At 42.0% G+C, this 72089-nt stretch overlaps 1 protein-coding gene across 1 annotated transcript; it reads left to right on the forward strand.

Moving 5' to 3' along the window:
• The first annotated feature begins 3764 nt into the window (after positions 1–3764).
• On the forward strand, positions 3765–46260 carry LOC310788365 (moesin-like). Its single transcript, XM_083649931.1, has 13 exons — positions 3765–4006; positions 21606–21689; positions 23145–23240; positions 23327–23601; positions 24982–25065; positions 27543–27689; positions 27836–27932; positions 28058–28221; positions 30724–30854; positions 31046–31206; positions 31368–31460; positions 40887–41117; positions 41558–46260. Exons 1-13 carry the CDS (start codon positions 3995–3997, stop codon positions 41720–41722), a joined length of 1740 nt encoding a protein of 579 aa, XP_083506057.1. The 5' UTR covers positions 3765–3994; the 3' UTR covers positions 41723–46260.
• The last annotated feature ends 25829 nt before the right edge of the window (positions 46261–72089 follow it).

A 72089-nucleotide genomic window follows, 5' to 3' on the forward strand; every position in this document is an offset into this window, starting at 1 on the left:
ATCCTTACTGGTTGCCATCAGCGCACTAATGAGGCCACCAAGACAGGAGGTGATATTGGTTCTAGAAAATGGGGTTTCCTAGTCACATGACTTGACATGAAAGGGCAACCCCGCCTCGTCTGCCATCTTGTATAAACTTACAGGTAAATATCCCTTTGAGCTGTTCCAAGTGCAATCAAGGGACCAAATAACTACTCACGTGACAAAATAACTCATTATAAAGGGAATTAACCAATTACACAAAAGTAAACAAATAATTAATGACAATAGGAGGTAAGCGGTCAGTTACATCCACTATTGTTTAATTCACTAAATGATCCCATGTGACAGAATCTAGAATGACTGACTGGCTGCACTCACACTCATTCTTCCCATAATGGGGATCCTGGCGACAAAAATCTTATCAAATGGGGGTCCAAATTAGATAGTTTGTGTCTTTTTGGGGGTTGTGACTTGAAAGTTTGGGAACCCCTGCCATATGACCATTGCCGCCCCTCTCACCACATCTCAAATTGATTGGCAGTTTCTGGAGCAGTGCTGAGAGGTTTTCCACCACTGTCATCAAAACACCAATGGTATTTCTTGTGGGAGAATGGTGTTATCTCTGGTGCATTAAAGCTGTTCTTGTGCCTTGTTGTGGACTATCACACTAGCAAAGGAGAACATGTTTCCTTTATTTTGGCAATGTATGCTATTAACATGTAGTAGGCTATTTATGATAATGACATGTAACAGTATGGGTTATTATTGACAGAAGCAACGTTGTGTTTTCAAGTTTGGTTCAAATCTTCTTGATCTCAATTCAGATCAGATGCCATCATCAGTGTCTGTATTATCTGCCCAAAGGCATTAAAAAGCAGGATGGTGCTGCTCCTTGTACTCACTTCCCTTGTGTCTGAAACAGAAAACAATACTTCAAAGTTAGTCATCACTGAAATTAATGAGTCAATCAATACATTTACAGGAGCTGGTCTTGGCATTAACACAGAGATATACAATAATATAATACAGTATAGGCTACATGACATGGAAACCAAGTCATCAGTATATAAATCATCATAATCATCATCATCAGTATATAAATGGGAGCTGGGGCTCTGTGTCTCTGTCTGTCCCACTGATGACATCATCAGTGATCACCCCAGCCCCAGTCACCCCAGTCCTTCAACAACTCCACTGGCTTCCCATCTCCTCCCGGATCACCTACAAAATCCTCATCATCACTTACAAAGCTCTCCACCAACTGCCCCCCCCCCCCCCCCATATCTCACCAACCTCCTCTCCCCCTACCAAACCTCCCGTTCCTGCCGATCCACCTCTGCCGGCCTTCTCTCCACCCCCAAATCCAACCTCTGCAGTTTCACCGACAGAGCCTTCTGCAGGGCAGCTCCCAAGCTCTGGAACTCTCTCCCCCCAGACATTAGAGAATCAGACTCCCTCACTGTCTTCCAATCCCGTTTCAAAACCCATCTCTTCTCCTCTGCCTTCTCCTAGCTCCCCCTGCCTATCCCTGTGTGCCTGTGTCGTGTTTGTCCATTGTATGTTGGAGTTACGTCGTCCCCGCCCCTTTAGTGTTTCTTTTTGTAAAGCGTCTTTGAGTCCTAGAAAAGCGCTATAAAAAAAAACATGTTTATTATTATTATATGATGTCATAAATTCACAGTGATGATGTCATCAGTGATGTCATAAATTGTGACATCAGTGATGTCAGAGGCATTGTGACATCATCAGTGATGCACACACACACACACACACACACACACACACACGTGTGCACGGGCACACACACACACACACACACACTCACACACACAAGAGACAGACAGGCACACACACATGCACACACGAGACAGACACACACACTGATCAGTGATGATAATAATAATAATAAACATGGGTTTTATATAGCGCTTTTCTAGGACTCAAAGACGCTTTACAAACAAAGAAACACTAAAGGGTCGGGGACGACGTAAGTGCAACAGACAATGGACAAACACGACACAGGCACACAGGGATAGGCAGGGGGAGCTAGGAGAAGGCAGAGGAGAAGAGATGGGTTTTGAGGCGGGATTGGAAGACATTGAGGGAGTCTGATTCTCTAATGTCCGGGGGGAGAGAGTTCCAGAGCTTGGGAGCTGCCCTGGAGAAAGCTCTGTCGCCGAAACTGCAGAGGTTGGATCATCAGTGACATCACTGATGATGTCAGATGGAGAGAGACAGGGAGACAATCAATAGGGTAGGCAAGTAGGGCTGGGCAATATAATCGATACAGCAATATATCGTGATATTTTATTTCCCGATACTGTATCGATACTTGGACACCAAGTATCGCGATATTATTATTATTATTTATTTATTTTTGCAGGCCATGCCATGCCAGGCCTCTGCATCTGGTGATTCCCACCCCTAATCGATTCTGTATCGATATTTCCCATATCGATGCGTTCAGTAACACTCAACACTCAGTAGTTTTGACTAAATTTGTCCACTAACTTATCAGTATAAAGTGATGTACATATTATTACACTACCTGGGTGGTAGTACACAGTGTGTTGTATCTTTAGCTCTATTATTTAATTTTGAATAAATTCTGTAGAATATCGCAATATATCGCAATATGTATCGCATCGCAATATATCATGATACAATCGTATCGTGACCCAAGTATCGTGATACGTATCGTATCGTGAGATCCTTGTCAATACCCAGCCCTACAGGCAAGGCCACACAGCAGCCGAGCTGTTGGTAAGGCCACGCAGCGGCCGAGCTGAGAATGCGAGCTGCAGGGCCAGCTCGGCGAGCCTAGGAATTGAGCACACGTAGTACACGAGATGCCTCTGTTATAAAAGGGAGCATGTGGGCAATGTTCTCTGTTTCAATTTTGTCCTGGAGTGATGTCATCAGTGATGTCACTTGAGCAATTGTGCAGTGTGACATCACTGATTATGTTATAGGCATTGTGACATCATCAGTGATGTCATAAGAGTAATTGTGATGTCATCAGTGATGTGAAGTTGTGACATCATCAGTTTGTGACATCAGTGATGTCATAAGAGCAGGTGAGCTCGCACAGCGGGCAAGCTGCAGGGCATGTGAGGCCGTTCTGTGGCCGAGCTGCATAAGCAAACTGCAGGGCGGGCGAGCCCGCGCGAGCCTAGGAATCGAGGCGCGAGATGCCTAGTAATATAAAAAAGTAATACATTCATAAAATAAAAGCTATTTGCAAATTTACCATTAAATAGTTGGTTAGATAACAGCAGAAAGTATGAGTAGCCTACATACACAAATGAAAAACATGAAGTTGAGGTAAAATATAGGCTACAAAAACCGAAACGTGCAGCTATATGTATAGCCTTTTTGTTTAGCAGCAAAATAAACAAATAAACAAATTAATTAATAATAAAATCACTCGGCTATCGATATGTGTCTCAGTGTCTGCGATGCTCAAACTACAACCAGTCTTATGGATTTTTCGTGGTGCTGGACCAAATGCTGCATGCTATTTTGAAGTTTCTCTTATTTTTCCTAATCCTAATTTAGGATCACAGTTATATTTTGTAGTAATCTATGAATGAGTGTGCTGCCGCTGCCGCCGCCTGGTAAAGTTTTGGTGGAGGAGAGGCGTGATTGAGACAAAATGTTCCTCCCTTTAGCTTCACAGGCGGCAGGCAGGCGGAGTCTGCTGCCTCCAACTCATTTTGAGCAGGCTGCTGTCATTGGTCTGCTCTGGGTGTGGTTTTGCAGTCAGTACCGTTAGCAGGAAATCAAGCGGCAGCCCATTTCACTTTCAAGCGAAACAAAGAAAAAGCCGTCGCCTTGAAACATTTCATTAGCTAACTACTGAAAACAGCAAACTACGACCGTCTGGTTCTATTCAAAACAGAGGGCGTTTTATTGGCGCCGTTGTTCTGATGGGAAAAAGTTTTTTTCGTGTCTTGTTAATTGGTGTAGCCTGCTAACTTTATTATTATTCAGAACCGGACCGGAAAGAAAGATGCCGAAGACGGTAAGACTAACGTTATTCATCCTAATCTGAGAGGTCTGTAACGTTATTCCTCCTATCATATCTAATGTGAGAGGTCTGTCAGATTCAAATTCTGTCATCTATCTATCTGTCTCTTTCTCTCTCTCTCTCTCACACATAACGCTACATAATATTCGTGTTTGTCGTTGGTAACTTTAGCGAGTTTACACGTTGTTGTATATTTATTTTTATTTATGGTATCATAGGCTACACTATTTCTATAGGGACTTAGGACCGACTTCTAGTAGTTGCTGTCATATTGTCTTAACGTTATCCTACTAAAATGTAATCACTAGCGATTTTCCGTTATGTGCGTGCGTGTGCACGCGCGCGCTCGTGTCTATTAATTAGTCCTGGTCACAAAAACCACTCATTTAGGCTACGCATATTACTGTGTTAACAGTGTGATTACCATTGCAGATCCTTTCCCCCAACTTTGAAATCACATTAGCTGGTTCCATTTTCTAAATCAGCTCCGCTCTGAACGGAAGCGGTGCCCCTCCACACGGTGTGGTGGCCTGACGTAGCATCAAGCTAGTCCTCCAAATCTAGGCCTCTTTCACTGAGAGAGGACTAGCCAGCAGGGATTTGAGCTAGCCTAGGCCTATCATATATTGCACAATTGTGTTCTCCCCAAAGCTTGTGTCTTATTTGGTGCCATGATGAATGAGAATGTTCTGCGTTTTATTATTCACATTCCATTAAAATAGTTTCAGTCATTCATTCATCAATTAGAGTAGACAAACTGCCCCCACTGTTGTGTCAAAGTTCAGACAAACAGCATGTTAATCCATGAACTCAGTAGGTTATTTTATTGTTTTCGCTGGAGCAGTTTCAGATTAGGCTGCTGTCTCAGTTGTCCGGTTTCTATCTTTGTGAAAGCTGTTCACGCTCATAATGATGCTACAGGGCCCCATATAAAAACAAAACATTATTAAACACACAAACGTGTGTAGCTGGAATTTTTTCTTGGCTTATGTGAAACTATACCAGTTATTTTAGTCCTTTCGGTAGTCAAATGCCTTAAAGGAGACTTCCAGTTTTTTACACACCCGGACCTTATTTCCAGCTTTAAATATGATGTTAAACTCATCCAGATAACTTTGGTTTCATTCGGATCGACCAGGAAGATATTGAGCCCTGAGTAGAGTCCTGTAACGGGCCAAAACGGGGCATCTGAAATGCTTCTATTTACATCTTGTAAATGTCTTATTTTCTGACACACAGTGGCACATATCCTTATTATGATAAAAGGTAGAGCCTGCACACTTACTCCATGCCGTACAGTTTATTGAGACACAAGAATGGACAACGTTTCGATCCTATTGGATCTTCTTCAGGTCAAGAAGATCCAATAGGATCGAAACATTGTCCATTCTTGTGTCTCAAACTATACGGCCTGGAGTAAGTGTGCAGGCTCTACCTTTTTTCATTTATCTGAGCTTTTTTGCTATAGCCTCGCACCTGTACACGTGATGTCCATAGAATTTTTCCCTTTCAACATATCCTTATTATACCATAGATGCAATGAAAGAAAATGAACGATCTAGCGTTATTTACCTTGGTTCACCCCTGGCTCTGCTGTCCATCACATTGATAGCAGCTCCTCACCCTCCCACTCCTTGTGTAATCCATACGTTATTCCAGACCGGCTGAAATAAATACACGCGGCCATTGAATTCATCGTCCATAATCTCGAGATCAGATATTATCAGCCAGCAGTGTTTAGCATGCTACAGATCGACTGCTCTCAGAGCAACACATCTGTAGCATGCTAAACACAGCTGGCTGATCATATCTGATCTCCAGATGATGGATGATGAATTCAATGGCCGCGTGTATTTATTTGAGCTGGTCTGGAATAATGTTATATGGATTACAAAGAGTGGGAGGGTGAGGAGCTGCTATCAATGTGATGGACAGCAGAGGGTGAACCAATAATGATAGATCGTTCATTTTCTGTCATTGCATCTGGTATAATATAATATATAATATAATGTGCCGCTGTGTATCAGTTGTTACGCAGTTGTTGTTATGCGTTGTTATGCGTTGTTGTTGTTGTTGTTGTTGCAGGCCATGCCATGCCAGGCCACCGGGTATCTGCCCGAAGCGCCCGATGTTGCAGTCCATGCCTGCAGTGGCGTATTGAGTCCAGAGAAGCTTAATAATGTAGCCTACATGTGGGGCAAAAACAAAACAAAACAAAAAAACACTGCATGTTTTACTTCCGGTGAGGTCAAGGAAAAAGTAGGAAAAGGAGTTAGACAATATATTGAAATATCGCAATACTAGCATATCGCAATACTATCGTATCGTGACTCAAGTATCGTTTTTGTATCGTATCGTGGGCATCTGGTGATTCCCACCCCTACCATAGGCCTATCAAACAAATGATCAAATCTACTGTCTGTAACTGGCATTACAATTGCCGGCAGCTGTGCAATTCTCTATATTCAAGGCGAATGAAAATAGTTTACCATTTAGTGATGAATACAGAAAACATAGGCTACTTAATAACTTGCTTCTGAAACCTTCACAAGTGCATCAAATTGGACTGAAGAACTTCTCAGTGCAATTTTCACAATTTGCAAAGTCATCCTGTGGGCCGGATTGGACGCTCTGGCGGGCCGGTATTAGCCCCAGGGCCGCATGTTAGTGTAAATCATGGGGACAATTAATAACTATGAGTTAGTTGTATCCAGACGTCTAGACATGCTACAGCAGTGATACTCAACTTGTGGCCCAAGGGCCAGATGCGGCCCGCGACAGGGTGCAGAGTGGCCCCCCGACCATTTTCTAATAATTTCACGTTAGTTTTCATTGTGTTCATTGTGAATTAGAATCTAATTCACAATGAAAACTAACGTGAAATAAAGTTGGACTGAGCTCCAGCTACATGATCAAATACCACCATCTGCTCGCTACCCAGGCACTTATGTATGTAACCTAACTAACTTAACCTAACTAACTATCCGGTGTCCACAACATTGTCAGACTAAACTCCGGCTGACACCCCAAAAACCTAACTTCTGCTACAGAAAAAATTATATTGTTTGTTTATTAACTGGCCCCTGGCCTCCTATCATTTCATGAAAGTGGCCCCCGGGCAAAGCAAGTTGAGTATCCCTGTGCTACAGGAACCAGTTTGTTCTGGGATAGGATATCTGAAAATCTGCTTCATTAGTGGAATGCAGAATGTAGTTGGTTTTGCACTGATATTTTGCATGGTATAGATCATGGTAAGGGTATGGGCAGGGCACAAAACGTGCACACCTACATGTTAGGCATGGAGAGATATATGACTGAAAGTTTACATCCTGTAACCAAAGAGTGTATCTGTGAGAAAATAAATCCACTTTGTAATCAAAAAATAGATCCGTAAGCAAAAACATAGATTTGAAAACAAAACTATCAACAATCCAATCAAAGAAAAATTAAAAAAATGTTTTTAGATTTTTCATTAATGTGAATTAAAAAAGTTGCATGCAAACACAAACATTTTGTTCTCAACTCCAGACCATTTGTTTGCAAAACCATTACCTTTGCTTACAAAGCTCAACTTTTCTTTTGCGAAATGAAAAGTTTTGTTTGCAAAACCTGAGTTTTGCAAAACTTTTTCTGTTACAATAAGGGCGGGACCTACAGCAGAAAGAAGTAACGCATGTCCCTATTGGCCAGTGTCGATCGGAGTGATAGCTTGGCAACATCCAATCCAGTAAGAGACAAGGCGGAGGGCGGGCACTTGAACGGAAGTATTTCCTGAAGGAATCTCCATGCCATTTCAGCCCCAGTTATAACCACAGATTGAAGAGAGAAGCTGTGAGTATGTTCACACCAATGTTTTTATGTTTGGTCAGGTTACATGCACCGGTCCAAACATAAAAACATTGGTGTGAACATACTCACGGCTTCTCTCTTCAATCTGTGGTTATAACTGGGGCTGAAATGGCATGGAGATTCCTTCAGGAAATACTTCCGTTCAAGTGCCCGCCCTCCGCCTTGTCTCGTACTGGATTGGATGTTGCCAAGCTATCACTCCGATCGACACTGGCCAATAGGGACGTGCGTTACTTCTTTCTGCTGTAGGTCCCGCCCTTATTGTAACAGAAAAAGTTTTGCAAAACTCAGGTTTTGCAAACAAAACTTTTCGTTTCGCAAAAGAAAAGTTGAGCTTTGTAAGCAAACTTAATGGTTTCGCAAACAAATGTTTTGGAGTTGAGAACAAAATGTTTGTGTTTGCATGCAACTTTTTTTAATTCACATTAATGAAAAATCTAAAAACCTTTATTTTATTTTATTTTTAAATTTTTCTTTGATTGGATTGTTGATAGTTTTGTTTTCAAATCTATGTTTTTGCTTACAGATCTATTTTTTGATTACAAAGTGGATTTATTTTCTCACAGATACAGTCTTGGGTTACAGGATGTAAACTTTCAGTCACAGAATAAAGACACATATATCTCTCCATAGTATTACCCATAAGTTAAATAGCAATCAAGCAATTATGGAAATAAGATTAGACTAAATCAGTAACATATTCTTATTATTTTCTATATTGATTGTATCATTTTCAGTCATTTTCCCTCAATAAGTCAATGATTCTGGTCAGCACATTACAATAATGTAACTGCTTAGGCTACTTGTTCAGTTGGTTGAAAGTTGACTGCACTGTAATAGTCTAAAGTAGTGTAGCAGCACCGGCAGTACCTGGGTAGAGAGAGGTGGGCTCTATCTTCTCACTGGCCTTAGGCGCTAAACTGGCGTTAAACACAAAAAAACACACTTTGCGCCTGCCTCGGGAAGATAGCGTAATGTTTTTAGGCCCTGAAATGCGCTTTAGGCCGAAGAGGCGTGGTGCAGTGCCAGAATAGGCCAGAACGCTATCTTCCCCTGTTTAGCGCTTTTCAAAACCAGGCCTTATTCAGTGCGCCGGGGATTTGTGCGTAATTATGCGCAGCTCTCCTCTGCCATCTCACTCTCTCTCCCCCTCTCTACTCCCTCTCTCTCGCGCGTCAGACAGGCGCAATGACCGATGAAAAAAAAGTTGTTATACCGTAGTTTTGAGCCCCTGTCATTCAGAGGCTGTTGCATCATCCTACCTGTGCAGTGGGGGAGAAGAAAAGGTAGCGAGAGAAAACGATATCATTCTGCCCAAACTTTCACCAATCTAATCTCATGACATCCAGGGATAGGCTATATTTTTCTAGTCGATGCGTTTAGAACATTCTTTTCACTTTGATCTTGCTATAGTGTAGCGTATTTACATGCTTGCTGTATTTAAACTGCAATGAGATTGGTTTGAGAATCATAATAATATGGAATAATATATATGGAGACAGACGGGGATGAAAGAGGGAGGGGGGGGAGCTCAGAGCACTTTGGTCGGGCTTTTCTGACCGGATTGGATCGCTCCGTGGAATGGAACATGAAAGGGACATTGTGATTCGTTTACTGCACTTCTCCAATGAGCACGTTGTGAATAATTCTACGCTTAAAAGGCATGGTTATAATGCTTAAGGCCGCGTGTAGCGCCGACACGAAAATCGGGACTGCGCCGGTCCACACCCACTAATATAGGCTGCGCCTGGCGCTAAGCGCTAACCTACGGCCAGTGCGAGGATAAAACAAGCACAGTCAGCTCATAGGCATTGGGATACTGCAGGGCAAGTTCAACTGTATGAGCCTTTGCACAATGAGTTTGTACATAAACAAGTTGACAACCTCAGAAAAGAGGAAACTAGTAGTGGAGAAAGTACATGGCCAAGAGGAAGCAGCAAGCTTTTCTCAAGCTAAGCAGGGCCAATGGGTGGAGAGAGGAGGATGTTTAGTTTGAGAGATTGTGGAGTATGTGAGGCATCCAGGCTCACATTCATTATTTGGAGCAATGATGATATGATGTGTGTATGATGTGCTGCCATCTGCCCAAAACGTAAACCTAGTATGTGAAGTCTACCATTCTAATTCTAGTATTCTTTCCCACCATCATCACATTTGGTGGATGATGATGTGGAAGTTGTTGAAATGCCTGACAGCGGCAGTTGACAGTAAAAACAAAGAAACAAACAAAACAAAACAAAAACATCTGTAGCTGTTAGGAGAGACAGCTTAAAGCTACATTCAGCGATGTTTTTGTGTTAAAATAAGTGTTAATTATTCTGACAGCAATCACTGAAATAGAGTGTTTGGTCAGGACAGCGGGGGGTTGGGGGTTTCAAGTCATTGACCAAACACTCTATTTCAGTGATTGCTGTCATCTGATTGGCTTTATACATGCAGGAAAACAAGACAGTAGGCACAGGTTAGGGCAGCTAGGGGAGGCTAGAGATTGGGAAATGGAAAGCAAACATACAGCAAGCCAACTATTGATAAACCCTCCAGTAATCAGCAGCAGCCAAAGCCCTGGCCTGTTAATGCGTTCCAACACTAGATGGTCTGGCCCTTTCCCAAAGCTCACCGCGCCATGTGAAGATGCAGTGGACAAGTCACATGACACACCATGTGAAGATGCAGTGGACAAGTCACATGACACACCATGTGAAGATGCAGTGGACAAGTCACATGACACACCATGTGAAGATGCAGTGGACAAGTCACATGACACACCATGTGAAGATGCAGTGGACAAGTCACATGACACACCATGTGAAGATGCAGTGGACAAGTCACATGACGCACCATGTGAAGATGCAGTGGACAAGTCACATGACACACCATGTGAAGATGCAGTGGACAAGTCACATGACACACCATGTGAAGATGCAGTGGACAAGTCACATGACACACCATGTGAAGATGCAGTGGACAAGTCACATGACACACCATGTGAAGATGCAGTGGACAAGTCACATGACACACCATGTGAAGATGCAGTGGACAAGTCACATGACACACCATGTGAAGATGCAGTGGACAAGTCACATGACGCACCATGTGAAGATGCAGTGGACAAGTCCCATTAAAGGAGGAAGCTAGATTCACTGACTCAGCAGTAGAAGCTAAACGCTGCAGGCTAGGCGGCCCACTTTGTGCCCCAGGAAACTGGCTGCCACATCTACTACTCATTTGTTCAGGGAGTGAAGCATTCTTGGTTAAAACAATAGCCATACACCGTATGAATTCTCTTAGCTTTGACATTTTTGTATTTTGACATTTAGGTCCAGACAGATGTTTCCAAAGTGTTTATTTTTATGCCTATATTAGGCCTAACCCTAATATAGGATGTAGTTTTAGTTTAGTTTAAGCTTATCATTCACCTGTTTCTTTGCTCCAGATTCTTTAAATCTAGTTTTATTTTGTTTTTGTTTTATATAACTGAAACTACCTTGCTGCTGGTCTTTTACGAAAACAATAATTATTCAGAAACTCTGCCTTTGGTGGACTCCTTTTGGCATTGCTTTAGTTTCCCAATGAAGTCATGTTGTGACTCAAGGTTTCTGCAGTTACATCAGTTCCTTTCCTCGCCTGCAGCCTTATATGGAGTTTCACATCACAGTCTAGCCTCCTCTCCTCTCTGCTTTACCCAGCATGCCCAGCATACTCAGTTGCCATGTAAGGTTGCATTACAACACATGCAACAAGGTCAGGATGTAGGTGTAAGTTTAGCTCTTTAGGTTGTTCATCTTAAAGGAGGTATGAATTTAACATGTACATATAGGCACAGTAGAATTGTGATGCTTAGGCTGTGCTTCGTCTACCTTATTAATGGATAGCCCCATATGCTCAACACTGGCATGCACACAAACGCTTCACTCTAAATTGGCCATTTAGTTATCAAGCACTAAACAAGCACACAATTATACTCTCTTTGGTGTTAGGGTTAAAATCTCACTTTTGGATCCTGTTCAAGAGGTGTTGATATTTTTCCAATTCAGAGGATGGCTATGGCTAGTGGGCGTACAACAGCAGCAGTCTAATGCTCTGTCAGTGTCACCATCAAGGTTTCATGTTACTGTGGTGTGGTGTTTTAGTGGTGAGATGAACAATGTTAATGATATTATTAATACCCTCCTCAGAACATGTATCCATATATACAGAAACAACTTGTAGAAAACCTGAATTCTGTAGAATGTATGATCGATCTATTTTTCTGGTTAGGAAGACCAAACTTGTAGCAAAGTGTGACAATGAAGAAATGGTAAAGTGAAAAAACCCAGAGGTATGCAGGCAGGGGATTAAGAGAATCTGTAGTGCACATAGCACAGCAGATTAACAGTTTGTAAGCTGGAGGTGGCAGACACACTACAAACTAATCTTTGGGGTTTTTACACACATGCAGCACATAGCTACAATAAATGTTCTATTTGGAGGTTCGGAAAACTTTGAGAAAATCAAACATCTAACAGTAAGTGCTGTGCTACTATTTATTAATTTATTCAATTCATTTGTATATATTTATTCTAGTTATTTATATATTTTGTCTGTGGACTAAAAGGTGCTGTTGAAGTTGGAAACAAAACATGTTTTTAACGATTTTCGTCTGAAACTCACTATAGGATATAACATACAAAAATGAATTCCACTCATTTGGGAAGAGGCAGGGCTGTGCTAACAACTATGAATACTTATGCATTTTCTGTCTCAGTATTATGCATATTTTCAGTATTGTAACATCTAGTCATTCTAGTGCATAAAGAGTGGCTCACCAAGGGGAGAAATACTTTTTTTTTGCAAAGATATTAATCAAATATTTTATAAAGTACAGAATTGCAATAGTAAGTTAGTAACTACAGTATGTGTCATGATAGGTGAATCTATTATGATTTGTGAGTACTTAGAGTAAATTGTCTAGCAAAACGTCAAGCCACCAAGTGCAAACAGTGTACACACACACACACACACACACACACACACACACACACACACACACATACATACATATATATATTTATATATATATATATAACTTTTGAGTAGCCAGTCAAATTGAAAAAGAACCCGGATCGTGTTCGCGGCGTTTGTTCCGGTGGTCCTTTTCCCAATTAATAAACAAACCTCAAATATGTATCCATGAGTGTGACAATTGAAATAATACAAATAAACATTCTTATAAAGGCCCAATGCTCAATTTAATTATAAATGAAACAATATCCATATTGCAAAACACAAACAGGCAATGTATATTTTTAAGAACAAAGAAAATACTAATAACTGTATGTTTCCCAAAGGATTTGGAGAGATTGTGGTGGGTAGACCTTGCTTGGACCCTCTTGGGGGTTCGGGGGGCCATGCCCCCTGTAAGAAAATGTTTTACATTTTAAACTAAAATGCATGAATCTGGTTCACTTTGAGAACCAATTTAAGAGGCTAGGGGTGGGCAATTATTTTTCATGGGGGGCCACATGAGAAACCCAGATTGTTGCCGGGGGCCGAACAAATATCATGCCGTAACCCAGGAATATGGCAGCTAGAAGTTACCAGCCAATTAGAATTTCCACTAGCCAAAATGTTTTTCTTGAAATAAACCAGAATATGAGTGGGGATTCTCAAAGCCTGTGTTGAGGGTCACACGAACAAAAATGCACTCTTGAAGCTAAATAAATCCAAAACCAACAAGTTAATTATTTACATTTTTTACTTCAATGTAGAACAGTCATTTCTTACACATGAGATTACTTTTTGCCTTTTAGTCATAAAGATTATTGAAAGATATTCCATATTCCAGACTGAAATGTTATAACAGAAGTGGAGTATTGGCCAGAATGACATGAACATTTGGACACTTATTCAGTGGGTATCTTGTATGTTGCGTTCAGGTGCACTGTATAAAGTAACCGGTAGGCCAGAGGCCAGTAGGCGGAGAAATCGCTGGCTACCGGGGCTTGGGGAACTCCCTGCATACATACACACACACACACACACACACACACACACACACACACACACACACATGTATACATGTATACATGGCTTTTTGATGTTATAATTTTGTATCAACAAAGTGGTCATGGGAAATAACTCTGAATGACCCCTACTCCTGTCTCTGGCCTGGAGAGAGATGCCTCATCCTCTCCATCTTCATCCTGCCCCTTCCTGTCCCCTGCTTTGTTCCTTGCAGCCATAGGCTTTCCGCAACGCAATGTTGAAGTGCCTACTGCACACAACAATAGGCTAATCTGGAGGCAGTCAGGATGAGAAGTTAAGTCATTGTTTCCCTGGGCCTAAAATAGTGCACACAGTCCCCAGGAAAATCTGTCATCTTGGGTCTAGTAAATCACAGAGTAAGCCATTACATAGCATCAAAAAAATCACCAAGCCTGTGCCCCAGTTCTTCCATAATTTGTTTTGTAAATCAGAATTTTCAAATAATGTGAGTGAAATTTCATTAACAGCACCACAAACATTAAGTGGACCTGAACCTTAATTTATTTTGCCTATTATGTCAATTAAGTTATAAATATATGATCTGCGTTGATGTTTCAGGTGAGCTGTGAATCACCGTGGGGTACCAGGTAGTGCCAGGTAGCAGTAGATAGATTTGTAAGTGTGAATTCATAGTTAAGGATCCTTTTTGCTCCTAAAGCCAGTGATCGTCTTATAGGGCTGGGTATCGTTCCAAATTTTTTGATATCGATACTGATTCGACACTTTAACTCATTGAGTGCCAGCCACTTTTGGAGAACGGACGCTCCCAGTGCCAGAGTTTCAGAGCGTTTTCAGTGATTTCTCGAGGCCCACAGAATATTGTGTGATATTACTATGTAAACAATGAACACGCAAAAAGAACGATGAGACTCTTTTCTATCATCATCAGCAAAAACAGGTTTATTGATATCATTTTCCGTTCTTTAGTTATCAGCCGGAGAAGATAGCTTGATTTAACAAAAAAGAGCAGTTTTTTTCTAGAAGCTGAGATAATGGCCCTTTTGTGAAATTAAACATTTCAAACACATCACTGACTCTGAAGCTAATTTTCTGATGTAGTCACACCTCAAAAATAATTTCCTTCAATAAAACAGTGAAGGCCAGGGAATTTTGTTTGGCAGAATAATATTTTTAGCTGCAACCAGCAGCGCTGGCCCCTGCGTGCGCTGCTGGTTGCAGCTTCTTGCTGATCTTGATTTGCTGCTGGTGGGCATCGGATATTCTGGCTTGCGTTTGCCAACCCTGTCCTGCTGCCTGGGTCTGTCTGGGTCAGTGTTGTGTGCTGCTCTGCGTGCCCCCCCCCCCCCCGCCCCGCCCCGCCTCAACTGCACACTCCTCCTGTATGGGAGGTGGCTCTCTGCTGAGTTTGCTCTGTCTGCACTGTGAAGGGTGCGCGTCGGCGACATCCAGCTTTTTCCGCGTGTTTGTCACCGGCTACTACTGTATGCTTCCAGTTGAGAATAATAACGGCTGATCATGCGAATGGGCTGTGCAGCGGACATGGAGGAGCTCAATTGTGGGAGCAGATTGGCTGCTGCCTGCTGCAGGCACATCTAACGTTAAAACGCTTCATGCATATCGATGCATACGGATGCGATGCGATTTCCGTTTCCCCAACGACTTATTCTCTGTTTTTCTCTGCCTTTCTGTTAACCTGGAGAGCACTGTCGCCACCTAAGGGTTCTGTAAAATAGGTTATAGACCTCCAATAGCTATAATATTTGTACAGGAGAGGCAGAAGGCTTTGATCGACGCCACACCGTCAAAAAACGCAATTGACGAACATGTCCGTCCTTGGCACTCTACGTTACTATTTGAAATGACGAACATGTCCGTCCATGGCACTCAATGAGTTAATTTCGATACCAGTTCCTGAACGATTTTTCCGATACCATTTTAAAAAAATACGTGAAGTGTACCCTTTCAGACATGAGGCATGTTGCTTTCACACATGTGGAGCACCTCCGGGTGTAAAGTAGAGAGGGGGGAGGGGGTGTTGGGAATTTGGGCATGACCACACAATGGGGTGTTGTGAAAACTGACCACACAGCTGCACTTCACTGTCTGAGCATAGCCTTAAGTGAATCAGCTGCACTTCACTGTCTGAGCATAGGCTATAGCCTTAAGTGAATCAGCTGCACTTCACTGTCTGAGCATAGGCTATAGCCTTAAGTGAATCAGCTGCACTTCACTGTCTGAGCATAGGCTATAGCCTTAAGTGAATCAGCTGCACTTCACTGTCTGAGCATAGGCTATAGCCTTAAGTGAATCAGCTGCACTTCACTGTCTGAGCATAGGCTATAGCCTTAAGTGAATCAGCTGCACTTCACTGTCTGAGCATAGGCTATAGCCTTAAGTGAATCAGCTGCACTTCACTGTCTGAGCATAGGCTATAGCCTTAAGTGAATCAGCTGCACTTCACTGTCTGAGCATAGGCTATAGCCTTAAGTGAATCAGCTGCACTTCACTGTCTGAGCATAGGCTATAGCCTTAAGTGAATCAGCTGCACTTCACTGTCTGAGCATAGGCTATAGCCTTAAGTGAATCAGCTGCACTTCACTGTCTGAGCATAGGCTATAGCCTTAAGTGAATCAGCTGCACTTCACTGTCTGAGCATAGGCTATAGCCTTAAGTGAATCAGCTGCACTTCACTGTCTGAGCATAGGCTATAGCCTTAAGTGAATCAGCTGCACTTCACTGTCTGAGCATAGGCTATAGCCTTAAGTGAATCAGCTGTACTTCACTGTCTGAGCATAGGCTATAGCCTTAAGTGAATCAGCTGCACTTCACTGTCTGAGCATAGGCTATAGCCTTAAGTGAATCGCATTGATATTCACTTACAGTAACTTAGTTACTTAGTGCCTTCACAGTTGGGCATGTAAAGCTGGTGATCACGCAGATGTAGAAGGTTGGAGCTGCGACTGGTTTTCGGCAGGTTTTGCAGAATGAACTCCTTGGTCATCCTTTCTCTATCCGAAATGCATTTAGATGTTTTTTGGGTCGAAACTGAGATAGTTTGTTTGAGTTGCTTGTCATCATTTACCGTTAGCTGTAATGCTAGCGTATGCACGCCAAGGCAAGGGAGAGATAACTAAACACATCGATCTCCGTTCAGTAAACAAATTAAGATAGACGGAGACCACCGTTTGTGTGGGCGACTGTCACACAAGGCGCAGATCTCGGGAGCAATATCTAATGTATGTTGGGCTGAGGTCCATGGCTAGGCTTACTGACTGGCTACTCAGCTACTGGGAACATGCAGCTGTGTGGTATATCAGCTGTGTGGTATATCAGCTGTGTGGTATATCAGCTGTGTGGTATATCAGCTGTGTGATATATCAGCTGTGTGATATATCAGCTGTGTGATATATCAGCTGTGTGGTATATCAGCTGTGTGGTATATCAGCTGTGTGGTATATCAGCTGTGTGGTATATCAGCTGTGTGGTATATCAGCTGTGTGGTATATCGGTTATCGGCCAGTATCGGCCGATAATATCGCCGGTGGACCGATATATCGGTCGGGCTCTAGTACAAAAGAAGAGAGTAGGCCCTCTGTGAGACCGTGTCAGAGACAAGGGTCTGCAGTGAAGTTAGATCATTGTGTCTTTCAAATTGAACCTTTCCCATAATTGTATGTAGGCTAGGCTAGTTTCTCTTCCTGTTCTACAAAGGTTGCTTGAGGTCTGCCACAGGGTTCAATTTTGGGTCCACTTCTCTGCAGTTCCTATTCGTTTGTTCCAAATCCATATCCAATTTACAGTAATTGCAGTATAGTTGAAAATTACTACAGTCATTTCAACCACATACTGTATCATGATGAATCTGGTAGTATGGCTTTAATTTATAAATGATGTAAATGTTGTTCACCATGCAGTGTGGAGCCCAGTTAAATGTAGAACATATACGGGGAGGCATCTGTGCCACCAACTATTATTGTCCCCAATTCCACGAGAGCTTGTATGATTATCTAGAAACGTGTTAGAGGTGTATAATGACGTGTAATTAATTGTGAATTTTTTGATTTGACTACAAATGCCAGATCCATTTGACAGAAAATTGCGAAGCGTATTTCTTTTAAATGAATACATTAAATGAATAAAAAAAATTATAGATGTAATTTTTGGTGGCACAGAACGCACCTACCATTGTTTCTTTGTTTTATGTTAAAATTCCTACTTATTTAATTTCATTTATTTATATATATAGGGATATATACATATAACATTTGCCAACGTCTGATGATATGTATCACAGCATTTATAGCCTAGGCTCATTTGCAATACCAGCAAGACAAGCTTCGGGTCAGACAGGTCATGTTAAACTATTAGCATTTCAACAAGAAATGGCAAATAAGCAAATACAAAATTGCCACAAAATGAGTTCCTATGTGTATAGATTGTAAGCAGTAAGTGACATAATGTATAGATTGTTAAAAGTTGAACAGTGTTTGTGCTACAGAAAGATTTGAGCGTGGAAGACATTCTGTTGAAAGAATAAGACATGACACATGGAAAGAGAACACGTGGTATTTGAGGCCCTGCTCCTGAGAGGCCTGTTTTGTGCGTGTGCTAATAATAGTGTGTTAAGTGTTGTTGAGTTCTGGCCATGTGAGACACACCCTAACCAGGCAGAAAAATGTATGATCATAGTTCCCTTTTCATGCAACATTTGCCATTTCTTCTCAGGAAAGAAAGCGTTTAAATTCCCCTGCATGGTGGTAAAGAACACGACTCTCAGCTACACAATGAAACAATGTTCCACAAAATTCAGATTAGAAATGTCAGATTAAACAGAGGTATGCTGAGATGACCTTTCGGCGTGTGCCTTGGCCAGAAGGCAGGTCTCACTCCAACCTAACTTGACTGTCTGCAGCTCTCTTTGCACGTGTGGCTAGTGATGACAGGAAGTGGCCTGGTGGCAAGTGTCCTGAGCAGTAAATGGGGTCCTGCTGACACAAATGGGAAAGAACGCAACTCTAAATTAGCCCCACAGCTGGGAAATAATGCATAGCATTGTGGCTCGGGCCAGGCGTGGGCCTCAGCCTGCACAGTTATTTCCCAACAGACATGCATGCTTGATGTTTTTGTCATCTGTGAGAGAGGACAGAGAAAATGAGAATTGCCTGTGTGAGTCAGTTTATAAAGCGTAGGATTAAATAATTAAATCACCTGGTGACCTGCAGTGAGGGGGATGTTGAGATTAAATAAATACATGTATACAAGTTTTTAATCTCTAGAATTTTGCAATCCATAGATATCAACAAAGTCCTGAAATTGTGTTGCTCTGCTAGCCGAGGCACAACCTCACTGCAGTTGAATGCAACACAGCTGTCGGTGCCGGTGGCTCAGTGTGAGGCACGGTCGCCTCACAGAAAGAAGGTTGTGGGTTTGAATCTCCACCCCGGTCCTTTCAGTGTAGAGTTTGCATGTTCTCATTGTATTTGAGTGGGTTTCTTCTGAGTGCACCGGTTTCCTCCCACAGTCTAAAGATTTGCTATTCTTGTGTAGTATCGTAATCTAGTAAAAATGTGTAGTATGTATAATGTATGTCACCTATGTTGTATATGTATATAGCATGTAGTACTAGTATACGACTGTGATGATGCTATCTATGTAAAGCCCTTTGAGACATGCTTGTGATAAGGGGCTATAAACATAATTGAACAGTTGAGTTAGTCACTTTCACAGTCGCTGGCTGAATAAGCACCAGTAAAGAAGTATCAAAGAGGAATTGAACCTGCTTCAGGCAATCTGTTGTAATGAACTTGTGCTGCAGGCAGCTAGTTATCTGAGCAGTAAGAAAGACTGACAGGTTGTCTGATGCATGACAGGATGTAGCCAACTCTCAAGAGGCTCACTGTTCAGCAGCACTGCCTCACAAGAGGATGTGCTTACTTCCTGTAGACAAGTTCCATATTGAGTCAGAGTCAGATTGGCATGCTTTTTGCACATCATGTTGTATCTAGAAACGTGATCATTCTTGTTTTCTCCTTATATGATATCTGTTAAATGTTATAATCTGTTATAATCTGTGAATTGATCTTAAAAACAATTGATGTAGGCTTAGGCTATATAATGAATGAGATCATGTAGATTAATGTTTTTTATTTAAAAGTATAAACCAGGCCAATAAGGCTCAATTAGCCTATCATTTGTCCCGACTCCCGACCATAGACTCAGGCCACGCCGCGCCACCACGGCATGCGTTCATTAGGGCAAAACAAACACTCCTTGAAAGAAGCATCATAAGGCTTGATTGTTTTGCCATGATGTCTTGCTCGCTTGTCGTAGCACATTGGCAATAGCCTACGACGGCCTCCTGCCTTCAAGTGTGCGATAAATAAATGTAGCCTAATTTTGAATGTTGTTTCATTCACCATCCTAGCCTACTACACTAACATTAATTATATTCATTTATTTAATAGAAGGATGTGTGTGTGACTGTAAATGTCTGTGCAGCCCATTTTAATACAATTAATTAATTGCGTCGGGAGATCATTTACAGGACACGGTGTCCTGCAGATTTGATTAATTTTACAGGACAATATCCTAGGGGTGTGCCACCTTAGGCATCTCACGATTCGATTCGATTACGATTAAGGGTGCTACGATTCGATTATTAAACGATTATTACGATTATTACGATTAATCACGATTTTCGATGCATCTTTTTCACCAAACAGGATTTTTTTTAAGCAAGGTATATTTGTCAGTATCCATTAATTAAAGTAAACAAACAAATGTACCTCCATTATCTTCAGTTGCGACTGAAGTCCACGCATCACATGTTACAGCCACCCTGCATGCTTTCTTCAGTGATTCCAGTTTCCAGTACTTCGGTTTTGGTCTCGTTTTACATTTAAGGAACTGCTTTCTGGGCGAAATACCGTATTTTTTGCAAATAAAGCAAAAAAAAAATAATAATAATAATAAAAAAATGCAATTTTTTGCAAATCGATAATCGAACATTGTGAATCGATTTTAATCGTCACGTGACTCATCGCGATGCATCTAAAAAACGATTAATCGGCACACCCCTACAATATCCTGCAAGTACAGGACAATGGAAAGCCTGTTTTCAGTTCTACTATGATACAACGCTGGTGTGAACTGCGTTTTGTTTTAGCATATTCTGTGAAATAAAGAACCTTCATGTTCTGAAATAAAATGTTGGACAAGACATGGAAGCGTTGTGATGTTATGAAACAATCCCTCTTGAGCCTTGCTGCAGTAATACAGGATGCATCAGAAATGCAAGTGTTTGATATTGAATAAAACCCTCTCTCATAGTAACAGCTGTGTTTCGATGCATGATGTGTGTGCAGCATCGTCCATATAAGGGCATAGTCCGACCCATAACTACCCATATATGGTGTTTTGCCTAACACCAGTGTTGACTGTAGCTTAGCAGGGCTTTGTTTTGTTTGAGGTGTTTATGTGCAGTTAAATCATTTGGAGGGTAAATTGTGAAAATCCACCCAAAACGGAATTCAACACCTTGTTTCAATGATCTTAGAAAGCTGAGAGGAGTGAACGTAAATATCTGTCTTTTCTAAGGAGCCAGTATTCTCTTGATCATGCCAAGAATAATAATGAAGCTCTCCTTTTAGCAGGGAATTGGAGTCTGACTTTGACACAATGATTGTTCAGAGGGATTTTATGGAGATATTTTCACTTTTCACTCATCTTGCTCATTCTTCCAATTTGCTCTCCTCCACAGATCAGTGTGAGAGTGACCACAATGGATGCTGAACTGGAGTTTGCCATTCAGCCCAATACAACAGGAAAGCAACTCTTTGACCAGGTATGAGGAATGTCTGTCCATTTAGCTGTCTAATGTTTTCATCATCAGTGCCATGCATCATGTGCCTGTGTTGAAACCCTTTCAAAGTGCAATCTAGCTCTTCTGATCATTGAGACAATCTGTCTTGAAATGTCCCCGCCCTCAATCAGACTTGGTTTCATAGTGAATTAATTTGCACTGCATTATGGTCAAGTGAGCTTCAGATATAGGATCATTCATGCCCCCCCCCCCCCCATGTGATATTCAGCTTGAGAGTTTTAAAAAGTGACTGGTGTCAAAGTTGTCCATGATATGGGATTCCCCTCTGAGCACAACAGGAAAGGGAGTTGGTGGGTGGAGGGGGTCACTGCTCCACTGTGTATTTAAAGCAGCACTGCTTATTGAATTGTTACAGCATGGACAATTTTAGATTACAAAAGAGCAAGGTCAAATGAAGATTTTGCCAATTCTCAACCAGCTTTGTATCATTACAATGTTGGTAGTACTGTATATGGAATTTAACATTAATTTACCTTCCCTTCATGATGGCTGCACCTATAGCTGCTCGTTCATTTGCCTGCAGAAACTCCGCTGGGTGATGCGAAATGCATCAGATGATGGGAAACGCAACATTGTAATGATACAAAGGTGGTTGAAACTTGGCGAAGTGATCCTTGCCGAAGGTCCCTCTAATACATACTGCTTTATAATAAACAAACAAATGATTTACTTAGGCATTGAATCAAGTTGGGGGGGAAATGTTTTTAGTCTTTTAATCTCTCCCCCATCTTCTGTTTGTCTTCATAAATACACTTTTGGTTTTTATCATGTGATGTTCTTAGAGGCCGTGACAGAAGTTTTTCTTGAGAAAGAACGTCTCAAGAGTAATTGCCTTTTCACTTTGTTTGTGTGTTAGATGTATGGTTTTTGGCCTTGGTTTGGTTCTCAAGCAGTGGAAGTGAGTAAGTGAAGAAGAAGAAGAAGAAAAGAAACACACCAGAAGATAGCATGATGAATATGCTTCCCCAAGATAGCTGTTGTCTGTGGTTTACTGTTCATGGATCTCCTACAGTGGTAGACGGATCAATAAGCGTGCCTTACCGCAAGCTGTGTATTGACGCGCGGCGGCATTAAAACCCAGGGAGGTGTAGTTGCACCGTTGACCACCAGGTGTCATCTGTGAGCATCCTTGAGATTAAGTGTTGCCGGGCCAGTTTCATTGACGGGACGTTCGGGGATGCTTTTTCCGACCTTATGTGCATTTATTTATCACATCCTATCGGTGCTAAATAAATGCACATAAAGGGAGCTTTAGTGTGCTGACTTTTTCCTCTTTTTTTTCCATCACGTAATCACACACACAGTACAATGTCATGAAATTGCAGCAGGCTCTGTATGTCTCTAAGGGTGCTAATGATCTGGCCAAGTGAAGAAAGAACATTAACATTATATTCCAACCGTCTATATCATTTTAAGGTCGTTAAGACAATTGGACTGCGAGAGGTGTGGTACTTTGGACTCCAATACCAGGATACAAAGGGTTTCTCTACATGGCTCAAGCTCAATAAGAAGGTGAGTTCGTTCATATTTTGCTTCACAAACAACATGCAAGACAACCTCTACAACCTACCTCTCACTTGTGTCACGTTTCACTCTAGGTAACAGCCCAGGATGTGAGGAAGGAGAGCCCGCTGCTGTTTAAGTTTCGTGCCAAGTTCTTCCCTGAGGATGTGTCAGAGGAGCTGATCCAGGAGGCCACGCAGCGGCTTTTCTTCCTGCAGGTGAAGGAGGGCATCTTAAATGATGACATCTACTGCCCTCCAGAGACGGCAGTCCTCTTGGCCTCCTACGCAGTGCAGGCCAAGTATGCCGACTACAACAAGGACGCCCACACATCAGGATACCTGTCCAGTGACAAGCTGCTCCCTCAGAGGTGACACCTTCTAGTCTCACTCTGTTCCTACCCTCAAGGCTCTATCCCAATAGGGTTGACAACCGAACCCCTTCAAATAAGGAATCGTCCCGTATTTTGAAACTAAAAGATGTGTTCCTTATTGAACTGATAAGGAACAAACAAGCACAATTATTTTCAAAAGATAATGATATTGTTAAAAATGCTAACTGGAATCAAAGTACTTACTGTAAAGCCCTTCTCATCTGGCACTGTTAACTACTGTATGACTACTGTAGTGTAGCATTCTCTTTACGTACTGTAGAAAACTTAAATCTTCTGAAGTTCTGTATTATTTAGAGTTGCTGATCTAGTAATGACTGGTCTGTAGCAACTGATAATGTAATAACTGCCAGAAAATGTAATAACTTGTCATAATGTAATAAAATTACCCTCTAAATAACTTGAATATGTAGCGAAGCCTGTTAATGTAGTGCATTGCCTGATGATGTAATAATATCACATTAGTGAGTGTTACTTCATGAAGGGAATGACATATTTTAAATTATGACGTAATAATACATATTGACTCATAATTCAAATTGTTACATTCTTTGTATTCTTATGAGTGATTACATTATTAATCAATTATTATAAAAAAAATTGACACCCCTTATGAAGTAGCAATTGATGTTTAATGTCATAATATGATGTTATTGTTATACATTATCTAGCATTTATTAAATTGCCAGGTTTTGTTACTGTTGTAGACTGTTGTAAATTAAAGTAAGAGTTCTTGAGTCAGAGATTCAGCTTACTTGAAAGGTCTCATGAGAGGAAGAGATGCCACTAGAACAAAGGGCAGGGATACATTGCTTCAAAGAGGAAGATATTGATACATCATTTTATGTGGTGCAATGACACACAGAGAGCTGACATCATGCTAGATAAGTTAGCACTGATACATTGTACAGTAAGCATTACTGACATCATGGCAAGACAGTTGGTGATAGATTAGGATTCCTGTGGTTGGACATGTGAGGTCAAATGTGTGTGAATGTTGAGGAGAGTATGTGTATCAAATTCCATATATGTATATCAAATTTTCTCTAACAGTTACTTTATAGGGACATTTTATTACATTTAAAGCTGCATTCAGTGATGTTTTATGTTAAAATAAGTGTTAAATGGCTCTATATTCTGACAAGCAAGTGATTGCTGTCAGAATATAGAGCCATTTAACACTTATTTTTAACACAAAAACATCGCTGAATGCAGCTTTAAGTTATAACATAATATCATTTCAAGTTATAACATTATCATCTGCCAGTAGTTATAATCATATATTGTCCTTCAGCCAATAATTTGTTATGAGCCATTTTTGGTTGTATCACATCTTACACTGATGTCTCATGTTTTCAGAGTGCTGGACCAGCATAAACTCAACAAGGAGCAGTGGGAGGAGAGGATTCAAGTGTGGCATGAAGAACACAAGGGCATGCTGAGGTGACCATCCACACACACACACACACACACACACACACACAAAAAGCTGTCATGGCTGAATGTTGGTTAATATGTTCTTTTCCAAACATTTGAAGTAGAGCAGAAACATCTTTGCCCCCCAACTGCATAAACAGGAGATATATTCTGGATACTCTCTTGTAAAAAAGAAAAGAAAAGAAAAGCAGCATCTCCAGCATCAGAATGCAGTGAGTCTCCCTGTGGTGTTGTTTTATCAACAGCACCGTTATAGTCGACCTCCATGTCCCCTGGTCAGATTCTACCTGACTGATACTCTATGGCCCCTATCGTCGTACGACGCTATCGTTTGCGCAGCCATTTGCCTACCTCTTATGCTATCTTCCCTGCGTCTTAAGCTATCGTCTGCCTCCACCATCCAGTTTTGCGCTGGAATCTAAGCGCAGACACAGGTGTAGGCGTGGCCCAGGCGTGTCCACTGGCCTTTGCGCGCCTCTTAGCCTATCATCTGCCTCCAGCAAGTGTCATTTTGCGCTCTGGCGAAGATACCATCACCATGTTCCGAGCGTAAACACAGGTTTGGGCGTTGCCCGTGCCAAAATAGGCGTTCCGGCACTATGTGTTAGAAAAAATTTCCTTGGATGCTCTCAATTTGAACACCACCTAATAGCAGGTCTTACCGTTAAAAACCCCACCGCGCTTGAGTGCACACAGTATTCTCCGCACAGTGCAGGAAATCCTTGCTTGGATGCATTACATGCTCCCTCTCTCTCCAAAACCTTGTGCGCGCACACTCCCCCGCCTCTTCAGAATGCCACATTTATTTTCAGCTATAGCCTACATTGCAGAAAAAACACACACCTTGATTTGAAAATGAGAATTCGTTTGTCATGGTTTTATTAGGCTACATAATTCCCGACCATACAGGTCTGTGGTGTTAGGTGTAGATTAGCCTACTTTTGATAAAGTTGTGCCAGTACAGTAACCTCTTTCCCTGCAATTACACGCATGCAAGACCAGCTTCTCCACAGTGCGGATGGCGTGACCACAGTCAATAGCTTAACCAGAGTGGACAATTCTGATATAGGCTATTGAAATAGGCTAGAATTAAAATCTCACACATCCCTACCCTATTAAAGAAATTAATATTTTTAAATGTGTATGTTATAGCCTATATGAACGAAACAACTGATTACAGTAAGCACACGCTTTGGGACATGGGGATATTCACTGCGTAACTGCACGGCAGCCCTTTGGTGTGTTTCAAATGGATCGTTCCATCAGCACCAATTTTCGCTCGTTTCTAATGGTTTATCTGAATCCGAACTGGTTCATCCTCCAATTCTCTCCCCCCTCTCTCTCCCCTCTCTCTCTCGCTCTCTCCCCTCTCGCTCTCGCTCTCTCCCCCCTCTCTCTCCCTCTCTCCCCCCTCTCTCTCTCTCTCTCTCTCTCGCTCTCTCCCCCCTCTCTCTCCCCTCTCTCGCTCTCTCCCCCCTCTCTCGCTCTCTCCATCTCTCTCCCCTCTCTCTCTCTCGCTCTCCCCCCTCTCTCGCTCTCTCTCCCCCCTCTCTCCCTCTCTCTCCCCTCTCTCTCTCGCTCTCTCCCCCCTCTCTCGCTCTCTCCATCTCTCTTTTCTCTCTCGCCCTCTCTTTCTCTCTCTCTCTCACTGTCCCTCTGCTTGCCCACGGCACTCAGCAAGAAAGAAGCTGCTGTCACAGACGTGCGCTGTGGCTTTTAAGGGGAGTGGACATGATGATCTCACACTTGTGAATACTGTTTTGGGCATAAACACGCCTATATGGAGGTTTGCACAAGATGACGCCAAGCGCAACGGGCTGACACGCCCACAATTAGGGCTTTGTGTGGCGCTATTCCAGTGCAAAGGGGGCGCTAACGCAAAATTAGCGCCTTTGCGACGATAGAGCCCTATGTTCGCTGAACAGCAACATTTTCTCACAGTTTCCATGCCACTGGTCCCCAAAGGTCTTGTGCAAAATATGGGTCATATGCTAACTCTCACTACCTAGCAGGATGGTAAATGGTAAATGGTCTGCATTTATATAGCGCTTTTATCCAAAGCGCTTTACAATGAGTAGATAGTCTACATTCACCCATTCATACACCAATGGCGGCAGGCTGCCACGCAGGGTGCCTACACACCATCGGGAGCAATTTGGGGTTAAGTGTCTTGCCCAAGGACACAACGACAGCAGCCGGGAGGGAGCGGGGATCGAACCGCCAACCCTTGCGTCATTGGCCGACCCGCTCTACCTCCTGAGCTAAAGCCGTCCCTAGGATCTAGACTATATTGAGTTTACTTTACTTTACTTTACTTTACTTTATTTTGTTTCACCTCTAAGCCAACAGAGAAGCTGCTAAAACACATGTGAAATAAACAACAATAACTGTGACCGTAATATTAACAGCCTAACAGCCAAATCTCTCTCACATGGCATCTTATTTATCAGTCTCTCCCGACACAACTTGTTATTTTCCTTCAGAGAGGAATCCATGATGGAGTATCTGAAGATAGCTCAAGATCTTGAGATGTACGGAGTCAATTACTTCAGCATAAAGAACAAGAAAGGATCAGAACTTTGGTTGGGAGTGGATGCCTTAGGGCTCAACATTTATGAACAGAATGACAAGTGAGTGATTCCACAATGATGTAATTATTTAAATTGCCATTATGTACATGCTTGGCACAATCAAGTTTGATATTGGGCACTAAATTAATTGGCCTATTATTCACGTGGCTGACCCAAAGTTTTTGTTTTTGCATTGTCCTCAACAGAATGACACCCAAAATTGGATTTCCTTGGAGTGAAATAAGGAACATTTCCTTCAATGACAAGAAGTTTGTCATTAAACCAATTGACAAGAAAGCACCTGTATGTTAACCCTAAATAACTAATAGCCATCCTGTAAACAAAGGCACCTATTGGAACTATTGTGAAATCTGTATTTATCAGCCTCTGTATTGCTTATGAACAAACCTCTAATGTTGTTGTTGTAGGACTTTGTATTCTATGCTCCGAGACTGCGCATCAACAAGCGCATTCTGGCACTCTGCATGGGTAACCATGAGCTCTACATGCGGCGCCGCAAACCTGACACCATTGAAGTGCAGCAGATGAAGGCTCAGGCACGCGAGGAGAAGAATCACAAGAAGATGGAGAGGCAAGTGTTAGAAGCCTGTCAGAAAAAATTATGAACACCTTTACATTATAATTGCAATTCTATAATTACCTCATTCTATTATACCATACATCTATTTGGCAATTTGACAGAGTGAAATCTAATCTAATCTAATTTATGGCAAAAACAAAAAGAGAAAAACGAATGTTTTATTGTAATCTTATATCAAAATCTCATTACTTTTACCTTGTAACATCTCCAGTTGTAACATTGTGTACCAGGAGGTGTGCACAAAAATTGCAACCAATAAAACCATCAGATTTTTTAACAATCCCGGCCCTGCCATCAAATTAAACTGCCTTTCTCTCCCTGACTGATATCCCATCGGTTACACCTCTAAATTATGGGGCATTCCTTTTGTATTGGGATCTAGGAATATCCCAGTTGAGTGACGTCACACCTGAGTTGACTGCGTTCCATTAAAACAGTTGGGAAAACAGCCAGGATAGCTCTAGCCAGTCTATCCATTGTTAGCAATGACAGTTCTGCGGTATTTTGTGCATACAAACACTGTGCTGTAGCAACATGTCTACTGATAGAAGTTAGAGAGTAGTGTGTGTGACTGATTTAATGAGACACATATAAAACTGAAGTGTTAATAAACAGTATTCACGACAACTTGGATTTTGAGGTCGGGGCTGGTGAGGCTCCCCCGAGATCGGGGTAGGGGATTCAAGATCAGGTGACGTCAAGGGGGCATTGCTGACCTTTGGACCGTGAGATTCCTAGTTCCCAGTACAAATAAAACGGGGAATTATCCCAGCTCACCTTATGCCCCTCCCCAATATATGGTTTCAACAGGAAATGCGTCACATTAAGGAAGCAAGATGCTCACACTGCGAGTCACACTTGTGACTTTCAGTTTAAAATGTCGGTTAGTATTGCTCACAAAAAGCCAGAGCCAGCCTGGTATGACAGGAAGTGTCTGACCACATGTTCTTATCATGTAAAAACATCATAACATGTTAATGTGACATATCATCATACTGTGGCACAGTTACCTGACTTTAAAAGAAACCATCATGCAGACATGAGGGTCACAGTTTGGTTCTTTGTGACAATCTGTGTCAAAATGTCTTAATAAGACACTGAACTCCTGCTAAGGCTGGGCAATATGGACCAAAAATCATATCTCTGTATTTTTCGGCTGAATGGCGATACACAATATCGGTATTTTCTACAAAGTGGGCTAAATGTTCAGATGTAAGTCAAAGCCACATGTGAGATGTCACAAACACTTTTATTAAAACAAGACTGTGATCAAAATAAAATGCAAAGACAGGGTTTCATTCTCTGACTATTGGTGCTTTCTCAAAATATTTACACAATGAGACTTTTGATAAATAATCATTTCAATCAGGAGAGACTAGTGAATGAATAAAATAATGTTTATTACAATAGCAGAGTGAATGATGCAATACAGAATGTATCATGAGAATTAAGTATTGTTAATAGAGTCTTTGGCGCTTAGGTCGCTTTCACATATAAGCTGTTTGGTCCGCTTTAAACGCACCAGAGTTTGTTTCCTCGGATAGTCCACTTCGTTTGGGGTGGTGCGAAAGCGCAAACGAACTCTGGAGTGGAACAAACAAACGATCTCTGGTCCGCTTGAAAACGTGGGTCTCGGTTCGCTTGCAAGTGAACCCTGGCGTGGTTCATTTGTTGTGTGAAAGCAAACCGGACTAAACACAAGAGCGCCAGTGCATCTGATGCACTCATGCAGTGCATCATGAGTAGAAGACGAAGAAGGGAGCAAAACAAACACTGCGGTGCACACACGTGTACAGTACAGTACCTGCACATCGTTTCTCAACAGCTGGCTTGCCTTCTCCTTCGGTACGTAGGCTACTCGTCTCATCTGCAGAATTAAATGTTCAACAGCTTGCTGCCTCATCTGCTGCTCATATTGGGCACATTGGGAGGGCTGCACGATGACAGAGCAGTTGCAGATTTGAGCAGGCTGAAGTGGATAGAAAGAGACATTTAAAAGGACAGCAGCCAGGTGATTGGCTTACAATGGAGGTGTGTGAAGATGTGTCGTTATGCCATTGGATAGATGAGACCAGCTGGCAAACAGCTGATCATTCAATTGATGCCCGGAAGTGACAGGCGCTGTTTTGAGCGTGCATGCAAGATATGAAGGCTATGGAAGTATGAATGTGCAGATTATAGTCTACCTGACTGAACCTCCATTAGAACTTCATCACTAATGTGGATATAATCACTAAGTGGGTAAAGCACTAAGGTGTGAATAGAACAGCTAGAACAGTCTGGTAAGTTCAGAAAATTACATCACTTTACTGTGCTGTACTGTACTTTACTTCACCATATCGATGTAATATGGGGATCCGTTGCTCTATATTACAAAAAATAATAAGGAGTGCTATGATTGCGTTTTACTTAACAAAGACAGTCTCACCATGCAAAAGACTTCACTACACTAATAGATCTTGTTCCACATGTACTGTCTCTATTTCCAATCAGGGCTTTGCTGGAGAATGAAAAGAGGAAACGAGAGGTTGCAGAAAAGGAAAAGGAGAAGATTGAAAAGGAAAAGGAGGAATTGATGGAGCGATTAAAACAGATCGAGGAGCAGACAAAAAAAGCCCAACAAGGTGGGTCACCTCCTACCAACATTCATGAAGAATGAGGATAATCATTTTTATCACATGGCATGACTTGTCTTTTGCACTTGTGTGTGTGTGTGTGTGTGTGTGTGTGTGTGTGTGTGTGTGTGTGTGTGTGTGTGTGTGTGTGTGTGTGTGTGTGTGTGTGTGTGTGTGTGTGTGTGTGTGTGTGTGTGCAGAGTTGGAGGAGCAGACGCATAAGGCTCTGGAGCTGGAGCAGGAGAGGAAGCATGCTCAGGTGGAGGCTGAACGTCTGGAGAACGACCTGAAGAGTGCCGAGGACGCCAAGATGACCCTGCTGCAACAGTCTGAGAACCAGATGAAGAACCAAGAGCACCTGGTCAGTTATGCCCCTTCACACCACAAAAATTATTACCAATATTGGATATCTATTCATAGGTGTTGAAACTGAAATAAAATGCAGAAGTGTGGGGTTTTTTTGTCTGATCTTTCAACCAAACGTCATGTTATGGAAATGAAAATAAGTTTTTTTCTCTGCAGGCCACAGAGTTGGCAGATCTGACCTCAAAAATTTCCTTGCTGGAGGATGCCAAGAAGAAGAAGGAAGACGAGGCTGAGGAGTGGCAACACAAGGTGCGGTCTGACCTACTGCTTTTCACACTTTTGACTCACGTCTCACTTTGATTGTAGTAACAGTCAAAGGTCATTAATATGATCAAACAACAGTGCTCAAGCAGATTTGATAAAATAATAGCATTTTGTATGTTCAACCAGGGCAAATTTGGCCCAGGACCACATGCGGCTGGTACCAACCGCGGGGGCAGGCGTACCTGTGACTTAGGCATATTATCAAGATAAAGCTGTGGACTTATACTTTTAAAACTCACAAAAACTCACCACAGTAAAAAATAATAAAGAGGGTTTCCCTCAGCTTACACTTGACACTAACCTCGCGTCACCTCCAGGCTCACTCTCAGAGGAGAATAGAGGGATGACATATTTTTGTAGGCTTATGGGGTTTTAGAATGGGAATTTAACTTAAATGCATCAAATAAGGTCTGTGGTTAACAAAGTTTGTGGGAGCACGAATTTGGGTTCAGCAGGATAATCATCACAAACAAACAATCACTGTTATGCCTTTTCTAAAAATCGCGTTAAAAAAACGCATTTACGTTCCAAAAGTCATAAAAGCTATTCACGTTTTCCAGATTATTCTGCTGAACCCAAATTCGCGCTCCCCTAAACTTTTATTAACCACAGACCTTTTATGTATTTCAGTGAAATCCCCATTCTAAAAACCCCATCCACTTTTCTCCTGAAGTATACTTCCGGACTCATTCCTGCAATGCTCTATACTTTTTTCTTTCTTTTTTAATACTTACAATGACAGAATCTCAAAACAAACTTTACAAGTACAAAACCAGACAAAAAACAACATCCAACCTCCTATAACATGACCATACTAACTTATATAGCTCGCCATACTTTCTTATAGGAAATAATAGCAAAAAAATATTGATATTGTAATGTTAGACCTTGGTGCTCTATACTGACGCACACAAACACGTTCATGACATCGCTGATGTAATGTCTCATCCTAGTTTATTCGGTTCCTTGTTTTATTGAAACAGAGAAAGTCTGCTGACATAATGTCTCATCCTAGTTTATTCGGTTCCTTGTTTTCTTCCAGAGAGAAAAGAGAGAACTCCGCTCTGCTTGAGCGTATGCCAGTGGAAATGTATATTTTGTGGAGGCTACAGCACTACTGGATCAATAAAATAGTTTCGCTACTGACAACGATGGCCATTTGATTCAAAAAGAGCGATGCTACACCGTGGACGAGAGATGGAATTAAAAACTTGTGCCCCACTTTGTGACTTTACTACCTAACAACAACAACAGCGGTGGTAACTCAGCTAAGTTGGAGTTGCACAGACACCAACGTTACTCAAAGATATTTATGTTATCGCTACACAAATAAGCTGTATTATCATGTTATCGTTATCACTGCTACAAAGTGCATCCGCCGTGAATTTTCAGTGAAATTGCTTCACCTCTCTCCACACTGCTGTGCCAGGCGGCCAGGCAGCGCTTCATACGCCTCCGAATGCTCCAGTCCAGAGCTCCAGTCCAGTCCGCTCGCTCAGACACGAGACAGCCGAGGTGCTCTCTGCGTCTGCGTCTGTGTGTGTGTGTGTGTGTGTGTTTGTGTGTGTGTGTGTTTATGTGTGTAGGTGCGCTTGTTGTAGTTCAGGCAATTCTGCAAGTGGGCAGGGGTGAACATTTAAGCAGCACGATTTGTAACACCACCCCATCAGAAAACGAGAGGGGATCTCACCAAGCGACCCTGAAATAAGTGTCCTTTCCGTGACATTATGACTGAGTGACTGACTCGGCGAAAAAGCCGTCTGTAGACCAGCGTGCGCTGGCGCACGTGGTAAAAACAGTTGCTTGGTTGTGTGTGTGCGTGCGGGCGTGTGTCTTTTCATGTGTGCATGCATGCATGAGAGATTGGGGAATAAATATGTCTGATGGTTGTGATTTCTCCTTAAGATAGGAACATACACAATGCCATCACAAATTTGATCTACAGGAGCCCTGTACTACGAAGCTAGTTTAACAGATCCGCGATAAGTCCCTTTGATCTGGTTTGACTGAACAGGATCAAAGCTATCTAGTAGTTAACTGATACTACGACGCTGGTTTTCTACTAGGTAAGTGGACCTGGGATCTGCCTGTGCACGCGCACGTTTTTCGCTCGTGCACAGGCGCGCGTCCACGCGAAAGAGGTGCGCTAGCCAATCACATTATGAACAGCTGAGTTGATCCACGCCCACACCCATTTCCACACCCATTTCCTCGTTCCATGAAAGCGCAGTGCATGATCAGAGTTTTAGCGGATATTTAATGTATCCGCGATTTAATGTCAGAATGAAAATCCGCATTGGATAGTCTGCTGAAGGGCTGTCTAAAGCAGCAGCTTGTATTCACATCAGTCATTTGATTTACTTTGATCAGCGATTTCTGTCTGATACAGCTGCATTGATACAGCAGCAACAAATGTAAATGTGTAATCTCAGTCTATACATTTCCACAATCTGTAAGCCTATTTAGACCATAGATTTAGAAACGCATGCCCAATGAATAATGATCTCTATCACTCATGTGTGTGGTTGCACTGATCGAATAATTCATATATAAAATAGCCTAGTATAAAGCCTAATAGCCTACTATAAAAGAGAAAACTGCTGAACTGAATTGAGACGATGCGGGCATAGTTATCATTGATAAAAACTAGCCTATTTTTGCTCATATATTGGCATACAGCCTACAGGACACAGTTCCAGCTGAAAGATGCAAGAATAGCCTGCATATTTAGTATTGGGGCTATCCCATATTTATATTATATGTATAGGCTTTTCTGGCATGTAGGAGAATATCACCCTCACTCCATTTGAGGGTCCGTTCATGATATGCGCCACGGTGATTAATAGTGATCATATTTCTCCACGCATCGTTGAGCTGTTAAGACATAAAGTGGTAAGTAGGCTTAATTTAATTATGTAGCCTACAGAGCCACAAATGTTTTGCTTGTTCTATTCTCAGTTGACTGCAATCTATTTTTCATATGGCGATCTTATGAATGGTGAGTGACTCCAGAGAGCCGATATTATATGGGTCTCTCATGGATTTTGATCTTATCCTCTGAAGCTAACCTGGTCGCGACCAGGTTAGCTTTGCAGCGTCAGTTGCCATGGTGATTGAAAGTTAACTTGCTTTGTAGTACGGCTAAACCAGGTTTAAACTCAAACTTACTCGGATAAGGCATTAAACTAGCTTCGTAGTACAGGCTAAGGGTCTCACAATGGTCCCACCTGATTAGCAACAAGGAACCATGAAGAAGGAAAAGACATCACTCATGTCCCAGAGTTTGAATTTTGAAATGTGTTTTCTTCAATCTGGTGGAAGCATTTTTCTATCAAAGGTGAAACAACACAGATATGGTTTATAATGGGACTTTCCATGTCCACCCCATTCACTTCAATAGAACTGTCCCCAAAGTCTGGCCCAATGCAAAATTTGAATGCTGTGACATGAGTGATGTCTCTTCCTTCTTTATAGGTTCCTTGATTAACAACAGCCTCAATATGAAATGGCATGAAAGTAGTTAAACGTCATTTCCGCCTGACACACCACTGGTCAAGTTAACTCCTCCCAGGGCAGAGAGGGACATTCCTGGCCTTGTTGTGTGTGTGTGTGTGTGTGTGTGTGTGTGTGTGTGTGTGTGTGTGTGTGTGTGTGTGTGTGTGTGTGTGTGTGTGTGTGTGTGTGTGTGTGTGTGTGTGTGTGTGTGTGTGTGTGTGTGTGTGTGTGTGTGTGTGTGTGTGTGTGTGTGTGTGTGTGTGTGTTTTGGGGGGGAGGGGTGAAGGCTTAGAGCTGGCCTCATGTCTTTTTTGGTCAAAACCATGTGTGCCAACCCAACCCCCTTCACTCTGGGCAGAGTGACTCATGCTGTTTGGAGTGTTTGCTGTCTTTGTGCGAGGGAAATCCTGTTCCACTCTTTTGCTCATTGTGATGTCCTGCCCTGAAAGATTGTGGTGCTAACTGGGGGTTTCTTCATGTTGCGTAATTTTTGACATTCCATTCTCACTCACTGGGCCCTATCTTCGTACAGCGCTATAGTTTGCGCTGCCGTTAGCGCGCCTCTTATTGCTATCTTCCCTGTATCTTAAGCTATCGTCTGCCTCCACCGTCCAGTTTAGCGCAGGGATCTAAGCGCAGAGACAGGTGTAGGCATGGCCCAGGCGTGTCCATGGGCCTCTAGCCTATCGTCTGTCTCTCGTGTGTCATTTTGCGCTCTGGCGAAGATACCGTCGCTATGTTCCAAGTGTAAACAGAGGTTTGGGCGTTCTCCGTGCCAAAATAGGCGTTCCAGCGCAATGTGTTAGAAAAAAGGCCTTGGGTGCTCTCAATTTTAACGCCACCAAATAGCTGGTCTTAGCGCAGACGCGTACGCCTGAGCGCAGACAGTATTCTCCACGCAGTGCAGGAAATCCTCGCTTGGATAGGCTCATTACGCATGCGGACACACTTCCCTCCTCAGAATGCCACGTTGATTTTCAACTAACCTACACTGCAGAAAAAAACACACCTTCATTTGAAAATGAAAATTACCAGGGGAACGAGGGTCTGGCGGGGCGGGAGTCTGTGTGTAGCGCGGGAAGGGGTGCTTTTAAGTGTTCGGCTAGTGTGCCGGGTCCTACATGGAGGGGGGTCTTCCCGGAGAAGATGTGAGCTGGGCCGGGTAGGCAGGCCGGGTGGGTCGGTGCACAGGGTGGGTAGAGGCACACAGCGCGGCCTCAGGCTATACAGTAACCTCTCCCTGCAATTGCACCATGCAACAATAGCTTAACCCGAGTGGACAATTCTGGTATAGGCTATTGAAATAGGCTAGAATTAATATCTCACACATCCCTACCCTATTAAAGAAACAAATATTTTTAAATGTGTATGTTATAGCCTATATGAGCGAAACGACTAATTAATAGGCTACGAATCCGAACTGGTTCATCCTCCAATTCTCTCCCCCCTCTCTCTCTCTCTGACTCTCTCCCTCTCTCTTTTCTCTCTCTCTCTCTCTCTCACTCTGTCACTCTGCTTGCACTGAGCAAGAAAGAAGCTGCTGTCACAGATGTGATGGCGGTGACGCTGTGGCTTTTAAGGGGAGTGATCTCACCTTGTGACTCCTGTTATGGGCATAAACACGCCTATGGGGGTTTGCGCCGAGATGACGTGAAGCGCACAATTAGGGCTTTGCGCAGCGCTGTTACAGCGCAAAACGGGCGCTAACGCAAAATTAGGATAATATCATTCACTACCACTCACTATCACCAAAGACGATGGGATTTCAAGCAAGACTTCAACTCAGTTCCTGTCATTTTGGCAGGCGCATTTTGCCCATGGCAGTCCACGGACACGCCCACTTAGGAGGTTTTCGGCCGGTCTGAGTCTATTGGAGACAATGGGAAAAGTCAATGTGATCTCAGATTATGACAGATTATTTCGCCCCCATATTCATTAAAGTAAATATTCGGCCCATTCTCCAAAGCCACATATCTTCAGAATATTCTGACACTAAAAGGGCATTTTTCAGACAGACAGATCAGGAGAAAATTAAACATGTTCAAGACCTGTCTCTATCTCAGCAACACACTTTCGCGAGATTTGGCAACAGGAACTCATGTTAGCAGGGAGCAATTAGCTAAAGCTGAAGTTCGTTGATGTAGTAGCTAAATCTGTGGCTAGAAAGATTGTTTTTTTAATGGAATATCTTAGTTTCAACTGTTGAGCTAAAGGGGCAGCTTTGTGTTTATATGTGTAGTTTGGGTGGAGTTTGGGAACTCACAATCTCTATTTCAAGTTAGCTTGCTAGTGTCAGCACTAGGGCTGTCACTTTTTCCCCAAATTAAAATTCGAACGAACTTTAATTGCCCGAAATTCGTTCGAATATATCCGAAGTTTTTTGGTTAATTAAAAAAAAAAAAAAAAAAAAAAAATTTTTTTTTTTTTTTTTTTTTTCAGTCCAGCAGCCTGTTGCACCAGCTGAACGTAAGTTCTGTCTTAAGTTAGGGTGTAAAGTCCACACTAACTGCTACGTTCAAACTAGTTAGTTTGACACTAAAGTTGTGTCTTTGTTTGGTTGCACCACGGAGACGTAAGGTACATCTTAACTAGTAGACCCTAAAGTCCATACTAACCAAAATAGTGTCGCAGACAATGACGTGTACAGTATCTGTGACCAATCAGTGAAAAGCACGGTGGAAACGGTGTTTATTTACGGTTGTTTAAGTGGAGTGAAAACAGGACATGTTGCCCACCGCAAATTAGTGCTTTCATATTTCATCAACACTAATCAAATGAGAATGTTATTGAGTAACGTTCGTTTAGGTTCATATTACTGTTAATGTTTATCTGTGAGCTCTTCATCAGTATTGTAGGCTATACCACCATCCTGCCTCACTAAATTGTTGCGGTTATTTTAATTTGTATGCAGTGCTGCAGCTTGTGGGAAACAAAAGCGTGAGTCATAAATATCAAAGGGTGTAATTTATCACGGAGAGCGTGTTGCGGACGCAAAACAACGATGCGCCACGGTGCCAAGTTGCAATCCGTGCCAACTGCTATTTTACGGAGGACTTTACACCTAAGCCCTTTTCCCACATGCGCTTTGTACCGCAAAATGACCGGTATGTGGTCTAATGCCTGCATGTGAGAAAGGCACCGTGCCGGTATAAGCGCGACCCCGTCGTCGCGGAGATTTCACCACTTTCTAGCCTGTCAGAAGAGCGGTATGCGTTTTAGCGGATACTAGTGAGAAACGGGTGCAGTCATTTTCCGCGACACTCTCAATGGCGAGGTGTACACACGTTGCTTAATGTTCCAGCGGGCATAATCTAATCATTCGCGCACATTAAAGCAAACTGGCGAAATGATCTTGTGATAATAAGAGCAGTAGCCTATGTCAGCTTCATGTGTGGGTGTGCTGTGCTGATTTCCCCCTCTCCTCTCTGCTCGCTCTCTGGCCACAGTCCGACTCCTCCTTAAGTCACAGCCCGACAGGGACTAAGCAAATGCACGAAGCGAAAGTGGAAGTATTTTGCTTACGTTGCCGACAGCCAAGGCAAGCCCGGACACATCAAATGAAGCCAGTCTGTAAAAAGTGCTTCAACGCGATGCAGGTGAACGGATAAACAAGCAAACTTATTTCACCATTCGGAGTTTTGCCGACACGTCACTCCCCACCCGCTCTGCAGTGCCGCCCCCCCCCCCCCCCCACATACAGGCAATTTCGCTGATAGATTCCCACATGCCAGAGGAGAAGTGTGAAGGGAAATGTCCGATATTGACTTACAGGTAATTTTCCGGTACGCATGTGGGAAAACGGCTCTAGTAAGACGTAGGTGTAAATTTTAAGTTCTAACTTATGCCTACGTTGTAACTATTTCACTTGGTGCAACCCAAATATTTTTAGTAGTGCGTAAACTCGGACTTAGTGAGACTTTACGTTCAAACTAGCTTACGTTTCAACTTACGCACAGCTGGTGCAACCCACTGCAGGCCACCGGGCATCAGCCCGACGTGTTAGCTTGGACGCTCACAGTCACAAGACTGCCTCACAAACTTGGCTGCATCCAACTCGAGACAACTTTTCAGACCCTGGAGACAATCTTTCTCAGAAGAGACTAACGCGACAAATCTGGAGACTTTTTCTGACATGGGATTAACATTACCAGCAAGCAGCAGTTGGTTAATTTTGGTTCATAAAAAAAAAAAAAAAAAAAAAAAAAAAAAATTCGAACATTCAAATTACATTTCGAAAACGAACCCCTCCCCCCACATTCGAAGTTGCATTCGAATTTCGAATGAAAAGTGACAGCCCTAGTCAGCACTAACCCTGCATCACCAGGCACAGTCCTCTCACAACACTTCAGGAGAGAGGTGACCACATGACCATTTAGGAGATTTGCTGCTACCATTTGTTAGAATTGGCAGAGCCTGAGGTGAATCATCTATAGTAATAGAATATCTATGCTATCACTCACTATCACAGCAGCTTATAGGAAGTGCAAACTGGCTCTGTAAACGTGTATACATGACACAGCCAACATGAAAAGTTTCCCAGCAGTAAATAAGCACTAGAGACAGGGACAACTGGAAAAAAGGAAAAGGACACAAGGGTTCAAGTTGAGAAGTGGGAAAATATAATGCTTGGCCTTAATGGAGCCATTTCCTTTTAATACATTCAATAGACTACATGCACAACTCCTTTACTTTCTGAAATTAGTCCTGCTTCTTTATTTCCTGTCCTACACTATTGGAAGAACTGATGAATCAGGTGTGGCTGATCATTGTTGTGACTGCAGCACACCTGACATGAATCAGTTCATCCAATAGTGATGACAGGAAATAAAGAAGCTGGACTAATTTCAGGAAGTAGTGGAGTTGTGCATGTAGCCCATTGCTTTCATTCCTGTTCCATTTACTGCAGCACTGATTGTTTGTGTAAACACACATTCATACTTTTCATGCTTTATAGCTGCAGTTGATTGTGTATTCAATAGACTTGTTACATTTGCATTTAAGATATCTGCAATAATGTAAATTATGTTGCAAAAGCCAATAGCCTTTTTTGTTTTGTTTGTCATAAAATGTATATTAGTTTATTGCGATAGACCTACGCCATAGACTTCCACTGTACTTTAGACAATTTCTATTCAACTTACTATACTTGCAACCTGCATTATATCATGTGAATTACAAGCCTTTCATAATAAATTGCGCACAGTTTCACCGTTCAAAATGGAAATAAACAGGATGCAGTCAGGGTAGTCTACTAGCATGCACTTAAGAATTTCCAATGCTTCTATTGCAGCAATGCTTCTATTCAATGCTTCTATAGCATTAACTATTTTGTTAATAGCGCTTGGTTAATAGCAAAAAGAGTTCAAATCTGTTTTGTAAGAATAGTGGGATATCTTGTAGTGCTAACTTCCGCACCCCCCCCCCCCCACCCCCCCATTGTACTTGGCCAATTCCTCCTTTTCTGCCGGGCGCTGCTCCACCCCTGCCAATCTGAGGAGAGCCATAGACTAGCACCTGCTTCCCCCGATACAAATGCAGTCGCCAGCCGCTTCACCGGCAGGACGTAGTACGTGGGAGGATCACACTATTCCCACCAGTTCCCCTCCACTCTGAACAGGCGCCCCGACCGACCAGAGGAGGTGCTAGTGCAGCGACCAGGATGCATACCCCTAATCCGGCTTCCCACCCACAGACACAGCCAATTGTGCCTGTATGGACGCCCGACCAAGCCGGAGGTAACACGGGGGGCGCGAACCTGCGCCCCACATGTTGGTAGGCAGGGAATCTACTGCTGCACTACCTGGATGCCCCATGCTACTTTAGCTTTGTGCTTTGTTAGTTTCATGTCTGCCCTTTTAAGTCCTTGACTGAAGTCACAACACAACATCAGCTCATTAACCCTGTGTGCTCCGTCAGGCTGTCATGGTGCAGGAGGACCTGGAGAAGACCAAAGACCAGCTGAAAAGCAAGGTGATGGCGGCTCACATTCAGGAGCCGATGAACGCCGAGAACGAGGACGATGAGAACGACGAGAGCAGCGCCGAGGCCAGCGCTGAGCTGTCAGCCGCCGGCTCCTACATGGACCGCAGCGAGGAGGAGCGCATGACCGAGGCCGAGAAGAACGAGCGCGTGCAGAAACATCTACTCGTGAGTCCTTCTTCATATCAGGATATGATGCAAGAAGCGTTTACTTGATTGAAGGAGTAGGAATTTGACATTACTTTAGGCTGATTACAAAAATTAATGGATCAGTCAATCAAATATTGGATTGATAGATAGGAAGTTAATTTTCAAAATGAATGCAAAACAAATAAGGTCCATTCCCAATTACCACTTTATTATTACTTTCAAGCAGCAGTATGTAGATATCAGTTCCATGGCAGCTTAATTATCATGCAAGATAAACAATCCAAGTAAAAGCCATTATCCCTTATTGATTTCCCTTATTAAATATATACTCATGCCCCTAATATTTTGTACATTTGGCATATCTATAAATAAGGAGAATGAGTCTGATCAGCGTTTCCTGGAGTGCCTGTTTATTGGTATGGGTTTTGTATTAATGCTTTTGTTCGCTGTCTTGCCAGGCTTTAAGCTCAGAGTTGGCCAATGCTCGAGACGAGACCAAGAAAACGGCCAACGACATGATCCACGCGGAGAACGTGAAAGCCGGACGAGACAAGTACAAGACCCTTAGGCAGATCCGGTCAGGCAACACCAAACAGCGCATAGATGAGTTTGAATGTATGTGATGTGTGATGTGTCCGCTCACCCATGCAAAAGTCCTCACACCCAGATCATTCCGCCTACTGTAGACTGCAGTCCTGCCTCACACGAGCTATGTGCTTTGTACCCAAACAAATCAGATCCGCAACATGAAATGGCTACAGAAGCACAGCACAATGTGCGAGTATGGATCTGGAAAATTCCATATCATGTAATCATTCCTAATTCTGAATTTAGGTGAGTCACTGGTTGAAAAGGGACATATTTTAGTAGTACTTTACGTAGCGTATTATTAGCAGGCTCATGACACATGAAAGAAGTATTTAGGACTTCATCACGTTTATGTCACATTTATGTAACATGACTTCGCAGAGATTTTTTTCAAATAAAAGGCTCCTGGACCAATCCAATTTCAATTTAAAAAATGTGCCTTTAGCAATGTTTCTGCTGTACATATCCAACCGTGGCAGCTTTCACGCCAAGGTTGATTTTTCAGAGAAAATAATAATTGTGCCATGATGCCATATCTTTTATTCCAGCCCAATGCATTGTAATCTACATAAGCTAATATGTAATATGACTCTGGAGTGTCTGTGTGGAGCATTCATGGAGCAATCTTTCTTGCAATATCATTGCAAAATGAGACAATTTCACTTTTCTTTTCATTTTGACTGTATTCAAAATCTTTCACATGTCACCAATCATATACGGTATTTTACCCGACTCACAAGGAGATATTAAAGATCAATTTAATTTAGAAAATCTTTTTTGTCTGTTTTTGCATGTCTAAACATCTACATATCAGTCTGCAACTACAATGCTTCACTCTTTCTCAGTCCAAATGTTGCTGTTACTGCAAATTAATTCCCTTTCAAATTTGAATACGAATATCCTGAACAACATTTTAGCGAGGAAGTTTTTGTAAACCAAATCAACTTGACAGCATAACAAAGGTGTAGAGTGTAAACACAACAAACAAACAAACACAAGCCCCCTCTCATGAGAGTGATTTCAAATAAAAATACATTGTTGGCTACATCTTGCCAATATTAAATTTTTCTTCTCAAGCAACTGTTGCAACTTTGTTATCCAAGTCAATTGGAAGTTGTGATCAAATGCAAACATTTGGCAACTTACCTGGAAATAAGTCTTCATTCTAAATGGCTGTTGTCTACTGCAATGAAAATATATACATGTGCAATATATGTGCATGCAACTATAACACAAAGACTTCATTCCTACATTTTAATAGTAGTTTTGGTATTTGGTAATTCAGACATTATTTTCCCAGCATTACATAGCTAATATTACTTTGCAGGTAATGCATAATTTAGATTTACTGGAAAAATGCACCATACAAGTACGCACCGTATATTACACTGTATACTGTACATTGGCTACCCCCACACACACACACACACACACACATTTTGCACTGCCTAATACCCACATGACATTCAGTCCCCGAAAGAAATAGATTAAATACCATAAATTATTGTACAATGAGAGGAAATTGGAGGGAACATCAATGGCAGATATTACAGTAACTGGCCTTAAACTACTGCTTCTCTACTGAGAGCTGTGGTAATTTCTGGGTCTCCTGTGTCACATCTGCTAGGGTTAAGGGCATTAGTAAAGGGAGTAGTAAACTAGTAATATAAGGAATGTGTGTGTGTGTGTGTGTGTGTGTGTGTGTGTGTGTGTGTGTGTGTGTGTGTGTGTGTGTGTGTGTGTGTGTCTGTGTGTCTGTGTGTCTGTGTGTGCGCGTGCGTGCGCGTGAGGAATATTACTTCATTGTTCCCACAGGGGGAAATCATTTTGTCAGCACCATAAAAGGAGACAAAACAGAGCACAAGGTGGACACTTCTCATATAGACAGACATAAAGACATCAGTGACATAAAGAAACATACAAAGCAAAGTGGTACTAAGACATTTTGAACCTCTGGAGACATTTTGAGTTTAAGTTTCAGCTTTAAAACATCTTGTTGCTGTAACGCTATGTGTGAATCTACTGGCACACTCAATTGAACAATAGTTTGGGAAAAGCTATTTATTTTGAGATCTTATATTTAATGATTTTACATAAATGTGGCATTTTTTTTTAAGCTACTGTATTGTTAATTCTTCACTTTGTTGAAAACATCATGAGCCTGTTAATGGATGGTGTCTCATTGGCATTGTAACAGTTTAAATTCAAACTTAAATAATAATAAACCGGCACAAAAACAATAGGGTTTCAGCCGCTTCAGGGCTTGAACGCCTACTAAACATCATGACAGCTTCCAGTTGTCAGTGGAGGCGCTCCAGGAAGTGTCAGTTGACAGAATCACAGATAGAAGTCCCGGTTATCAGAAATAGAATTTATGAAGAGATTTGCTGAAACTTTCAGTGGCGTGTCCAGATGACATCTGATTGGCTCTCTCATTGGTTGAGAGATTGGATTGCTGTGGGGCTTCAGGACTATTTTGTCCAAATGCATGAATATTTTGCAATATGTTTGGGTAAGAAAAGTTATTACGCGAGCATCCAAGTATAGAAGATATAGGTTTCATAAAGAAAGTAAATTTGGTCAATAGCTTGGTATTGATGACTAAAGAGTTTTTAGTCAGTTCGATCCAACTTGTGTAGAGATAAAGATAAAGGTGCAAAATAGATATCTGTTTTTACATTTGAAATAGCCCTTTTTAAATCAGGCTATCTCCAAATCATTCAGCTACATGAGAAGTTGAATTAACCACATGGTTACCATGGTGATCCTGCTGTGTGGGGGAAGTCATGTTTGATTTGAGGATGAGGGTTGAGGGGGGGGGTGGAGTCTAAACCAACATTCAAATGTCCTGGCCATGCTACTGTTATGTATATTCACAAATACTGATTCAGTTGAATGTCATAGGCATTTTGAGGTGGATGATTCCCTTCAATTTTAATCTAGTTTCTTCCTTTTTATTTTGGATCATACATGAGGAATGTTGATTGATAATATACTGTGTAATCGAGTACAACATTATGTAGCATTGATGTACTGTAGCCCACAGAGTGGAGATCCTTTACAGCAATCCAACACAGGACAAGGAATGAAAGTGTACTAGCTGGTCACATTTTAGGTGAAGTTAGTCTTACGAAGGTGAACCAAGTGAACTGTAAATGTGAAAGTTGTATTCTGATCTTTACTGTTCAAGGATGTTTGTCTCCACAAAAGAAATCATCTTTTTCAGAAAATCGTGATAGTATTTCTTGCACAAAATTAGATGCTTATTACTGTACATTAAACATGTGCAGACAGTTTACCTTTACAAAAAATAGTCAAAATAGACTTACTGTATTAGATGAGCAGCACATGTATTTGATATTTAATTACTTTTGTGTATTTTGTAATTTGGATTCTTCAGGTGTCTCAAACTTGTGGACTTTGTCAAAAGACACCACTGAAGATCTTTTTTATTTTTATTTTAAAGATATAAAAAATATTTTTCTCAAAGAGCTTTTGTTTGGAAAGAACAGTATTTTAAAAATAGTGTATGTGCCCTTTCAGAGCTACACTTGACCTCACTGTTGTGATAGTAGGCTGATGACACTCAAAGGACCTCATCACATGGCCTCTGATAGGACCAATTGCCCTCCTCTCTCACCACAAGAGGAGCGTCATTTTATCATGGAGTCATACGCCAAATTAGTTGCCATGCCATTTGCTGAATAAAGCTTGCTTGTTAAATCTTACCCACTGGTCTCTCATGATTGAAATGCCGTCAATCACCCTGGAGGGGCAGATGGTGCAAGGTGTCATAGTCCTATCATAGAAGGCATATCAGTTACTATCTGTACACACAATCAATGGATCAACAGTCAAAGGAATGTTAATTCATTCAAAACCTTCAATCCAAACCTCTGAGCTGAGCTGTGCATCCCTTCAAAAGGCACATAATGAGGCAACAATAATAACACACTTGCCAGTTTACATTACTTCCTCATGCTATTGTTCAACCCAACATTGTTCCAGGTTTTATTTTGACATAAACCAGCAGGAGGGGTATTTCTTGTTTGTGGATGTTTAGAAATCTGACTTTCAAAGGTGTAGTTACAATATTTTGCAAAGTACAAAGTAAATGTATTTAGGTAATGTACATTTCTTCCTATATATTTTGTTGTTTATTTTGATAACTCTATGAAGCAGTGTTTGCCATTTGTACCAAGATGCATTCTGATTATTATTATTTTTGCCCATTTCTGCTTACAGTATCTGCCATGAAATATAAACATGCACAGTTGTTGCTACTTTGGAGTGCCTTTTTTATACCAGACTTTGATAACCTTTATGGCTCCGACGCCAGTTTTGGAGAATTCAGTGTAAATTAGCATTTTCAATTAAGTCCTGTGTAAAAGAAAAAATGACAATGTTTGTTTGTTATTAAATTATGTTTAAATTTCTGTAATCCACCAGAGTAAAAAAACAAAAAACATGATTCCTATTTTAAATCGTACAGTAACAGGCAGAGTGCCTTGTCCGGTTTGACCTTTCTGCTTCAAGTCTTCCATTCAACAATGAATAAAAGTAGTAATCTGCATCCTGTTGTGATTCAATTCATTTTATTTTTTTTTATTTTTGAACCCTGTTTACTGTTTGTGTTATGTGTCTCTCATGAGGATCATTACATTTGATTCAACTTGAGAAAAGGTTAACACCCTTAAAACAGTCTAATGCTGATGTCATGCATGGAATAATGATAGGAGGTGCAAACTGAGTCTGTTTGTTACTAATGTATTCACACTACCACTATATTAACCATAGTGTTGTGAACAAAACCAGACAAATTTGTCTCTATTGCTAAGGACACATAGCCTGATATCAGGCTGAATTGTCAACTTGTTACACTTCATTAAGGCTGTAGCCTAGACTGCTGTCTTCCATGCATGAAGTGCAGCTGTGTGGTCAGTCGTCATGCCCCAATTCCCCCCGCCCCCTCTCTACTTTACACCCGGAGGTGCTCCACATGTATGAAAGCAACATGCCTCATGTCTGAAAGGGTACACTTCACATATCCGGGTCAGGCTCAGGGGAAGCGACCCTGACCTGAAAGTGGCTATACATGGCTAACATCACCTCTGATCACTGCACTGCCTTTCTGCAATTCTTCAACTCTAAAATCAACACCATCCACCAACAGCTGGCCTCATCTAACACTCCCGCCAGTGATCCACCCTGGATGGCTACCCTGGCCAAGCCACTCATCCATCCCCTCTCCAACTTCACTTCAGTCACAGAACACTCCGTCTCCGATCTCATCCGAAAAGCCAAATCCACCACCTGTCAGCTTGACCCCCTCCCCACTGCCCTTGTCAAAGCCTGTCTGTCTTCCATCTCCCCCATAATCACAAAAATAATCAACTCCTCCCTCACCTCTGGTACCGTCCCCCCCCAGCTCAAAATGGCCGCAATCACACCCACCCTCAAAAAACCCGGTCTCGACCCATCTGACATGAACCACCACCGCCCCATCTCCAACCTTCCCTTCATATCCAAAACACTTGAGAGGGTGGTTGCCGCACAACTACAGTCCCACCTTGACTCAAACCACCTCCATGAACCCTTTCAGTCCGGTTTCCGCGCTAAACATAGCACCGAAACAGCCCTTGTCAAAATCACGAATGACCTCCTCCGTGCAGCTGACTCTGGATTACTCACCATACTCATCCTTCTTGATCTCACCGCCGCCTTCGACACCATCTCCCACCCACTACTCCTGCAACGACTAGCTGACATTGGGATCACCGGCACTGCACTCTCATGGTTTTCTTCATACCTCACAGACAGACATCAGTTTGTACAACTTGGGAATCACAGGTCTGGGTGTTCTGCTGTCTCACTGGGTGTCCCCCAGGGGTCAGTGTTGGGCCCAGTACTATTCATCACTTACCTCCTTCCCCTGGGCACAATCCTCCGTCACCATGGTGTTCAATTCCACTGTTACGCCGACGATACACAGCTCTACATCTCCACTAAACCCACCTCCACCCTCCCCCCCACCTCCCTCACTGCCTGCCTCCATGACATCAACAGCTGGATGAGCAGGAATTTCTTAAAACTTAATGGCAATAAAACTGAGGCCCTGCTCATCGGCTCCAAAAACACACTCACCAAATCCCAAATCCCCCCCACCCCCCACATCACCATTGATGGTTTCCCTGTTCCCTTTTCTGCACAAGTCAAAAGCCTCGGTGTCACCCTGGACAATACCCTTTCTTTCGCCCCCCACATAAAAAATATCACCCGGACCGCCTTCTTTCACATTCGCAACATCTCTAGACTCCGCCCATCCCTCTCCCAATCCAGCACAGAAGTTTTGATCCATGCATTTGTCACATCCAGGATTGATTACTGTAACTCTGTTCTCTCCGGCCTCCCCACCAAACTCCTCAACCGACTCCAGCTCATACAGAACTCTGCCGCCCGGATCATTACCCGCACTAAAGCCTCTGATCACATCACCCCCATTCTCATCCAACTCCACTGGCTCCCTGTTCCATACAGAATTAATTACAAAATCCTCCTGCTCACTTATAAAGCTCTCAACCACCAAGCACCCATCTACCTCTCTGACCTCCTGCACGACTACACCCCCTCCCGTTCCCTGCGCTCCTCCACTGCTGGTCTCCTCACTGTCCCTCCACACCGCCTCACTACCATGGGTGCAAGGGCCTTCAGCTGCACTGCCCCCAAGCTCTGGAATTCCCTACCCCCACACATCCGACAGTCCGACACCATCACAACATTCAAATCCCACCTCAAAACCCACCTGTTCAAACTGGCCTACTCCCTCTAACTCCCTGCTTAATTTGTATATATTTTTACTACTTGAAACTATATGTATATGTTCTATGTATATGTTGTATATGTTTTATTACTTGAAACTGTTTTTATGCACTGTAAGGCGACCTTGGGTGTCATGAAAGGCGCCTCGAAATAAAATGTATTATTATTATTATTATATATATACTGTATGATCACGTTTGAATAGGAGTTCCCATAATGCCTGCTGTTGCACTTCTATTTGCCGTCTTACAAAAATTAGCCACTAGGTGGCATTTCACCCTAAGTCTGTAGAGAAATGCATTCTGTGTGAACAATTTGAAAGGGATTACATTTAATTTATTTAGATAAATTAATATTTTGGTAAATTGTGTCTGGGTTGTTTTGAATGTTCGGATTTCATAAAAAAAAGAAGCAGAATTTCAGTTAATCTGTAGTGAGCAAGGTTCAATGATTTGGAGGAACAAATGCTGCTCAGAGCGCTACGGTAAGCAACAATATTCAATAGTATTTTAGTCTGGCCAAAACAATTTCTGGGAACTATAATACAATGTTAAAATTAAAACAATATCATTCACTACATAGAAAAGCATGCCTCAAAGCATGTGCTTTGAAATCTAAATCGGTGGCATGTATTTTGGACCCATGTTCCAAAATAAAAATGCCCTGATGTATGCTTGAGGTATTTGGTGTTCCTATGAGTGATTTGCGGCATTGAAGTCTGTCTTGGGTTGGTTTTGACCTATTTATCTGACTGAGATGGTAGACATTGTTTGTTGCTCATGCATACTGTACATTTTGATGAATTCCCCAAATTCCAGATTCAGACTCAGAACTCAATCAGATATAAATTATAATAGACCCAATGACTGACTGATCTGCTTGATTGCAATTTAAAACCATATCAGCAGTGTGCAGACAGCACTTCTACTTAAGAACTCGAGTGACATCGAGTCCCTCACTACTGATCACTCACTGATGTCATCAGTGATGCAAAGTTGGGCAATTGTGACTGACGTCATCAGTGATGCGAAGTTGCGCGATTGTGCGCTGAGTGATGTCACTTGAGCGCTCCCATGATGTGACCAGTGATGGTCACTCGAGCAATTGTGACATCGTCAGTGAGTGATGTCATCAGTGACAGTGATGCGAAGTTGAGCAATTGTGCACTGCACATGCCAATAGCGCAGGTGAGGCCATGCAGCCCCAGAGCTGCGGGCAAGGTCACGCAGCGGCCGAGCTGCGTATGCGAGCCCGCACAGATGATGTCATCACTGATGACATCACAATTGCTTAAGTGACATCACTGATGATGTCACAATGTCTATGACATCACTGATAGTGTCTATGACATCATCAGTGGGGCAGCATCAATGGGACATGACATCATCAGTCACATCACTCGATGATTGTGGGGCATGACATCAGTGAGTATGACATCATCCGTCGGGGGCGTTTGCATGCTCAGTTGATGGATTGCTTGTTTTTAATATGACATCATCAGTCACCACTGGCCACCAGTTGACATTTCTCTGGCTACCAATCGATGATTGGGGCTGTGGCATGACATCAGTAATATAAAAAGTAGAGCGCGCACATACACTCAAAATGCAGGTGCAGGACAAAAGCAAAGAAGGTCCTTGTTGACCGAAACGTTAAAAATTAATCAACTGGGAGCAAGTCGAGCAGTTTTTATATGACATCAGTCATACCCACAGGACAGACATACATACAGACATTGTGGTGCTGGGGCCCACAGGACAGACATACATACACACATACACACGGTTGTGGTGCTGCTGGGGCCCACAGACATTGTGGTGCTGCTGGGGCCCACAGACATTGTGGTGCTGCGGCCCACAGGACAGACATACATACACACATACAGACGGTTGTGGGGCTGTCATAGACTGTTGCATAGTTGATTGCTCTATTCCTGACAAAAATGTGTTATTGTAAGTCGCTTTGGATAAAAGCGTCTGCCAAATGACGTAATGGCTGGGGCCCACAGGACATTGTGGTGCTGGGGCCCACAGTACAGACACACACACATTAGTCTCTTAGAACAGACGAGTTGGCTTCCGCAATTTTCAAATGCTTCCGCCATACCGTCTGTACTTCGTGGGGGAGAATCATGCACCAACCGGAATGGGAAGCAGAAAGGCGGGTCTTCCGCTCATTAGTCCAATCAGAATCCAATATGCCGGCAGAAAGGCGGGTCTTCCGCTCATTAGTCCAATCAGAATCCAATATGCCGCATTCGCGTGTCGTGATTGGTCGGATTCCGTAGAACTTCCTTCCAGTCTGAAGTTTTTTTTCCCAACTTCCTTGTGCATGTTCTGGGGGTGTAACGTACAGACTGTATATAGCTGCATTCGCCGGATGTAGATGATACAGTCTGTTTTAAGAGACTACACACACATAGAGAGGCAAAGTGGAACGTCACTTCCTGCTTCAGCACTGTACCACAGATTTTCATCCGCCATTTATTTTCCCATAGACATTTCGTAAAACGCTTATAAAATACTTTTACTTCGTTGAACCAAACGGTTCAGCTAACGCTATAACCGGGAGAGACCATAGAACAATTTAACTTGGACCAAAACCTAAAAGAAACATCAAAAAAATATTTTCTTTAAATCCGCATTTTCTTTTTACGTTTTGGTCCAAGTTAAATTGTTCTATGGTCTCTCCCGGTTATAGCGTTAGCTGAACCGTTTGGTTCCTGTTTCTAATTTTCCGATCTTTCGGAAAAGACTAAAGACACACCTTTTCAGGCTCCATCTGGGCCCTTCTTGATCTAACTTCGCTCTCTCTCTTTCTTAAAAAAAAAAAAAAACTAACCAACCTTGTACCACTAACCTAAACTTGTACCACTGTTCCTTCAGAAGTTGTAGTTGTCATAGACTGTGCTCCATAGTTGATTGCTCTATTGCTGACAAAAAATGTGTTATTGTAAGTCGCTTTGGATAAAAGCGTCTGCCAAATGACGTAATGTAATGTAATATATCTGTACCGTTTGGTTTGAACCAGTAAAACTATTTTTATACACATTTTACGAAATGTGTATGGGAAAATAATTGGTGGATGAAAATCTCTGGTACAGTGCTGAAGCAGGAAGTAGGCGGTCACTTTGCGTCTCTATTCAGACGTTTGTGGGGCAGGGGCCCACAGGACATTGTGGGGCTGGGGCCCACAGGACATTGTGGGGCTTGTGGACAGTCCGTGCCATAACGGAAGGACCGACACACAAAGTCAGTTATAGAAGCGGCTGCCGCTTAAGGATGATTAGAGAGAAAAATTGTTACAATTCTGCAGTGTGTGGACAGCACTTGCCTTTTCTATTTGCACATGATGTATCTGGAGCTGATAGATATGACTGATTTCACATGTCACTGTGGCCTAAGTATTTCCACCAATCTTTGCAATAGGAAATTCAGTTAATTCTTGGTGAACTACAATCAACCATCTGTTTCTCAACCAAAGGGCGTTTTTTTTTCTCCAACTTCCCCTATGGTCTGAAAAAGGTGCTGAAACACTGCCTGCTTCACACTCTGAACTGTCACAGTCAGACAGAGAAGCTGCGAACACATTTGTTGCAGCAAACCTCACCACAGAAGTACAAAGGTGAGAAAAACAGAACAGAGATGGTAAAGTAATTGCCATGCAATAGAGACAATTAGGCTCACTGCAAAAGTTGTATGCTTCAGTGTTTCAAACAGAATACATCTGGCTGAAATATCTCTACTCACTCCTTGCTTTTTACCTCTCCTACACCAAATTGCCCTACAGGTCCATTACAATAGTAACAACTGTTTGAGAATATTGATAACTGACAGCACTGATGATTCCTATACTCAGAGAGAGCCACCCACAAACTATGCCAGTTGTGTGTATGGATATCCTGGATAATCTGGGAGTGAACTCAAAAAGCCTTTGAAACGTTGTTTACTGTAAAAGAGTAATTTCCCCCTGGCTCTTGTCAGATGACACCATCTCCACCTCCACACCCTGATGGCTTCTTGCTTCTTCTTCTCGGTTCCAAATCCACTCACTGACGTTGGGTTGAAGATGGTTCTCAGATGAAGCTCCCCACCAGACCAACAGAAAAATCGTCAGGGAACTTACGGAAGTGGAATGACCCTGAGTTGAACAATTTAATAGACAATTAACTCAGAAACAACCAAATCACAAAGTGCAATACCAGAATTTGTCTTGATAGCATTTGTTGCATAGACACACTGATAGCAGACTAGCCTACTGACCCACATGACAGGCAGTCAGGCACAACTATTACATGCAGCAGACTAGACCAAGGGTTCCCAAGCTTTTCAGCCCCCGACCCCCAAAATAATGGTGCCAGAGGTTCGCGACCCCCACTATCCCCAGAGGTGGTTGAAGCATAAAATGTTTGTGCGCACATGAGAATTTTGTAAGCAAAACAAACAAAACGTAACAATAATGGTTAAAATGTGCTATTTTTAATTGTTTTTTAATTGTATTTCACACCTTTTGTAGTTCACAAATTCTTTAGGCCAATTTCACACATTCTGGAAATCATCTCGCGACCCATCCAGTGGTGTCCCGCAACCCCCCGGGGGCTCGACCCCCACTTTGGGAACCACTGGACTAGACATACAGGATGACTTTACAAATCCACATTCAGTCCCCACTCGCATGTGTGTTGAGGCCAGTCTGGCTGCAGCTGCAGAGGGAAGGGCAGTGACTGATATGTATGATATGAGGAAGTTGTGCATACATTAGTGCTTGCTGCTATAAGAACGCTTGGGAAATGACAAATAGTAAGATATATAGTAAGTTTTAGTCTACTGGATGGTGAGGAGTGCAGGAATTAAGGGGTCACTGTTTGGTGCTCCATGTCTTAAGGAATTGATGCCATAATATACCAGGGAATGTTTTTTGGAACAGATGGTTTTGTGAGGGGTTGGTGGTAATATCATTAATTCATGCTTTTCTTTGCCCCACTGCCTTGCCCCTCCTTAACCCGCTGCTGAAGTGAAGACAAAACACCCAAACTTTGTCCTTGAAGCAGGAAGAGGCAGCTAGCTAATGGCAGCCAATTTACCATAACCTGTTTTATTAAATATTTCCTATACCTACAGTTGACCTGTTTTGACCTTAACTCAAACTGCCATCTATACTAGAGATTGTGAATGATAAGAAATTGTAATGCACAGTTCCTCACTTGAGATGCCTACTTCTTTATAGTCTCTTTTAGCATCATTTACCATGTGCACTGCACATATCCATAGATATCCCATGAACGCAATAATAAGAACACATGACTGACAAAACGAGCAAATAAAACGACTATCTCGCAGCAAACCATTATCTCCAAACTGTGAGCCACTAAGGGTTTCGGCAGCATTTCACAACTGACATGTTGACACTTTATTTCCACATGTTTCCTGAGAGCAAGCTTTGCAGTTATCTTCCTTATTCTGACTTCCTCTTTGCCATGTTGAAGCTCGGTGGTCAAGCGCTTTGTCAGACGCACAGTATCATCATTGTGAACTCTTGCTGAAGAGGAGCACTACGCTGCATGGGACATGTCTGCTTGAATCAACAGATCCACACACTCAGGTAACAAAAAAAGATCTTCTAACAAGTCGAGGTCAAAACTCAGTATCAATACCAATAGAAAGAAGTGTTATAATGCAGATTGTATACTTCTGTTATACACAGTATACAGGTATTTGATCACATTGAAGCGGTGTCAATGTACTGCTGTCGAGTATTTAACATGTTTTAAAAATGTTTCTGTGCATTTATTCTACAGGTCTTTGATTAGGAGAGATCAGGCTCCCCACTTAGTGTATTTGACAAGCTGAGCTGGACACTCTGTATGATTGAGTGTCAGTTTGTCAAATACCCCAAGTGAGGAGTCACTTGTCATCAGATTGACCCCAAACCATCAGAGTTCCTCAACTGCCCCGCTGACTCTGCAGGACGGACAACCCAGCACCCAGCACCATGCGTTCCCTCCAAACTGAAAGCACTAAACCAACAAGCTGTGACATGTTTTTTTTAGAGAAGTTTGAATATATAAAGGATATATGATACAATTTTACAAAGCCGGAAGGAAACTTGTAGAGGGATAGTTGCTCAATCATTACTGTACATCCTTTGAACCTCTGCCATTAGTTTATAGGCTAAATCAGATGCGACTTACATTTATGTAGGCTACTGTAAAACTTCCACTGCAGAAACTATGTTGGTGAACACCGAGGTACCATGGGAATTCAAATGTCTAATTTATGGCTTCATAGAAAGGTTTGAACAAAAAGTTACTTTTTTGATGTTGCTTGATAAAAATATGTTAGACAGTAATAGACTGGCATACAGTGTGTAAAAAGAGACATGTTATTAGGTATGTGATAAAAAGGCATGCAATCATTCTGGATGATAAATATTCAACCCCATAACAACAACCTATATGATGTCTGTGTTATTGAATAAAAGCAGAAATGAGGTGGTAATATGTTGCAAAGGGGAAGAGAACAGCACAAGAGAATGTTCCATTTGGTCTTGTATGCACATGATTTCAAAAAGTTCTGCCAAAATAAAAGTTAAAATGGAGCAAATACAACTACTAATAAAAGTGAAAGTGAATTAAATGTGACTTATCACCCAACTGACTTATTCAATAACACTTGTTATCTGTCTGTCTCACGTTTCCTGTTCTTGAGCGGACACACTATTACACACTGCTGCAGAGTGTGACAGAACGTGCATTGCACTTTAATGGCTGGAAAATGAGTGTTCATTCACTGACTGCTTACACACCCTCTTTATTCATCCAAATACAATAGGCCACACACATCTTGTACCACTGTCTATCTATTTCATTAACAGGCTAATCTTTGCTGTATTCTGTTATGAGCTGTGACCCAATTTCTCCACAAAGATCATCCTATCTTTAAGTCTAAAACAAACATTTAAATGTTCTTTCTGTAACTGGATGAAATATAGATTTGAGTAACTTTAGTGCAAGTAAGGCAGTATGCAGGTAAATGTGTACTGCATTACAACAAGTGATATAAGACTGCACTCAAACCCTTGTCTGTCTATCCCAATCCATCGTGTTGCTGTTCTTCTGTTTGTCCAGTAGGTGGTGGAAGAGCACCACTCATTTTGTTTCATGAACTCAGTTCCACAGGAGGGTGATACCTTAGCTCAGTGATAATCAACTTGCGGCCCGCGGGCCACATGCGGCCCACGATGGAATTGCAAAAAAAACAAACAGTGCACCTGAACGCAACATGCAAGATACCCGCTGAATAAGTGTCCAAATGTTCATGTCATTCTGGCCAATACTCCACTTTTGTTATAGCATTTCAGTCTGTAATATGGAATATCTTTCAATAATCTATTATTTAGCTGCTAAATTGTCAAATACGTCTGCTTGCTACCCAGGCACTTATGTATGTACTTAATCTAATTAACTTAACCTAACTAACTATCCGGTGTGCACAACATTGTCAGACTAAACTCCGGCTGACACCCCAAAAACCTACAATCCGCTACAGAAAAATGTATATTGTTTGTTTATTAACTGGCCCCTGGCCTTCTATCATTTCACGAAAGTGGCCCCCGGGCAAAGCAAGTTGAGTATCCCTGCCTTAGCTGTTTCTCCCAATGGCTTTCAATCAAAATGAGAATATTTTCATATAAAGAGAGATATTCCGTTTTCTGAAGACATGTTTATTTTTTTTATTCCAGAGCAACGCATAGTCAGGTTTCCAACCCTCGTCCACTCCACACAGGCATGCAAACTGGACCCAATTCACTGAGCCTGGACACCACAGTGGAGAAGATTCAAATGACAATACATCTTTTGGGCAAAAGTGATATTTTACAATTTTGCTTCTGCATTTATTTGAGACCAATTTCATTATTTCATTTCAAATTGTTAAAGGAATAGTTCGTTCGGCGGAGTGGCCGAACAAAATGAGTAGCAGCTGTATGCCCTGTTTGTCCTGTTCTCTCTCTTCTCCCCCTCCTTCCCTTCTCTCTCTCCCTTCTCCCCCCCATTCTCACCCCTTCTATCCTCCTCCCCTCCCCCCCCTCTCTCTAATACAGTATAAGATTGTTCAATGTTTATTGATAGTGCTTAGCTAGACATCTGCAAAGCCCTCTGGAACATCCTTGTGAATTAGTGCTATACTTGACAACCAGCTCAATAATGGGGGTGCACCCTTGCCATAGACAATATTCCACAGACACTATACACCACGTATATATTAATCCCCCCCCCTACTTGATGTGTTCTTGGCTCCATGATGCTTTTATTTGCTGAGGCAGAAGACATAAATGCATCATTTTAGAAAATACGATTGGATTTTCTGCTGTTGCTCTTTGGCTAACTGTGCTATCATCACAGACATGTTCATGGGATGATGTGGGTGGCTTCCCCAAATAGGACCAGTTATCACACATTGAGCTGGAGAGAGAGTTATACAGTATGTTTCAACAATTTCGTAATATAAGTTTAATACTGTCAATTTTAAGAACAAAGGCAATGTCATTGCCATTTGCTGAGTTACCGTAAATTATATTGTAAATTAGAAGCCTACTAAGGAGGTTGTGGGATTAAATTGGAGCTATAAGCCTAACTGCTGTCAGCCGGCAACCTCCAAGAAAACACCATCTGTTATGAAAGTAGATTAAAGCGTAATGGGGGGATATTTGTGTGTTTTGGATGTGTGTGTAAGGGACCTGAATCATGATGTTACATTCAAAACCTAACAAGTACAAAAGACACATCACAGCATGGGAGCAGGGCTTCTACAGCAGATATTGCCTCATCGCAGATGAGACGTGACTGTTGAAGCTGCTCCTGTACATCATCTGACTCCTTTATCTGACGACTTCAAGTTTTGAGTCTGCGCTCATGACTTTGCTCAATTTTATGAACTTGTTATGATGCAATTCACATAGCCTATACTGACTCACTTCTTCACACTCTTCTCTGTCCCTATAGCCTCAGAAGAAATATGTTTTTTTCCCTTGCAGGGTCAACAAGTACAGGCATATTGAATTCATTTGAGAATAATTTCATAAGAACAAATTAAATCAGGACAAATGATACCTCCAATTTGGGGCCTCCTGAGCAATATGAGGCCAAAGTTCTTGCATATAAACTTATTGAACAAACAATAGCCTTGAACAAAAATAACATGAAACCTGAGGCTGCAGCTTGATATAGATGCAGGGTTTCTGTCTGGTGAGCAGTCAACATGCAGACAGTATGAATCACATTAAACAGTAACACAGTAATAACTCATAACTTTCAGTTAATGAGTTTTCACTATAGCTTATACGGAAGTTTGTACTCTGCCTTTGCGTTGTCTGCAAAATAATAATGGGCCATGCCAAGGCAAAAGGCATTAACTTCCATTTATTTAGTTTGATTTAACTTGTTTGCAGTGGATTTCTATCAGGTTACAAGAAAAGGTAAACTATTGTGAATTGTTACTGCTCAGCTCATGCAAAGTGCTTAGTTACTGTAGGATACTGCAAGATTTTGGGCTGCTGGACCTTCTGGACCACTGCCAGTTTCCACTTCAACCTCTCTTTCTTCTGCAAGACTTGAAGTCAGAACTACAGGCCTGCATCATGCAGGCAAGCCTGTAGTGCATGTACTGTACAGTACATCACCAGATTCAATTGATACATTTTTAACAATCAATAACGTCAGTAAAGGAACTGCATCTAAAAGTTGCAGTTGCTGCATGCATGTCAAACCTCTTCCTCCCATGGCAACACTTCCCTCTGCCTTATTTATACCCTGCAGACATGCACTCAAATATATTCAAATGAGTTTAATCATAGAAATACCCTGAAAATGATCTGCTCAAACACAAATGAGAGCTGTCATTGTGCGAGATGTCAGTCACTGAGCAAGTAATTATGTGAGCAGCTCAGTCAGGTGTTTATTTGAATCTCTTTTATAGTAGCAGGCGGTACACGTAATCCTCCTTTAACCATGTTTCTAACTCAATTAACAATCTCCTCCAAAAGGATTGTTGACTCTGTAAAGCTAAAGTCAGAGTGACCTGAGAGCTGGGTCACGCTGCACCATGAGCAGGAAGGGAAGGACCCATCTTATTATTTTTACAGCACCATAACTCTTATACAGCAGATTATTTATAGTGCACTCAACCCTCCTTTAAATCTGAAGCAAAGAATTGCTGTTTTGTACACATCCTGTCATTGGTGCTGCTCATGCACATTAGAATATGTTAAATTAAAAAGATAGCCCAGCATCATAAGACTAATCATGTTGCAGATCTTTGAAAGACCCCCAACTTTCAGTGTGACCAGTGTGACCTGATTAAAACCAAACCAGAAGCTCATCTTGAGTAACTGCACCTTAGGCTTTGTCTTTCAGATCTGTCATTAGTGACCTGTGATGGGAACTGTTGAAACGTCGCTCCCCCTGCTCCTTCCTAACAAGTCATTTAATCAATTACTGAGTCCTAAAACCATAATTTTCTTGGAATAAGTCAAACAATCTGCGCATGGCGTATAGTAGTTTCATCAAGAGTTCATTTGCATAAACAGTTAAATGCCATTCTTAAAATGAATAAACAACACCTGTTTGATACTCCCTGGAGTGCACATAAAAACAAACATTATTGAGGTAATTTATGTGAAAATGATCACGTGAAATGTTTTTAATTATGATTTCTAATAAAAACGTAATATATATTTTTTTAATATGAATACATCAATATATAATATAAAACGATTAAAAATACAAATTAGATACCTGTTTTTGCAAATGGACTCAGAAGTTGTTTTTGTTAAGTATCATTTTTAAGTATCATTTTTCTGGAGCAATCATGCCTTATTCCAACTTGTTTCAAGATAGATACTGATATAGAAATGGAATGGAATGGAATGTAAATGATGGAGTTTTAAGAAAAATATGTGAAGGCTGAATTTGATGCTAAAGATGAAGATATGAAGGCTGAATATGATTCTAAAGATGAAGATATGAAGGCTGAATATGATGCTAAAGATGAAGATATGAAGGCTGAATATGATTATAAAGATGAAGATATGAAGGCTGAATATGATGCTAAAGATGAAGATGTGAAGGCTAATATGATGCTAAAGATGAAGATGTGAAGGCTGAATATGATGCTAAATATGAAGATGTGAAGGCTGAATATGATGCTAAAGATGAAGATGTGAAGGCTGAATATGATGCTAAAGATGAAGATGTGAAGGCTGAATATGATGCTAAATATGAAGATGTGAAGGCTGAATATGATGCTAAATATGAAGATGTGACGGCTGAATATGATGCTAAAGATGAAGATATGAAGGCTGAATATGATTCTAAAGATGAAGATATGAAGGCTGAATATGATTATAAAGATGAAGATATGAAGGCTGAATATGATGCTAAATATGAAGATATGAAGGCTGAATATGATGCTAAAGATGAAGATGTGAAGGCTGAATATGATGCTAAAGATGAAGATGTGAAGGCTGAATATGATGCTAAATATGAAGATGTGAAGGCTGAATATGATGCTAAATATGAAGATGTGACGGCTGAATATGATGCTAAAGATGAAGATATGAAGGCTGAATATGATTCTAAAGATGAAGATATGAAGGCTGAATATGATGCTAAAGATGAAGATATGAAGGCTGAATATGATTATAAAGATGAAGATATGAAGGCTGAATATGATGCTAAATATGAAGATGTGAAGGCTGAATATGATGCTAAAGATGAAGATATGAAGGCTGAATATGATGCTAAAGATGAAGATGTGAAGGCTGAATATGATGCTAAAGATGAAGATATGAAGGCTGAATATGATGCTAAAGATGAAGATGTGAAGTGATGAAGTGCTTAAACTCATCAGCTCAAACTGAGCCACTTACTGCCCCCTCGATCCTATCCCTTCCTCTCTCCTCCAAACCATCTCACCTAACATATCTCCCTTCCTCACTACCTTCATTAACTCCTCTTTGTCCTCTGGTCTTGTCCCGCCTGCTCTAAAGACTGCAAGAGTCAAGCCTCTGCTTAAGAAACCCTCCCTTGACCCTACTGCTATTCACAACTACAGACCTGTCTCTCTTCTCTCATTCCTTAACAAAACCCTCGAACGAGCAGCGTCCGAACAACTTTCTCTCTATCTCTCCCAAAATGACCTCCTGGACCCTCTGCAGTCCGGTTTCAAGGCCTCTCACTCCACTGAGACAGCTCTTCTTGCTGTCACAGAGGCCCTTCACACTGCTAAGGCCTCATCCCTGTCTTCTGTTCTTGTCCTCCTTGACCTGTCTGCTGCCTTCGATACAGTCAACCACCAAATCCTTCTTTCCACTCTGTCTGACCTCGGCATTTCAGGCTCTGCACTCTCCTGGTTTGCTTCCTACCTCTCGAACCGCTCATACCAGGTCTCATGGAGAGGGTCCCTCTCCAGATCCTGTCCTCTTACCACCGGTGTCCCCCAGGGCTCAGTCCTGGGCCCCTTACTTTTCCTTCTCTATATAAGATCTCTTGCCTATGTGATCTCTTCTCATGGCTTTTCCTATCACTGCTATGCTGATGACACCCAGCTTTTCCTTTCCTTCCCCCCCTCTGACACTCAAATCGAGGCTCGCATCTCTGCATGCCTCAAAGACATTGGCGACTGGATGTCTGCCCACCACCTCAAGCTCAACCTTGGTAAGACCGAGCTACTCTTCCTCCCAGGAAAAGACTGCCCTCTCGCAGATCTCTCCATCTCCATTGACAACACCACTGTACTGCCCTCCCAAACAGCTAAGAACCTTGGGGTGATCCTTGACAACCAGCTGTCTTGCTCTGCCAACATAGCTGCTACAGCGCGCTCCTGTAGGTTCTCTCTCTACAACATCCGCAAAATCCGTCCCTTTCTCACAAGAGAAGTGACTCAACTCCTGGTCCAGTCTCTTGTCTCCTCCCGCCTGGACTACTGCAACGTGCTCCTGGCCGGCCTACCTGCCACCGACATCCGACCGCTTCAGCTCATTCAGAATGCTGCAGCCCGTCTGATATTCAACCAACCCAAATTCTCTCACGTCACTCCCCTCTTCCAGGAGCTCCACTGGCTTCCCATCCCGGCCCGCATCAAATTCAAGACACTGGTACTGGCCTACAGGGCATTACACCAGTCAGCTCCCCGCTACCTGCAATCCATGGTCAGGTTCCAAACCTCTCAGCGCTCCCTTCGCTCCTCCACCAGTGCAGGTCGCCTCGCCCCTCCTTCGCTACGGGGGCTCAAAAGTCGCTCATCCCGATCTCGACTCTTCTCGTCCCTGGCACCTCAATGGTGGAACGAGCTTCCACCTTCGGTCAGGACAGCTGAATCACTGCCGATCTTTCGGAAAAGACTAAAGACACACCTTTTCAGGCTCCATCTGGGCCCTTCTTGATCTAACTTCGTTCTCTCTCTTTCAAAAAAAAAAAAAAAAAACTAACCAACCTTGTACCACTAACCTAAACTTGTACCACTGTTCCTTCAGAAGTTGTAGTTGTCATAGACTGTGCTCCATAGTTGATTGCTCTATTGCTGACAAAAAATGTGTTATTGTAAGTCGCTTTGGATAAAAGCGTCTGCCAAATGACGTAATGTAATGTAATGTAATGTAATGAAGGCTGAATATGATGCTAAAGATGAAGATGTGAAGGCTGAATATAATGCTAAATATGAAGATGTGAAGGCTGAATATGATGCTAAAGATGAAGATGTGAAGGCTGAATATGATTCTAAAGATGAAGATATGAAGGCTGAATATGATGCTAAATATGAAGATGTGAAGGCTGAATATAATGCTAAATATGAAGATGTGAAGGCTGAATATGATGCTAAAGATGAAGATATGAAGGCTGAATATGATGCTAAAGATGAAGATGTGACGGCTGAATATGATGCTAAAGATGAAGATATGAAGGCTGAATATGATGCTAAATATGAAGATGTGAAGGCTGAATATGATTCTAAAGATGAAGATATGAAGGCTGAATATGATGCTAAAGATGAACATGTGAAGGCTGAATATTATTCGAAAGATGAAGATATGAAGGCTGAATATGATTCTAAAGATGAAGATATGAAAGCTGAATATGATGTTAAAGATGAAGATGTGAAGGCTGAATATGATGCTAAATATGAAGATGTGAAGGCTTAATATGATGCTAAAGATGAAGATATGAAGGCTGAATATGATGCTAAAGATGAAGATGTGAAGGCTGAATATGATGCTAAAGATGAAGATGTGAAGGCTGAATATGATGCTAAAGATGAAGATGTGAAGGCTGAATATGATTATAAAGATGAAGATATGAAGGCTGAATATGATTATAAAGATGAAGATGTGAAGGCTGAATATGATTATAAAGATGAAGATATGAAGGCTGAATATGATTATAAAGATGAAGATGTGAAGGCTGAATATGATTATAAAGATGAAGATATGAAGGCTGAATATGATGCTAAAGATGAAGATGTGAAGGCTAATATGATGCTAAAGATGAAGATATGAAGGCTGAATATGATTATAAAGATGAAGATGTGAAGGCTGAATATGATTATAAAGATGAAGATATGAAGGCTGAATATGATGCTAAAGATGAAGATGTGAAGGCTAATATGATGCTAAAGATGAAGATGTGAAGGCTGAATATGATGCTAAAGATGAAGATGTGAAGGCTGAATATGATTATAAAGATGAAGATATGAAGGCTGAATATGATTATAAAGATGAAGATGTGAAGGCTGAATATGATTATAAAGATGAAGATATGAAGGCTGAATATGATGCTAAAGATGAAGATGTGAAGGCTAATATGATGCTAAAGATGAAGATGTGAAGGCTGAATATGATGCTAAAGATGAAGATGTGAAGGCTGAATATGATGCTAAAGATGAAGATGTGAAGGCTGAATATGATGCTAATGATGGAGTTGTGTGCGGTGCAGCAAAGCACTGAGCAGGAGCTTCGCAGCAGTAAGGACTTTAGCCCTACAGTGCACCTGACATTCCTGAAGACTGCTGAGAGGCCTCCAGTCTGCCATAAAGCAGATAAACTATGTGGACTACATCAACTGGTTAACAAGAGTCTGCTGACAGCTTTTGGAGCAGTCAATAACCAACCCAGTTTAATGATCTTGGAAGCAATAAGAGGGAATTAGTTTTGGCAGTGGTAAGGCTTCCTCACATGTTTCACTCCAATACAGCATTGGTTCCCAAACTGTGGTCCGGTCCGTGGGGCTCCGCCTGGTGGTCCGCCAGAGAATTGCAAAAAAAAAAAATAATAAGAAGAAATTTAGCAGTTGCCGGATTTGGCCGATTTTCGGAAATATCGCGATATTTGGGAAACATCACAATTTTGAACATTTACTTTCAGAGGCTGCAGCAGGCTCAGTTTTAAAGCCAGAGTGAAGTTTCTGGTATCATATGAAACTAGAAGACTTAAGGAATTGATTTGTATCAACCATGTCATGCTAGCTTGTCAGGAATGTAGCTAACTAACACTCCGAAATTAGGCAAAATTTTGGCGAGGGGAAAAAAACTTTTTCAAAGGCTCGCCAGCCTAATGTTGGCAGGTGTGTGAGAGTGAGTGTCCGTGTGTGTCCATTTTGAACCAGCTAGTAGCCTTAACAATATTATTGTTATTTAACCTTTCTGCTGCTATTGCCTGGTTAAATCCGCAAATTTTATTTTATGGACGCAGTGGAAGTGGTCCCTGGGGAATTTCGTTTGGTAGTAGTGGTACTTGGTCGGAAAAGTTTAGGAACCCCTGCAATAGAGGATTCGTTCTTCCTGAAGTGATACTTCACTCTGTTAATGAATGGTCAGCCATCTACACTACAGCTATTATCCACTTCTGGGACCGGCAGCATAGAGGTAGAGATGCAGGCTTGCGACCAGAGAGACACCAGTTTGAATTTGGCTGGGGAAACCGAATGATGCAACTTGAATGATAGACCCTTTTCAGGGGGAGCATTTTGTGCCGAAAAGGCAGGGTAAACACAGGTGCAAGCAAAACAGTAATGAGGGTTTCCAACTTCCAATCATGCTTGCACCTGTGTTTACCCTGCCTTTTTGACACAAAATGGCCCCCGTGAAAAGGGTCTATTTGGTGTGGCAAAATACAGAGTTGTGAGGATTACATAATGTCTCTTTGGCTCACGAATCATTGGGGGGAAAATTACATTTCCAGTTTCCTTCACCTTCTCCTACAGTGTTATCTCTGCATTTATGTGAAGTTGTGATGCTAAAGTCTGTATATCCTACTATAAATTGAGGAAAACACTGTCCTTCTGTATCTATTTCAGTGAGGACCACTTTAGTCAAAAAGCTTTTATTGATAAGTTATATTTGGCGGTATGGCTCTGTTCTGGAGGGTTGAAGGGTCGGTCGTTCACTTAAGGTTATTTCAATCATGAGAGACTAGAAGGAAAGTACGATAAACTTTAATGATGAACAAACAACACTTAGATTTGGCGAATGACTCCATGGTATGATGACGCTCCTCTGAGCCAAGAGGAGGACGTCAGTGATTTATAGGATAGAGAACCCCATAGGGAGTTCTACTGGAGTCATGACATTGGTGGTGTTCAGGGGAGGAGGAGGGGCGAAGCAGCAGCTACACAGGAACAGCAGCTATGGGTGAACAAACAGGGTGAGTTACAACTTGCAAGAGTCTTAAATAGAACTTCATTTAGGTGATTGGCCAACGGCCGAAGAGAGGGAAAGCGTGGGAGACATTGATTGGACAGGGATAAAGAGGGCGTGCATATTTATGAATGGCTGATGTAACCTGAGGGCGTTGCTGCAGGGGAGAGAGAGATGAATGGAAAGGAACCATGGATTAGTGAATGGGATGGATAAACAATCATTGACTAGTGAAGTAGTCTTCATTATTGAAAACAGTCTAAGACATCATTTCAATCATGAGAGACTAGAAGGAAAGTACGATAAACTTTAATGATGAACAAACAACACTTAGATTTGGCGAATGACTCCATGGTATGATGACGCTCCTCTGAGCCAAGAGGAGGACGTCAGTGATTTATAGGATAGAGAACCCCAAAAGGAATATAAAGAAAATGGGACAAATGAGATGCCTGGAGGGGATCATGGAGCTCGCCAAATTCAAGCAAATACATGAAAGAATATTAAGCCTAAAAGGGCCAGGTTAGATTAATTGAAAAATGATGTTTGTCAATGGGGATACATGAGGGGAATACCTACATGCAATCATGCATACCTGCATACATGTATCTGTGACCAACAGCCATCCGAATGCACTTCAATTCGTTCACGCTGTGACTTATAACGGGCTTGACCGACGCCAACCGAAAGCACTTTACATTCATACTTGAGACTTATTCTGGGCTCGACTTCGGCCTCCGGTTGCACTTTACATTTACATTCATAATGTGACTTATAACGGGCTTGACCTGCCAACCGAAAGCACTTTACATTCATACTGTGACTTATAACGGGCTTGACCTGCCAACCGAAAGCACTGTATATTCATACTGTGACTTATAACGGGCTTGACCAACAGCCAACCGAAAGCACTTTGTATTCATACTGTGACTTATCCCGGGCTTGACCTCAGCCATCTGACAGTACTTTATATTCATATTGTGACTTATCCCGGGCCTGACCTCGGCCAAACGGTAGCACAATAGCAAAACAAGGTAAATGGGGTAATGGGGCATGACATTGCAAAGGGACTGAGTGTGAACTACCACCAAGATATGCATTAATGACTTACCTCCAATTAGGGAAGGAGGGACCTTTGAGCTGACAGAACGGCATCTAGCTCTGGACGGACGTAGGAAGCATAGGCTGAGGATGACCAGCGTCCTAGTTGTTGTAGGGAGGCCGAAGACACCCCTTGTATGGCAGCCGTTGTGGCTGCACCAATCCTAAAAGAATGGCTACAATACTTGTCTGCAGGGAGGTTACACCTCTGCAGAGTTAACTTAAAGTGTTGAATGAACCATGATCTGGTCATATGCTGATGAGGTGAAATCAGAAAAAGAGGTGAAGAGGGGCCAGTAGGAATTCTAAGATTTAAATATTGCATCATGGCCAAATAAGGGCAAAAGGGTGATTGAATTCGAGCGATGCTAATGGAGCAGGCACCACCTGTTTTGGCATGTTTGAGAAAAAGACTATAAAATGCAGAATGGAACTTTAAATCGGAGAAGGTGACATCCCGAGAGGGATCAAAACTAGTAAGGGAAGTAAATTCACTGATTCTAAGAAATCCATAAAAGGCCAGAGAAAACACACAATTTAACAGAGAATCTATATAAGGTGAAAAAATGCCATTTCTAAGGCCGGTTAATAGCTGATGTAAAATGGAAAGTGTTATAGGCCGCCTGGAATCAGGAACAGGAGGAAAAACTTTAGATATGCCTTTTAACAGTAATTTAATCGAAGAGAGGGAAAGCGTGGGAGACATTGATTGGACAGGGATAAAGAGGGCGTGCATATTTATGAATGGCTGATGTAACCTGAGGGCGTTGCTGCAGGGGAGAGAGAGATGAATGGAAAGGAACCATGGATTAGTGAATGGGATGGATAAACAATCATTGACTAGTGAAGTAGTCTTCATTATTGAAAACAGTCTAAGACATCATTTAGCTCAGCTGCTAAAAATAAGTGACAATCTCGATGACCTCTGCTGTTAGAGATATGCTGCTCAGTCTTGCCCTTGTCAGCTTGGTGTCAGGAGTATTTTGTGATATAATTGTGAAGGTTGACATAATCACAAGGGCATAAAATGTGTCCTATTTTTTTTATTTTTTTTTACAAAAAGCATATTAGAAAAGAGGGCGTCATGTATGTGTATAGTGTGGAGACTCTGGAGATGATGTGCCATGGGCACACTTTTTTTTAGGGTATGACCAAACTCATGCTGAAATTCGACACTGCACTTTCTTGGGTCCCCAGCAGCGCACCCGCCAAGTTTGAAGTCAATCGGGCGAATGATGAACAATTGTTTGTGTTGCCAGGAGGTGGTGCTATGACTATGCGCATGTCCGAAATTGGGCACTGCACTCGGTCGGGTTCCCAGCAGTGCACTCCCCATGGTTGAAGTCAATTGGATGAACGGTTTGCGAGATAAACTGCTTTTTGTGTTGCCAGTAGGTGGCGCTATGATTATGCGCACGTCCGAAATTGGGCATTGCACTCTGTCGAGTTCCCAGCAGTGCACTCCCCAAGTTTGAAGTCGATTGGATGAACAGTTCTCAAGATAAACCACTTTTTGTGTTGCCAGTAGGTGGGTGACCTGGATCCTTCAAGACCAGTATTATAAATATGGAATTGTATGTTACACTGAAGCAGGGTTCGAGTTATAACCTGAGAGCTATGGGAGCCCCCAAAATCAGTCGCCGCAAAAAAAAGTAATTTCCGCCCCTCAAATTGTGGCCATTTGAAGCCAGATTTAGAGGAATATTTCATTTTAAATTAACATTAGGATTATACTGTTGTGATGTCATCACGCAGTCTAACTATTAAAAATCAATATTTGTTCCTTTTCTCACTCACCTCCATGTCACCACCTGGAGTTATTGATGAACATTTATTTAACTCTGTCTGTGTTTGCTTCTCTGTCTGCAATGCACTTATAAATCAAAAACTAACCTACAAAAAGTGGACCACATTTTGGGAACCAATGTAATAGTAGAACACGTGTGCTCAAGAGGAGGCCTTATTGCGACACGTGGTGGCTTGGTGGTGAAATGCAGCCATGTCATTCGCAACAAGATAATAGGGTGGTTCGCTGTTTTGGAAAACCGAAAACATGTTTCATATTTGGCCTGTTTATCTAGTTAACATAAATAATACTAATTCTTGCATTGGAAAATGCATGAAGAAAAAAAGAAAGACCCCCACAGGTGTTCTTGTTCCCCCCATAACTCAAACCCTGCACTGAAGTCCTCCTCACAGTAGCAGAGCGTACACCGGGGCAGAGGGTGCGCCCGCCCCGGGCCCACTCGTCAGTCACGCCAGGCCAGGCCAGGCCAGGCCAGGCCAGGCCAGGCCAGGCCAGGCCAGGCCAGGCCAGGCCAGGCCAAGCCAGGCCAAGCCAGGCCAGGCCAGGCCAGGCCAGGCCAGGCCTTTCTTGGACATAATGGGCTCTATTCTCCCACAGGCCATCGGCGCTATTACGGGCCTTAACCGCAAAAAAACGTGCCTTGCGCCTGTTTCGGCAAGATAGCAATAGGCTTTAGGCTGCCAAATGCGCTTTAGGCCGAATGGGCGTGGCGCAGTCCCAAAGTGGGCGTGTCGGCGCTAAATACCAGCCTAGTGATATCTTGGGACCTGGCGTACATTTAGCGCTTTGCGCTTTTGAAAAGCAGGCCTATTCTGTGCCTTCACTGCCTCTTCTCTGTCACCCTTCTCTCTCTCTCTCTCTGAGTTCCCAGCATGCATTGTGTTTCTCCATTTCGCTACTAAATAGCAACCAAATGAGCCAAAATAGATATAAAAGGTAGTTCTAAATTAATGTGTAATGGTAACACAGCCTGCCATTGTCAACATTTCAATATTGGACCAAATAAAACATCGAAATGAAAACACCACCCTATGTGAAACATATATGTCCTCCTGGGCATACCCCTTGTCGAGTTAACGTGATTTAGAGAAGTAACAGCGGAACGCGCTTCGGAACGCGCTTCTAATGGCATCTGCTATACTGTGATGTCCCTCCAATAACTTGGCCCTATTTCACATTTAGTTTTACAATAAAAACACATTTATGCAATGACTTGACATAATGTAGGCTATATTTATGTGCATCATCCTTCCTGCAGCAGGCGAGAGAAAATGATATCTTTCTGGACAAACTTTCACCAATCTAATAGGCTATATTTTTCTAGCTGATGCATAGAACATTATTTTCACTTTGATATTCCTATAGTGTAGCGTATTTACATGCTTGCAGTATTTAAACTGCAGTTAGATTGGTTTGAGAAGCATCATAATATGGAATAATAGCCGATATATGGAGACAGACGGGATGAAGGGAGGTGGGGGGGGGGGGATCAGAGGCTTGGGTTTCCTCTGGTTTTGCGGGACCAGTGGAATTGGAGCTAAAAAGGCAAGCGTGCCATTCGTTTATTGCACTTATCCAATGAGCATGACAGTGCATAATTTTACGCCTAAAAGGCGTGGTTGTAATGCTTTGGGCTGCATCTAGCGCCAGCACAACGATATCAAGTGCGCCTGTCCACGCCCACTGCTTTGATCTGCGCCTGCCGCTCGGCCTAGAAACTGCGCCGATGCAACGATAGGGCCCATCATTACTTGGCTCAATGAGTGACAAATTGTGTTTTCGGATATAGGGGCTATCAGCTATTTTACAGTTGTGACTTAAAATGACTTTATTTAATAAAGTCAGTGGTGTGAGTGTGAGAGGAATTCAATCAATAGACAATAACATTGATGTGTTTAGAATGAGATATTCCACTAAATATGGCTAAAACAGATTCAAACATGCAAAAAAGGCAAAGTTTTCTTTGCCGCCGGCCTTAATTGAAAAAAAAAATGGATGGGGGGCCCTCCTAAGAGCTTCGCCCCCTCTGGGCTGATAGGGTTGCTCTGCCCCTGCCTCCTCATGTGTGACCTTCAGCCAAAATTAAAATGATAGGCAGTAGGGCCTATAGCAAATACTGTAACAGTTCATTAGCTTCATTATCCCTTCTCATCTTTCCTTTATCCCATGTCTGACTCAATATAATTGTAAATTAGCAAAATTACTTGCTTGCTGAATCAAAGAAAGTTATCAAAGAATCCCAGAACACAGAAGAAGAAAAAATAGTTCTCTCCATCTGGTTTAGGGAGAGAATGTGTTAGAACTTAAGTTAAGTATGATTGACTGACTCAAAGTGACTGATGCTGATATTGGGAATAAACAAGTAGTCCAAACTTTATGTAGTACTAAAGTTAAATGTGACTTCACACCGCAAGGCTCAATAACAACAGGACAGGCTGTCACTGCTCGCCATACTGCAGCACAACAATGGGACAGAAGACAATGGGGTAATTTGACAAATATAAACCATTGAATGAAATTCAGAGTTTGATGCATGGCAGTTTTCCCTTACTGTGGAAAAACTACAAGCAGATGTGAACTAAGGTCTGCACTCTTCAGTGGCTTTTTGCAACAGAAACAACAAATGCTGTCAGTTTAGCTCCCTCTCAAGACAGTAGAAGAACGCACACCAGCTTCAACTTGTCCCCTTCCCACTTCCTGCTGTAGATTCAGAGGATTATGCAGTTTATCAGGACGGGCCGGGTTGGATCAGAATTTGAATTTGAGGTAGACAGATACTCCTTCACCAAATGCCAGTAAACGACAACTAGCGATCAGAAATGTATTTAATATTAAAACATAAAAAAGCATAATGAGAAAACAAATCCTTCCTATGTTGTCTAATGCCAAATTAGAAAAGTTTGATGGACAAACACTTTTGATGTTCTTTAATGAATCACCCTACTTTAAAAAACCACAGTACACAGTACACAACACACAACTCACAAGTTCATAAAACCCTAACCACCTACCCCAACAATAAAAAGGCACATACAGACACAGACACAGACACAGACACAGACACAGACACAGACACAGACACAGACACAGACACACACACAGACACACACACACACACACACACACACACACACACACACACACACACAAAGACACGCACACGCACACGCACACGCACACGCACACACACACACACACACACACACACACACACACACACACACACACACACACACACACACACAGACACACACAAACACACAAACACACACAAACACACAAAAACAGTTCAAATACATGATGGACAAAAGAGAAAAGACATCATGAGACCAAGAACTTCAGTAAATTGTTCAGTGTGTTAACTTATTCTGTATTCATTGCTGTCTGTTTGTATGGGATATGCAGTATAACCTCATGTTTTTGATTCCAGGTTTTGAATGGCTGCACCTGAACACCCAGTAATAGGTACAGTATGAGAACATGGGTCCAGGACCCATAATGTGCTTAGATGCGTAATTATGCAGTAAATATTTCACATACAGCACATATTGGAAATATTGCTCTGACTATGTGTAACCTGCGTTGTGGAGTACCTCCGCCTCAGTGTCTTGCTCAGGGGCAGTTTGTGTTGGCGGGTACCAAATCGAACTGTTTGCTTAAAGTAAGCGATCTCTATGCCATAACAATGCTCTTGGTTATTTTACAGTCTCACTGTACAAGACAGATGTGGCAGTATGTATTATTATGATTATGATTATGATTATGATTATGATTATTATTATCATTATTGCTACCTCAGGTGAACAGCAACACAGTGTGAGTAGTGCAGTGCTTCATTACACCTCCTGGTGGCAGAAAAGATAACAATTTGACATTCTACATAATTCATCTGAGAGGAAAGTATCAAATTACAATTCCATGCTGAGGTTGGCAAAAATTATGCTGATTATGCTATGTATTAGGGAAGTATTCATGTTTCCTTCTCATATC

This window comes from Poromitra crassiceps (genome assembly GCF_964638095.1).
Source record: "Poromitra crassiceps genome assembly, chromosome: 1".
In the NCBI taxonomy this organism is placed as follows: Eukaryota; Metazoa; Chordata; class Actinopteri; order Beryciformes; family Melamphaidae; genus Poromitra; species Poromitra crassiceps.

What these genes read in the sequence shown, in the direction of transcription:
- LOC310788365 (XM_083649931.1), top strand. An exon ending in GACAAGCTGCTCCCTCAGAG is followed by an intron (nt 23,602 to 24,981) that starts GTGACACCTTCT and finishes TCATGTTTTCAG; the next exon opens with AGTGCTGGACCAGCATAAAC. An exon ending in GCGTGCAGAAACATCTACTC is followed by an intron (nt 41,118 to 41,557) that starts GTGAGTCCTTCT and finishes CTGTCTTGCCAG; the next exon opens with GCTTTAAGCTCAGAGTTGGC.